The 72089-nt window shown below is 37.1% G+C and overlaps 2 protein-coding genes across 5 annotated transcripts in view; one reads left to right on the plus strand and one right to left on the minus strand.

Moving 5' to 3' along the window:
- The first annotated feature begins 11683 nt into the window (after window positions 1–11683).
- l(2)09851 (WD repeat-containing protein 1 l(2)09851) lies at window positions 11684–38116 on the plus strand. Its single transcript, XM_071663764.1, has 8 exons — window positions 11684–11938; window positions 15925–16061; window positions 19334–19474; window positions 21468–21669; window positions 24363–24534; window positions 32184–32352; window positions 35374–35541; window positions 36346–38116. Exons 1-8 carry the CDS (start codon window positions 11788–11790, stop codon window positions 36481–36483), a joined length of 1278 nt encoding a protein of 425 aa, XP_071519865.1. The 5' UTR covers window positions 11684–11787; the 3' UTR covers window positions 36484–38116.
- A 32067-nt stretch (window positions 38117–70183) lies between these two features.
- Window positions 70184–72089, minus strand: part of LOC139749629 (uncharacterized) — a 73045-nt gene continuing 71139 nt past the window's right edge. For all 4 annotated transcript variants that reach the window (XM_071663767.1, XM_071663766.1, XM_071663765.1 and 1 more), the window contains one exon: window positions 70184–72089. This exon is cut by the window's right edge and continues 2609 nt beyond it. The gene's annotated coding sequence lies outside the window, so the exon portion shown is untranslated.

Here is a 72089-nt window from a genome sequence, read left to right on the forward strand (position 1 = left end):
TCGTATTTACTGAGTATGTATCGGTATCTGAGAGCATTATGATAAATTTTTCATGAATATTTCAAGTATAGAAGAGTGTGAATATTTCATTTTTCAATTTTGAAACAAAAAGTTTTTTGGGCCAAAAAATACCCTGAACTATTACCTTCAATTTTTGGCAGTTTTCTCATAAAAATAGATTTCCTTTAAAAACTCATTGTAAGATGTTTTTTCCATGCTGAATACAAATATGGTGTTAGAATATGGTTAAGTCCTCTGGATGACACTTAATTAAGCTGTTAAATGAAATAAATTCTAAAATATTTCTGTTCATTTCCATAGTATTTCCTAAGTGTGTATCGGTAACTGAGAGCATTGTAATAGATTTTTAGTGATTATTTGAAGTATAGAAGTGTTTGGATATCTTATCTTTCAATTGTAAAACAAAAAGTTATTTGAGCTGAAAAATACCCTGAACTGTTACCTTGAATTTTTGGCATTTTTCTCAAAAAAATAGATTTCCTTTAAAAACTCATTATAAGATGTATTTTTAATGCTGAATACAATTCAGGTATTAGAATATCGTTAAGTCCTCTTAATGACACTTAATTAAGCTGTTAAATGAAATAAATTTTAAGATATATCTCTTCCTTTCCATCGTATTTTCTGAGCATATATCGGTATCTGAGAGCATTATGATAAATTTTTCATGAATATTTCAAGTATAGAAGAGTTTGAATATTTCATTTTTCAATTTTGAAACAAAAATTTTTTTGGGCCAAAAAATACCCTGAACTATTACCTTCAATTTTTGGCATTTTTCTCATAAAAATAGATTCCTTTTAAAAATTAATTATAAGATGTTTTTTCCATGCTGAATACAAATATGGTGTTAGAATATGGTTAAGTCCTCTGGATGACACTTAATTAAGCTGTTAAATGAAATATATTTTTAAAAAATTTCTGTTCCTTTCCATAGTATTTCCTGAGTGTGTATCGGTAACTGAGAGCATTGTAATAGATTTTTAGTGATTATTTGAAGTATAGAAGTGTTTGGATATTTTATCTTTCAATCTTAAAACAAAAAGGTTTTTCAGCTAAAAAATACCGTGAACTTTTTTTTTTTTTTTTGCTTTGTCGCTGTCTCCCGCGTTTGCGAGGTAGCGCAAGGAAACAGACGAAAGAAATGGCCCAACCCACCTCCATACACATGTATATACATGCGTCCACACACGCAAAATTTACATACCTACACAGCTTTCTATGGTTTACCCCAGACGCTTCACATGCCCCGATTCAATCCACTGACAGCACGTCAACCCCGGTATACCACATCGCTCCAATTCACTCTATTCCTTGCCCTCCTTTCACCCTCCTGCATGTTCAGGCCCCGATCACACAAAATCTTTTTCACTCCATCTTTCCACCTCCAATTTGGTCTCCCTCTTCTCCTCGTTCCCTCCACCTCCGACACATATATCCTCTTGGTCAATCTTTCCTCACTCATTCTCTCCATGTGCCCAAACCATTTCAAAACACCCTCTTCTGCTCTCTCAACCACGCTCTTTTTATTTCCACACATCTCTCTTACCCTTACGTTACTTACTCGATCAAACCACCTCACACCACACATTGTCCTCAAACATCTCATTTCAGCACATCCATCCTCCTGCGCACAACTCTATCCATAGCCCACGCTTCGCAACCATACAACATTGTTGGAACCACTATTCCTTCAAACATACTCATTTTTGCTTTCCGAGATAATGTTCTCGACTTCCACACATTCTTCAAGGCTCCCAGAATTTTCGCCCCCTCCCCCACCCTATGATCCACTTCCGCTTCCATGGTTCCATCCGCTGCCAGATCCACTCCCAGATATCTAAAACACTTCACTTCCTCCAGTTTTTCTCCATTCAAACTCACCTCCCAATTGACTTGACCCTCAACCCTACTGTACCTAATAACCTTGCTCTTATTCACATTTACTCTTAACTTTCTTCTTTCACACACTTTACCAAACTCAGTCACCAGCTTCTGCAGTTTCTCACATGAATCAGCCACCAGCGCTGTATCATCAGCGAACAACAACTGACTCACTTCCCAAGCTCTCTCATCCCCAACAGACTTCATACTTGCCCCTCTTTCCAAAACTCTTGCATTCACCTCCCTAACAACCCCATCCATAAACAAATTAAACAACCATGGAGACATCACACACCCCTGCCGCAAACCTACATTCACTGAGAACCAATCACTTTCCTCTCTTCCTACACGTACACATGCCTTACATCCTCGATAAAAACTTTTCACTGCTTCTAACAACTTACCTCCCACACCATATATTCTTAATACCTTCCACAGAGCATCTCTATCAACTCTATCATATGCCTTCTCCAGATCCATAAATGCTACATACAAATCCATTTGCTTTTCTAAGTATTTCTCACCGTGAACTATTACCTTGAATTTTTGGCATTTTTCTCAAAAAAATAGATTTCCTTTAAAAACTCATTATAAGATGTATTTTTAATGCTGAATACAGATCAGGTATTAGAATATCGTTAAATCCTATTAATGACACTTAATTAAGCTGTTAAGTGAAATAAATCTTAAAATATTTCTGTTCCTTTCCATCGTATTGGCTGAGTATGTATCGGTATCTGAGAGCATTATGATAAATTTTTCATGAATATTTCAAGTATAGAAGAGATTGAATATTTCATTTTTAAAATTTGAAACAAAAAGTTTTTTGTGCCAAAAAATACCCTGAACTATTACCTTCAATTTTTGGCATTTTTCTCATAAAAATAGATTTCCTTTAAAAACTCGTTATAAGATGTATTTTCCATGCTGAATACAAATATGGTGTTAGAATATGGTTAAGTCCTCTGGATGACACTTAATTAAGCTGTTAAATGAAATATATTTTTAAAATATTTCTGTTCCTTTCCATAGTATTTCCTGAGTGTGTATCGGTAACTGAGAGCATTGTAATAGATTTTTAGTGATTATTTGTAGTAAAGAAGTGTTTGGATATCTTATCTTTCAATCTTAAAACAAAAAGTTTTTTGAGCTAAAAAATTTTTGGCATTTTTCTCAAAAAAATAGATTTCCTTTAAAAACTCATTGTAAGATGTATTTTTAATGCTGAATACAGATCAGGTATTAGAATATCGTTAAGTCCTTTTAATGACACTTAATTGAGCTGTTAAATGAAATAGATTTTAAAATATTTTTCTTCCTTTCCATCGTATTTACTGAGTATGTATTGGTATCTGAGAGCATTATGATAAATTTTTCATGAATATTTCAAGTATAGTAGAATTTGAATATTTCATTTTTCAATTTTGAAACAAAAATTTTTTTGGACCAAAAAATACCCTGAACTATTACCTTCAATTTTTAGCATTTTTCTCATAAAAGTAGATTTCCTTTAAAAACTCATTATAAGATGTTTTTTCCATGCTGAATACAAATATGGTGTTAGAATATGGTTAAGTCCTATGGATGACACTTTATTAAGCTGTTAAATGAAATATATTTTCAAAATATTTCTGTTACTTTCCATAGTATTTCCTGAGTGTGTATAGGTAACTGAGAGCATTGTAATAGATTTTTGGTGATTATTTGAAGTATAGAAGTGTTTGGATATCTTATCTTTCAATTTTAAAACAAAAAGTTATTTGAGCTGAAAAAACCCTGAACTATTACCTTGAATTTTTGGCATTTTTCTCAAAAAAATATATTTCCTTTAAAAACTCATTATAAGATGTATTTTCAATGCTGAATACAGATCAGGTATTAGAATATCGTTAGGTCCTCTTAATGACACTTAATTAAGCTGTTAAATGAAATAAATTTTAAAGTATATCTTCCTTTCCATCGTATTTTCTGAGCATGTATCGGTATCTGAGAGCATTATGATAAATTTTTCATGAATATTTCAAGTATAGAAGAGTTTGAATATTTCATTTTTCAATTTTGAAACAAAAATTTTTTTGGGCCAAAAAATACCCTGAACTATTACCTTCAATTTTTGGCATTTTTCTCATAGAAATAGATTTCCTTTAAAAACTCGTTATAAGATGTTTTTTCCATGCTGAATACAAATTTGATGTTAGAATATCGCTAAGTCCTCTTGATGACACTTAATTAAGCTGTTAAATGAAATATATTTTTAAAATTATTTCTGTTCTTTTTCATAGTATTTCCTGAGTGTGTATCGGTAACTGAGAGCATTGTAATAGATTTTTAGTGATTATTTGAAGTATGGAAGTGTTTGGATATCTTATCTTTCAATCTTAAAACAAAAGTTTTTTGAGCTAAAAAATACCTTGAACTATTATCTTGAATTTTTGGCATCTTTCTCAAAAAAATAGATTTCCTTTAAAAACTCATTTTAAGATGTATTTCTGATGCTGAATACAGATCAGGTATTAGAATATTGTTAAGTCCTATTAATGACACTTAATTAAGCTGTTAAATGAAATAAAGTTTAAAATATTTCTGTTCCTTTCCATCGTATTTACTGAGTATGTATCGGTATCTGAGAGCAGTATGATAAATTTTTTATGAATATTTCAAGTATAGAAGAGTTTGAATATTTCATTTTTCATTTTGAAACAAAAAGTTTTTTGTGCCAAAAAATACCCTGAACCTTCAATTTTTGGCAATTTTCTCATAAAAATAGATTCCTTTTAAAAACTCATTATAAGATGTTTTTTCCATGCTGAATACAAATATGGTGTTAGAATATGGTTAAGTCCTCTGGATGACACTTAATTAAGCTGTTAAATGAAATATATTTTTAAAATATTTCTGTTCCTTTCCATAGTATTTCCTGAGTGTGTATCGGTAACTGAGAGCATTGTAATAGATTTTTAGTGATTATTTGAAGTATAGAAGTGTTTGGATATCTTATCTTTCAATTTTAAAACAAAAATTTATTTGAGCTGAAAAATACCCTGAACTGTTACCTTGAATTTTTGGCATTTTTCTCAAAAAAAATAGATTTCCTTTAAAAACTCATTATAAGATGTATTTTTAATGCTGAATACAATTCAGGTATTAGAATATCGTTAAGTCCTCTTAATGACACTTAATTAAGCTGTTAAATGAAATAAATTTTAAAATATATCTCTTCCTTTCCATCGTATTTTCTGAGCATATATCGGTATCTGAGAGCATTATGATAAATTTTTCATGAATATTTCAAGTATAGAAGAGTTTGAATATTTCATTTTTCAATTTTGAAACAAAAATTTTTTGGGCCAAAAAATACCCTGAACTATTACCTTCAATTTTTGGCATTTTTCTCATAAAAATAGATTTCCTTTAAAAACTTATTATAAGATGTATTTTCCATGCTGAATACAGATCAGGTATTAGAATATCGTTATGTCCTATTAATGACACTTAATTGAGCTGTTAAATAATATAGATTTTAAAATATTTTTCTTCCTTTCCATCGTATTTACTGAGTATGTATTGGTATCTGAGAGCATTATGATAAATTTTTCATGAATATTTCAAGTATAGAAGAGTGTGAATATTTCATTTTTCAATTTTGAAACAAAAAGTTTTTTGGGCCAAAAAATACCCTGAACTATTACCTTCAATTTTTGGCATTTTTCTCATAAAAATAGATTTCCTTTAAAAACTCGTTATAAGATGTTTTTTCCATGCTGAATACAAATTTGATGTTAGAATATCGTTAAGTCCCCTTGATGACACTTAATTAAGCTGTTAAATGAAATATATTTTTAAAATTATTTCTGTTCCTTTTCATAGTATTTCCTGAGTGTGTATCGGTAACTGAGAGCACTGTAATAGATTTTTAGTGATTATTTGAAGTATAGAAGTGTTTGGGTATCTTATCTTTCAATCTTAAGACAAAAGTTTTTTGAGCTAAAAAATACCTTGAACTATTATCCTGAATTTTTGGCATTTTTCTCAAAAAAATAGATTTCCTTTAAAAACTCATTATAAGATGTATTTTTAATGCTGAATACAGATCAGGTATTAGAATATCGTTAAGTCCTATTAATGACCCTTAATTAAGCTGTTAAATGAGATAAATTTTAAAATATTTCTCTTCCTTTCCATCGTATTTACTGAGTATGTATCGGTATCTGAGAGCATTATGATAAATTTTTCATGAATATTTCAAGTATAGAAGAGTTTGAATATTTCATTTTTCAATTTTGAAACAAAAAGTTTTTTGGGCCAAAAAATACCCTGAACTATTACCTTCAATTTTTGGCATTTTTCTCATAAAAATAGATTTCCTTTAAAAACTCATTATAAGATGTTTTTTCCATGCTGAATACAAATATGGTGTTAGAATATGGTTAAGTCCTATGGATGACACTTAATTAAGCTGTTAAATGAAATATATTTTTAGAATATTTCTGTTCCTTTCCATAGTATTTCCTGAGTGTGTATCGGTAACTGAGAGCATTGTAATAGATTTTTAGTGATTATTTCAAGTGTAGAAGAGTTTGGATATCTTATCCTTCAATTTCAATGCAAAAAGTTTTTTGAGCTAAAAAATACCCTGAACTATTACCTTGAATTTTTGGCATTTTTCTCAAAAAAATAGATTTCATTTAAAAACTCATTATAAGATGTATTTTTAATGCTGAATACAGATCAGGTATTAGAATATCGTTAAGTCCTATTAATGACCCTTAATTAAGCTGTTAAATGAGATAAATTTTAAAATATTTCTCTTCCTTTCCATCGTATTTACTGAGTATGTATCGGTATCTGAGAGCATTATGATAAAGTTTTCATGAATATTTCAAGTAGAGAAAAGTTTGAATATTTCATTTTTCAATTATGAAACAAAAATTTTTTTCTGCCAAAAAATACCCTGAACTATTACCTTCAATTTTTGGCATTTTTCTCATAAAAATAGATTTACTTTAAAAATTAGTTATAAGATGTTCTTTTCATGCTGAATACAAATTTGATGCTAGAATATCGTTAAGTCCCCTTGATGACACTTAATGAAGCTGTTAGATGAAATATATTTTTTAAATATTTCTGTTCCTTTCCGTAGTATTTCCTGAGTGTGTATCGGTAACTGAGAGCATTGTAATAGATTTTTAGTGATTATTTCAAGTGTAGAAGAGTTTGGATATCTTATCCTTCAATTTCAATGCAAAAAGTTTTTTGAGCTAAAAAATACCCTGAACTATTACCTTGAATTTTTGGCATTTTTCTCAAAAAAATAGATTTCATTTAAAAACTCATTATAAGATGTATTTTTAATGCTGAATACAGATCAGGTGTTAGAATATCGTTAAGTCCTATTAATCACACTTAATTAATTTGTTAGATGAAATAAATTTTAAAATATTTCTGTTCCTTTCCATCGTATTTACTGAGTATGTATCGGTATTTGAGAGCATTATGATAAATTTTTCATGAATATTTCAAGTATAGAAGAGTTTGAATATTTCATTTTTCAATTTTGAAACAAAAGTTTTTCAATTTTGAAACAAAAAGTTTTTTGGGCCAAAAAATACCCTGAAGTATTACCTTCAATTTCTGGCATTTTTCTCATTAAAATAGATTTCCTTTAAAAACTTTTTATAAGATGTATTTTTCATGCTGAATACAAATTTGGTATTAGAATATCGTTAAGTCCTCTTAATGACACTTGATTAAGCTGTTAAATGAAATAAGTTCTAAAATATTTCTGTTCATTTCCATCGTATTTACTGAGTATGTATCGGTAACTGAGAGCATTATATTTTTCTTTATCATTTCAGGTATAGAAGAGTTCGAATATTTAGTCTTTCAATTTTGAAACGAAAAGTTTTTTGAGCTAAAAAAAATTCCTTTAACAATTACGTTCACATTTTTGGAATTTTCTCAGAAAATTAGATTTCCTTTAAAAACTCATTATAGGAAGTATGTTTCATTCTGAATACAAATTGGTTGCTAGAATATCGTTTAGGCGTCTTTAAGACATTCATTTAAGCTGTTATTGAAGTCAATTTTGAAGTATTTTTAGCTCATTTTCATCGCATTTAATAAATGTGTATCGGTAACTGGGAATATTGTGAGATATTGTCCATGATTATTTCCAGTATAGAAGTGTTTAAATATTTTATCTTTCAATTTTTAGACAAAATGTTTTTGGAGCCAAAAATACCCTGAAGTATTACCTTCAATTTTTGGCATTTTTTCCAGAGATTTAGATTTCCCTTATGAGTCATTATGTAAAGTATAATTTACTCTGAATTCAATAATGTATTAGAATTTTGATTGGTCATCTTAATGACATGCAATAATCTGTTAAAATATTTCAATTTTATATATTTTCTGATCCTTTGCATCGTGTTTACTGGGTATGTATCGGTGACTAAGAGCATCATAACATATTTTCCATGATTATTTCAAGTAGATAAGTGTTTGGACATCTTATCTTTCAAATTTAAAGCAAAAAGTTTTTTGAGCTAAAAAATACCCTGAACTGTTACCTTCAATTTTTGGCATTTTTCTCATAAAAATAGATTTTCTTTAAAAACTCATTATAAGATGTATTTTTAATGCTGAATACAGATCAGGTGTTAGAATATCGTTAAGTCCTCTTAATGACTCTTAATTAAGCTGTTAAACGAAATAAATTCTAAAATATTTCTGTTCCTTTCCATCGTATTTTACTGAGTATGTATCGGTATCTGAGAGCATTATGATAAATTTTTCATGAATATTTCAAGATAGAAGAGTTTGAATATTTCATTTTTCAATTTTGAAACAAAAAGTTTTTTGGGCCAAAAAATACCCTGAACCTTCAATTTTTGGTATTTTTCTCATAAAGATAGATTTCCTTTAAAAACTCGTTATAAGATGTATTTTTCATGCTGAATGCAGATCAGGTGTTAGAATATCGTTAAGTCCTCTTGATGACACTTAATCAAACTCTTAAATGAAATAAATTCTAATATATTTCTGTTCATTTCCATCGTATTTACTGAGTGTGTATCGGTAACTGAGAGCATTATAATATATTTTTCATTATCATTTCAAGTGTAGAAGAGTTCAAATATTTAGTCTTTCAATTTTGAAATGAAAAGTTTTTTGAGCAAAAAAAGTCCTTGAACAATTACGTTCACATTTTTGGAATTTTCTCAGAAAAATAGATTTCCCTTAAAAAGTCATTATAGGAAGTATATTTCATTCTGAATACAAATTGGTTGTTAGAATATCGTTTAGGCGTCTTTAAGACATTCATTTAAGCAGTTAATGAAGTCAATTTTGAAGTATTTTTAGCTCATTTTCATCGCATTTAGTAGATTTGTATCGGTAACTGAGAATATTATGATATATTTTCCATGATTATTTCCAGTATAGAAGAGTTTGAATATTTCATTTTTCAATTTTTAGACAAAAAGTTTTTGGAGCCAAAAATACCCTGAAGTATTACCTTAAATTTTTGGCTTTTTTTTTTTCCAGAGAAATAGATTTCCCTTAATAGTCATTATGTAAAGTATAATTTACGCTGAATTCAATTATGGTGTTAGAATTTTGTTTGGTCATCATAATGACATGCAATAAGCTGTTAAATTATTTCAATTTTATATATTTTCTGATCCTTTGCATCGTGTTTACTGGGTATGTATCGGTGACTAAGAGCATTATGATATATTTTCCATGATTATTTTAAGTACAGAAGTGTTTGGACATCTTATCTTTCAAATTTAAAACAAAAAGTTATTTGAGCTAAACAATACCTTCAATTTTTGGCATTTTCTCATAAAAATAGATTTTCTTTAAAAACTCATTATAAGATGTATTTTTAATGCTGAATACAGATCAGGTGTTAGAATATCGTTAAGTCCTCTTAATGACAGCTGATTAAGTTGTTAAATGAAATATATTTTTTAGATATTTCTGTTCCTTTCCATAGTATTTACTGAGTGTGTATCGGTAACTGAGAGCCTTGTAACAGATTTTTAGTGATTATTTCAAGTACAAAAGTGTTTGGATATCTTATCTTTCAATTTTGAAACAAAAAGTTTTTTGAGCTAAAAAATACACCTTGAATTTTTGGCATTTTTCTCATAAAAATAGATTTTCTTTAAAAACTCATTATAAGATGTATTTTTAATGCTGAATACAGATCAGGTGTTAGAATATCGTTAAGTCCTATTAATGACACTTAATTAAGCTGTTAAATGAAATATATTTTAAAATATTTCTGTTCCTTTCCATTGTATTTACTGAGTATGTATCGGTAACTGAGAGCATTATGATCAATTTTTCATGATTATTTCAATTATAGAAGAGTTTGAATATTTCATCTTTCAATTTTGAAACAAAAATTTTTTTGAGCTAAAGAAATACCTTGAACTATTGCCTCCACTTTTTTGGAATTCTTTCAGAAAAATAGAATTCCTTTACAACCTCATTATAGAAAGTATGTTTCGTTCTGAATAGAAACCGTTTCTTTGAATATCGTTTAAGTGTCTTTAAAACATTCATTTAAGCTGTTAGATGAAGTCAAATTTGAAATATTTTCAGCTCCTTTTCATTGCATTTACTTATCAAAATAGATTTCTTTTAAAAACTCAACCTAAGAAGTATGTTTCATGCTTAATAGAAATCTGGTGTTAAAATATCGTTTAGTCGTCTTTATGACGTTCATGTAAGCTTTTAAATGAAGTTAATTTTAAGATAATAGCGTCTGATTTGCATAGTATTTTGTTGGTATGTATTGGTAACTGAAAGCATTATAAGATATTTTCCATGATTCTTTTAAGTACAGAAGTGTTTCAATATTTCATCTTTCAATTTTGAAACAGAAAAGTTTTTGGAGCCAAAAATATACTTAAGTATTACCTTCAATCTTTGGCATCTTTGACAGAGAAATATATTTCCTCAAAAAACTCATTATTAGAAGCATGATTTATGCTGAATACAAATCTGGTCTTAGAATATGGTTTAGTCGTCTTTATGACATTCAGTTAAGCTTTTAAACGAATTCAATTTGCTATATTTTATGATCCCTCATTATTAGACTGCCCTCTCTGTTAGACTCCCCTTATAGTTAGACTCCCCTCAGAACGACGCTGCCCTCACCCTGCTGCCCCTCACCCTGCTGCCCCTCACCCTGCTGCCCCTCACTCTGCTGCCCCTAACCCTGCTGCCCCTCACTCTGCTGCCCCTCACCCTGCTGCCCCTCACCCTGCTGCCCCTCACCCTGCTGCCCCTCAGTCTGCTGCCCCTCACCCTGCTGCCCCTCACTTTGCTGCCCCTCACTCTGCTGACCGTCACCATGCTGTCCCTCACCCTGCTGCCCCTCATCCTGCTGCCCCTCACTCTGCTGCCCCTCACCCTGCTGCCCCTTACCCTCTGCCCCTCACTCTGCTGCCCCTCACTCTGCTGCCCCTCACCCTGCTGCCCCTCACTTTGCTGCCCCTCACCCTCTGCCCCTCACCATGCTGCCCCTCACTCTGCTGCCCCTTACCTTCTGCCCCTCACCCTGCTGCCCCTCACTCTGCTGACCGTCACCATGCTGTCCCTCACCGTGCTGCCCCTCACCCTGCTGCCCCACACCCTGCTGCCCCTCACCCTGCTGCCCCTTACCCTCTGCCCCTCACCCTGCTGCCCCACACCCTGCTGCCCCTCACAAGGGTCAGGTGGCGCACCTGGGCTCCGGGAGGGGAGACGTGACCGGAACGCACCACAACAAACCCCAGTGCGGGTTGTGTGTGTGAGTACGACCACACCCCCACACGTGCTCACAACAACACCACACTGAGGGACAGCCACCATAAAGTGAAAATTGCTATGGAAGGTGAGGAAAACAAGGTAATGGAGGACGAAGTGATGGAGGAGGACGAGAAGGAGGAAGAGGAGGAGGAAGGTGGTCAACAAGGCAACATGCTCGGGCTGGAGTGTGACTTCTCAGCATATAAACTCTTCCATGAGGGTAATGCAGGTAAGCTCAGAATCACTGACGCTGGCAGCATAGGGTCAGCTGGGTATTTATCGGGTATGTATGGTACTGTAGCTGGCGAGTCCAGTTTAGGGATACATGGAAACTAATTATTTCCCTTGTGCTACACAATGAGATAAGCTGCCAAAGTTCAATACTTTACATGCAGGACAGGTACAACTCCCACATCTGAAAGTAATGCATGTAAAGGATAATTTTGTATAGTTTAATTTCAGTGAAGACACGCATATTGTGTACGATAGAATTTAATGGAATTTGTACGAGTGGATTTCATGTAAGGTGACGAGTTTATATAGAGCTCCATCAATTTCAAATTCTGCTAGAGTTGGCAGGGCTTTGAAGTGAAGGGAAGTTGTGGAGTAAAGACAACACAAAGTAATAGCTGAAAGTGTAACTAATACATTCGCAACACTTTTTTCCAAATCTAGTGAATAGTATGCGAACAAAAGGGACTCCCGTGACATCTCGTCATTTTCTGAATATTTTCCCACTGTGCTGAAGGTGATTAGAAAAGTCACCATTCCACAGACAGGTGAAGAATACAGTCACCTGACAATTGTTCAGATTCTTTTGAGTTTTATAGGTTTGTAAACTAAAATGCCAAGTGTTGAAGCCACAGCATAGAAATAACTTGCCTTAATGGTCAAGAAATGCCTAATTTTCTTTATTAATGTTGCAGTCCATTGAATGCTGCCAGTTATTATAATGTTTGGCTCCAACTGAACTCAAGTTTTGCAAGTATGTTGGATGAGTTCAAATGTCTGTAAAGATATGTGACTTGAATTAATGCTGATAAGATCTTTCCAGTACAGGGTCAGTTTCGTTGATCTCTATGGACATGTGAACTCACTCTTTACCATCTGAACAAAGTGATTCATGCACAGTTAAGTGGAGTACATGTTTTGCTAACAGAGAAATATCATTAGTGACAACCACAAGACATCTTTAGTATTAAAATGGGTATATTGTATATTTATATAATTATTGGTATTTTCCATTAGTTATTTATTATCTAACCCCATGTTTTCCTTCTCCCTCATAGCCCTACTAGTGAAACGTTATTTGAATGCTCTGAAGGTAAAGAACGATACTGTTACACTCTTATATCATTCTGTATATAATAACATTATTTTCAAGAGTAGAACACATAATAAACCTAGAAAAGTTGCATCTACCTTCTGAATTTTACCTTGTATACTTAAATTAATTAGATTGGAAGAATTATTTAGACTGGAGGAATGGTATTTAGAGCAATAGATTTTATCCTGTTATAGATAATGAGAGTAGTGAAGATTGCAATTTTCTGGAAAAGAGTTTGGTAAAATAAGAGAAACTCTCCTAGAAATCATCAGGACCCATGAAAACCAAACCTGACTTCATATAGCAACCGAAATTACCATGTTATTTGGAAGAAAGTTATATTGTTTGTGTAGTGTGTACTGTGCATATACTTCCTCCAGCCTTGTGCAACCAACATGGCAAAAGGAAGATGACAAATTTTCTGAAATATTTCAGTTAAAAGAATGAATAAGTTAAGTCACAGTCCCAAGGTGAAATGAGGTGACACTTTCATAAGTTTTGATGTATACTAGTTTTTCATTGACAGAAAGCAATGCACTTATTATGGTTGTTAAGTAATAAACTTGCAAATAAGGATATTATGAAATACTTTTATGGTAAGAGAGTGGTGTATGAATGGAATAGATTTACTGAGAACATGGTTAATGCAGACAACATACTTGAATTCAAGAGGTATGATAGTAGAGCGTTCAAGAGATGGGGCCCCACAAGTGTAAAGCTCCCTCCCCATGCAGTACAAATATATTTAGACTATGAGTTATAATCAGTTTATTTTTAAAGAGACATGCTCAGTGATTATAATTAAATATTCAATATGAGTCGTAATCAGTTATTTTAAAAGAATTTATTTTTTTTTTTTATTATACTTTGTCGCTGTCTCCCGCGTTTGCGAGGTAGCGCAAGGAAACAGACGAAAGAAATGGCCCAACCCCCCCATACACATGTATATACATACGTCCACACACGCAAATATACATACCTACACAGCTTTCCATGGTTTACCCCAGACGCCTCACATGCCATGATTCAATCCACTGACAGCACGTCAACCCCGGTATACCACATCGCTCCAATCCACTCTATTCCTTGCCCTCCTTTCACCCTCCTGCATGTTCAGGCCCCGATCACACAAAATCTTTTTCACTCCATCTTTCCACCTCCAATTTGGTCTCCCTCTTCTCCTTGTTCCCTCCACCTCTGACACATATATCCTCTTGGTCAATCTTTCCTCACTCATCCTCTCCATGTGCCCAAACCACTTTAAAACACCCTCTTCTGCTCTCTCAACCACGCTCTTTTTATTTCCACACATCTCTCTTACCCTTACGTTACTCACTCGATCAAACCACCTCACACCACACATTGTCCTCAAACATCTCATTTCCAGCACATCCATCCTCCTGCGCACAACTCTATCCATAGCCCACGCCTCGCAACCATACAACATTGTTGGAACCACTATTCCTTCAAACATACCCATTTTTGCTTTCCGAGATAATGTTCTCGACTTCCACACATTCTTTAAGGCCCCCAGGATTTTCGCCCCCTCCCCCACCCTATGATCCACTTCCGCTTCCATGGTTCCATCCGCTGCCAGATCCACTCCCAGATATCTAAAACACTTCACTTCCTCCAGTTTTTCTCCATTCAAACTCACCTCCCAATTGACTTGACCCTCAACCCTACTGTACCTAATAACCTTGCTCTTATTCACATTTACTCTTAACTTTCTTCTTCCACACACTTTTCCAAACTCAGTCACCAGCTTCTGCAGTTTCTCACATGAATCAGCCACCAGCGCTGTATCATCAGCGAACAACTGACTCACTTCCCAAGCTCTCTCATCCCCAACAGACTTCATACTTGCCCCTCTTTCCAAAACTCTTGCATTTACCTCCCTAACAACCCCATCCATAAACAAATTAAACAACCATGGAGACATCACACACCCCTGCCGCAAACCTACATTCACTGAGAACCAATCACTTTCCTCTCTTCCTACACGTACACATGCCTTACATCCTCGATAAAAACTTTTCACTGCTTCTAACAACTTTCCTCCCACACCATATATTCTTAATACCTTCCACAGAGCATCTCTATCAACTCTATCATATGCCTTCTCCAGATCCATAAATGCTACATACAAATCCATTTGCTTTTCTAAGTATTTCTCACATACATTCTTCAAAGCAAACACCTGATCCACACATCCTCTACCACTTCTGAAACCACACTGCTCTTCCCCAATCTGATGCTCTGTACATGCCTTCACCCTCTCAATCAATACCCTCCCATATAATTTACCAGGAATACTCAACAAACTTATACCTCTGTAATTTGAGCACTCATTCTTATCCCCTTTGCCTTTGTACAATGGCACTATGCACGCATTCCGCCAATCCTCAGGCACCTCACCATGAGTCATACATACATTAAATAACCTTACCAACCAGTCAACAATACAGTCACCCCCTTTTTTAAAAGAAACATTCTCAATAATTTCTTTTAAGTAGGATCAGTTCCTTAATCCTGTTGATAGCAAAGTCCTTGGTGTAGTTATCTGAGAACCAGCATTGTATGTAGCAATTAAAGTCCTTGATGTAGTTACCAAAGAGCCAGCACTATAGTATATCAAAGAAGTGGGTTCTCTGTGCTCTCTGAAACTGCATCACCCAGACCACAGCAGAGTGTTTGAGGTAGATTAATGTCTTAGGGTATTTTAGGGAAAATACTCTCAGAGAACTCCAAGAGATGCAAATGATTAATGTTGAGGAATAAAACTGAATGAAATTATTAATGTATTTCACACATGAATTAGATAAACATGAAGTGACGAACCATGTATATAGATCAGGATTCAAGCTAAGATCCAATATCTCATTTAGGTGCACCATGCCTGAGTTTTGACGTTGTACAGGACAGTCTTGGAGAAAACCGCAGTTGTGACACTCCTGTTACTTGCTACTTTGTGGCAGGGACGCAGGCAGCGCGCACTCATGTCAACAGTATTATTCTCATGAAGGTATTGTATAACTACCATAGTTTACTGCCCATGTTCCACCAGTCTTCTCTCATTCTTTTTTGGCTTTTTTCTTGTTACATTAGTTTTACTGGGTTAACGTTATGTGTGTGTTACTGGAAGTTGTGTGATTTTTGGAATCATGCTGCTTTAAGAGGAGAACTGGTTCATGCTGTTATCTTTCTCACAGGGCCTTAAAGTGGAGAGAAATTGCAGGGTAAACAAAAAATTATTAAGATGATTATTATAATAATGGTAATGATAATAATGATGATGATGATGATAATTTGGCTTAGCCAACTTTTGTTACCTTAGCGAAGTCTGACCTAATGTAGCCGAGCACCCTAGCAAATCCTAACCTAATCTAGTCTAGCCTAGTCATCCGTGCAAACCCTAACATAGACTAGCATAATATTCATAGCTTAGGATTAGTTAACTTATCCTAGGAATCATGATACCTTAAGGTTTGCTAACTTATTCTCTCCCATGAATCCTAGCAGCTTTAGGTTTGCTAACTAATACTAACATAGCAGATTTACTTTAGACTAGCATAGTATAGCACTGCTTTGCTTAGATGTGCCTTTAAACCGAAATTTTACAGGTTTACCAATATTTTAGTTTATTTTCTACATCAAAAGTTACTAGCAAAACTGTCTCATGGTATTGATGGGGTTGTACTTCTGTTGCGCTGCAAAAGGTAAATGAGGGAAAAGACTTGGCCATAATAGTCTCTTGTAACCTAAAAATTAAGTAAGCAGTGCACAGAAGCAGTGAAAACAGCAAACAGAATTCATGGATTCTAAGGTAGGGCCTTTGAAATTAAGTCTAAGAAAATTATTCCTACTCATTGCAATTCATTGATTCATCCATATCTCAAATACTGTGTTCACCCGACCTAAAAAAAAAAGGATAAACAGAATGGAGAAAGTGCAGTGTTGAGGTACCAAGGTGAATCCTGGGCTGAGAAGCAAATCCTGCGAGAGCAGATTAAATGACTGGAATCTATGTAGCTTAGAAAAGAGGTGAAGAGGTGATCTAATACAAGTATTGAAAATTATCAAAGACTTTGATAATTTTATACTACAAGCTACTTCAGAGTTGATTCATCTGATTTCAGTCATAGTAATGGATTAAAAAATGTGGGCAGATTTTTTTTACTACAAATGAGGACAAATGAGGTAAAGTACTTTTTCTTCAACAGGGTTAACATATGGAATGAAATGCAAATAAAGAGTGGTTGAAAGCAGCACTATAGATATGTTTAAGAATAGGCTCAAAAATATTTAGCTTCAAGTCCACAACTTACAAAGTTTGTGCCTCTTTGGTCGCAGTATCAGTTTGCAGGGTATTATCTGTGAATTATATGTATACCTTTTAACTTTTATCACACTAATCTATGATTTTCTGATATCTTCTACTATCATAAATAGCATTGAAAAGACCCAGTTGTCTGTTGCTGTTTTAATTCCTTTGTAGTATTGGAATGATTCCCACTTTTCACTAACTCCAAAACAACATATTATAGTGTCATCTTGTGAATCAGTGTATAAGTTGTCATACTTGAGTAGGAACAGAAATGAGGGGTATCAGAGTTTATTATATTTTGTAGTTTATGATAATTTTGCAGGCTTTACAGTATAACTGGAGATCATTAGTATACTCCTGAGGCTTAGATTAAGTTTGTAAGGTTCCTCTTCAACAGATGTTTTCATGTAGAGCCATTTGTTTACAAAGAGGCTTTTCTTATTTCCTTGTAGAGACATTGTAAGGGTCAGTAAGGAATGGTAGATGCTTTGGGGAAAGAAGAGAGAGAGAGAGAGAGAGAGAGAGAGAGAGAGAGAGAGAGAGAGAGAGAGAGAGAGAGAGAGAGAGAGAGAGAGAGAGAGAAACAAATTGTTTACTTTTTTTTAAATGGATGGCCATGTAGTTGTTACTGAATCATCCCCCAAACACTTTAGTTGTTGATATCATACATATCTCCAGGAGTCAAAGGTCCAGAAGTGGAATGTGGAGAATTTTGTGAAGAATATTCTGTGCAGGGATGTGGCTCACAGACAGATTAAGTAGTTTCCAGTGTCTTGTTTTCAAAATATCAAAATGTGTTTAAGGTATAAAGGTTTCTTCAGCTTTTTCACAATTCAAGTGGGGGAAATTATATGTCAGGGAGCAGAAAATGATAAAGTTGACATAAGGAAAGTACCTCATTAGGCCACAGAAATAGGAATGAATAGTATTTTCAAGATAGTGTTGAGCTTCACCGTGCCTACCAGACCCCCAAGTGGTTATGCAGAAATATCAATTTGCTGAAGAACAAGATTCTCGCATGGAAAGTAGATTATATCCTTTGAATGAGAGTAGTTTCACATTGTTAAGAAGGTTAATAAGTTTCTGAATTATGCTCTAGGGAAGTGAGAAACTTAAAAGTATCTGAGGTTACTGTACTGAATGTTTTAGTGAATATATGACTGAAGGCTTTCCACTTATAAAGCAGACTGTGTCTTGTGTTATTTGTCAAGTGACGTGTGTAGGGATTGCATTGTCTTTTGTCATCATCCATCTTTTATTGGTGATCACATTTTAACCTTCAACTTTACCTTGCATACAATGTGGGAACTCTGTATCTGACACTTATTAAACTTTATACTTTTGTCTAAACCTGGAGAATGATAACCTTGTAAAGTGAAGAATAGTAAACCTTTGGCTGTGAAGCTCTTTCACAGTAGTTTTTCAGCACCTTAAGAATAAATGGCATGATACGTATAACTGGTTTTATTTTCATGCTTCTTATATAGAGAGGTTTGACTTGGAACTTAACCTGGCTTATAAGTTGAAGGAACTTCCACCTTTACCCATGAAACTTTATACAGTAGCTCTCCAGCATCAAAAGAATTGAACGGTTTAAGATCCATAACTTCATCATTATTTTTATGTCACTTTAAAAAGGTATAATCTGTCTTCACTCTTGGTAATTTCCCTTTTCTGCAGGTGGCACAAGTGTTCCATGGAACACTCTTTTAGTATTAGACATTTCAAAGCTGTTACTGAAAGTTTTAATGGTTGAAAATTAGTGTACAGTTTGAAGAAACTGTGAGGCACATTCAGATATTTACGTTTATTGTTTTTACAAGATGTGGTCATGCATGTAATGAGATTGATATTTTTAACATTTGACATAACTGTGATGTACCTGAAAACAAAAAGATTTGACCAAAATACTGGATCAGAATAGTATGTGTTTTTTGTCCCATCATGAATTTAGAAGCTAAATGTTACAGATAAGAAACCTAAGGAAGATAAAGGATGACGAAAGTGATGATGACAGTGAACTGGAAGATGACGAGGATGAAGGAATGAAGAGTGAACCTAGAATTTCTTCAGCAGTCGTGAAACACAGTGGCTGTGTCAACAGAATAAGGGTTAGTAGACTAAACAAGGGAGGGACATGGAGATAGGGAATGGGGTTAGACATTTTGCTGGTGGAGTGGGAAAAAACATGCAGTGGCATCTCAGTGGGTGCTAATACAGCTTAAATCACCATTTTTCAAGAGTGAGGGTGCACTAGATGGTAAGATTACTTACATAAAGGAAAATGTGTGAATAGAAGGAGAGGGAAAAAGATATAGAAATAATTAAATGGTGCAGCTGTAAGCAAAATTTATATTTAGGAGATATTTAGAAATATGGTTGAGGAAATTGCTTTTAAGTATCAATCACTCATCTTTTTTGTTTGATTGATGGGCTTTAGGAGCTCCTTTTGTTGGACTGCTCATCATATGAACATTTGCATTACATTAGAATTGCTACCTAATTCCTTCTGATTAATCATTGCAGGTTGTTATCAAGTTGTGACTTTTTTCACACACAGCTGCTACTTGCACTTGCCAAGTAGTACTAGGAACAGATGAATAAAGGTTGCATTTGCTTACATCCATTTTTTAACTGTCATGTGCAGTGCACTGAAACTGCAGCTTCATATCCAACCAAGCCTTACAAACCTTTCTTTGGTTTTCCTTAGCCACCTCACATTCCTTAGTTCAGTCCATTGACAGCATGTCATCCCCTGTAAACCATATCATTCCAGTTCACTCTGTCCTGTATATACCTTTTACCTTCCTGTATGTCTAGGCCTGATCACAAAATCTTTTTCACATCATCCTTCCATCTGGGCTGTGGTTAATTGAAGCCTTTTAACTATGGAGCTTATGTTGCATGAGGTCTTTTTATTTGATCTAAAGCTATGTTGTGTACATGAAAGAGGGATTGTTTATTTATGGATCCATTTTTCAGAGACTTTCGATTGCGAAGACAGAATTGATAAGAGAAGGATGGTTGGATTGTAATTTGCCTCACAATAATTAGGCTTACTAGTATTGATGCTGTTTTGAGTTTATATGTTCATGATTTGTTGATGGCATTTAGTTATGTCTGCAGCTTTTGTCTGGAGAAGTTTGGGTCATATTTCTTTCTATGCCATTGTGCTACAAGACAGTCGGTCACCATTTAGAATAAGGCTTTCATGCATCAAGTTTTACAGAACAAATTCTGTTACTCACTTATGGTGGGATAGTGTATATATGACATGGTACAGTTTTAAAAATTGGTTAATATGATATTTACCTCAGTTGCCTTATGACGTTGAGTAGTGAGGAACAGCTTTTGCTCACTGTTCTACATCTCTGGAGTGGATGGAATAAAGTGAAGGGGAGACCAGGAAGGAAATGGAAGGTTAGAGTGAATGTGACTTTGGAGCTTCAGGCCTAAACATTTAAGAGGATGAGAGGCATGCATGAGATAGAATGAACTTGATCGATGAGAAATATGGAAGGCGAAACCAGAGTATACGAAGCAGTAGATTAGAATTGTGGTATAGTATATGGTACTTGGATTTGAATGGTAGGCACTGGTTTCTGTACATTATACCAAAAAACTATAGAGTGAGTGTATGCAATTGAGGCCATTGTTCATTTGTTCCTGATGTTACTTTGCTGAAGTCAGAAGGACAATTATGCATGAATAGAGTACTGTGTATTGATGTTTTCATTATTGTGACATGGGTTCATTCCTGTTTTATCAACTGATAGTAATCTTGGGTGTTACTGTGCTTCACCTGCTTGAGGATAGACAATGAGTGAAGTGCCTCCTTTGGCGAAGCCATAAGTCAGTTGATGAAAGAGAATATAGTCATGTTTAATAACTTATCCTTACAAAGCAGTTTATCCTTCCCTGCCACTGAGTTTAGTGTGGCCTTGGAGCTGCAGGATTCCCGGGATAAGGGAACTTGGGGCTATAGCCCAAGCATCCCTTTTTGTTAGTGCTCCTGGTGGTTTATGATAATGATAATGAAAATTTTGAGAAGCTATATTCTCTAAAAGTTTTAGTCTAACTTTTTAGAATTATTTTATTTCTTAGGCCACAGTTGTTAACAACGTTCATCTTGCTGCATCTTGGTCTGAGCTGGGTCAGGTCCACATTTGGAACATGAGCCGGATGATAGATTCAGTGAATGAAAACAGGGCTCACAGATGTTCACAGCAGGATGACCGACCACTGTTCTCCTTCAAGGGGCATCAAACAGAAGGCTTTGCTGTTGACTGGGCTCATACTATGCCAGGTAAATCTTTTAAAAATTTTTTTATTTTACAGTTGCATTTGGCTGGCATGAACCTGAATTGCAACGTTTAGCCTGTCTTTGCCAGACTTTTTTTAATATGTTTTCCTTTTATCACCTCTTTGTTACTTATCTTTTAGTTGGCGGTTTTTTGTATGTTTGTTTATTAGTATGTATAGGTTAGACTTATCAAATTTACTTTGTCTCACTTATGGACAGAGATATATGAAACAGTTACAGCCCTTGCTTGATGAAGAGTTTTGGAATGCTGTTTTTTTCAGTTAAATGAGAGGCAACTTGGAGTAAGATGGGAGAGAGATGTCATGCTTTATAAATCTTCTTGACCTTTATAACAGTGAGCATTACCTGAAAATGGAGTGGGAGAGATGGGTCAGTGGACTCTTTGTTTCTGAACTGTTAGAAAGTATTTGACACTGTGCACTAGAAGAAAAGCTGATGTAAAAGAAATCAGTTGCTGATATAAAAGAAATAGATTGTACTTAAAAGGTATGCCTCCTCCATCCATACTAAAACATATGTCAGCAGATGTTCATTCATGGGGATTCAGCTGCCATGCAGTAACTCACCCAGGTATAACTCATGGCACACAGTGGAGGTGGTTCCTTATGGCCAGCCACATATGTGCAAACCTTCTGACCATTTTTTGACTTCAGTCTGTGGTGTCTTCACTTACATATCTGGCCTACAGAGATCATGGATGGATACCATTGTCTTTAATTCTTGGTTTTCCATGACATAAAAAGCAACATTAACAAGAGTGCAACATGACTAGAGCTTGATAAGGAAGAGAATGTTAAAAATTTACGAGTTGAAAATGAAAAATTAAAATTTGATGTTCATCGTAAAAGAATCATATAAATTGTGGTGATAATGAGGACTTCCACTACTTAGAATGAAAAGCTGATAATGAGAATGCTCACTCTATGATAAGAGGCAAAGTTGATTATTGTCAAGTTGTATTGTGACAGAACAGGCTCCAAAAAGCAGCCAGTGAGAAGTCATAAACATCGTACTAGTAAAGTTTAGAGGATAACCAGGGGAGCCACAAGAAACAGTATTGGTCATTTTTCTCTTTATAATGATAATTATTTCATGTATTTATTGTATTTGATTGCCGTGTCCTGTATTAGTGAGTAAGCTCCTGGAAACAGATGGAGAAAGATCTATCCACTCACAGATACATATATGTACCTGCCTCAAAGGAAAACAGCTTGCCACTCTCTGTTCTAGCAAGGTAGTGCCAGGAAACACAAAGAAAGGCCACATCCACTCACATCTCTTCTTATCTGTCATGTGTAATGCACTGAAACCACAGCTCCCTATCCACATCCAGGCCCCACAGACCTTTCCATGGTTTACTCTAGACATTTCACATGCCCTGGTTCAGTCCATGGATGGCACAATGACTCCAGTATACCAAATTGTTCCAGTTCACTCTATTCTGTGCACACCTTTCACCCTCCTGCATGTTCAGGCCCTGATTGCTCAAAATCTTTTTCACTCCATCCTTCCACCTCCAATTTGGTCTTCTGCTTCTCGTTGTTCCCTTCACTTCTGACATATATTCTCTTTGTCAAAATTTCCTCTATCATTCTCTCCATATGTCCAAACTATTTCAACATACCCTCTTCTGCTTTGTCAAGCACACTCTTTATTACCACACATCTCTCTTACCCTTTCTTTTCTTACATGATTAAACCACCTCACACCACTTATTGTCCTCGAACATTTTGTTTTCAACTCATCCACCCTCCTTTGCACAATCATATCTATACTCCATACCTCACAACCATATTGTATTATTGGAACTACTATTCCCTCAAACATACCCATACTAGCTCTCCCAGATAACATTCTCTTTCCACACATTCTGCATCACTCCCAGAACCTTTGCCCCTTTCACAGACATGATAATAGTTATAGACAGAGTAATGAGTAGTTTAAGAATATTATTTGGTGTGGTAATGAGATCTACCACGAGAGACAGGAAACTGTTGATGGAAAATGTTTAGTATATACAGAAGCTAAATTGAATACTGCTGTATTTCATGGTCACCAACCAAACAAACAGAAGGAAACAAGTTAGAGGTAATTCGGAACCACTTATTGAGCAGTTTAGGAGATGGAATTTAGGAATTATCACAAGAGGTTGAAAGAACTTGAACTTTGCACACAAAAAAGAGGAGAAAGGTATGTGATAATCCCTGCATGGCAATATATTGAAGGGATGAAGTAAAATATTATAGATCTAAAAGCTTCTCACTAAGGAAGAAACCGAGATAATGTCAACGAGATTATCATGGCATATGCCCTAAAGATATTAAACAGAAGAAATACAAGAGCTGAAGAGATTTATTTTCCTACTAGTAGGTTAAAAGAATACTTGATACATGGTCGAAGTCAGTTCCATATGAAGCAAGGATTGGTAACTGTGGACTAGAGTGATGATAGAGAGAAACTACATTATTAGTCAAGCAGAATGTGTACAGTGTTACTTGTTAGTCTTGCCTTTTGGCATAATCTTATAATAGTTTGATAGATATGTAGGTACTCTTTCTCAAGTTCAAATAACAGCTTATTATTGTTGTTTTTTGAGAATATGATCACTTAATATAGGAAATTTTGTAACCAGCATTCTGAGATGTGTTGATAAAATTAACATTATTCTTATTTAGGGACACTTGCCACTGGGGATTGTGGGAAGAATATCCATGTTTGGAAGCCTAATGCTGGAGGTGTATGGGCAGTCAACACCACACCTTATGTGGCTCACACTGCCTCTGTTGAAGATATTCAGTGGTCACCAAGTGAGCCAAATGTTTTTGCATCCTGTTCAGTGGATAAGAGGTATGAAAAAGTTGTTTCTTCAGTTATTCCTTTTGCTAATACAGTGAAATGTCTTGAATCTGGCATTCTGTAGTTGGGGGAACTCCCAAACTTCAGAAAAGAAAGAATCTGACACAGTTTAACAGAATTTTTGGTACAGAAAAATGTCACTCTGCTGTCAGGTGCTGTGGTTTGGTTACTCCATGGTTAACCATTGTACATAGTGACTCATATTTGTATACATGAATACTCATATGTATACTTTTAGGTTATTTTTCATGTAATTTACTGCAAGATGTAATTAAACAATATAATTTTTTCATATTTGATCACCATTTCCGGCATTAGTGAGGTGCTAGGAAAAGACAAAGAAAGGCTGCATCTCCTTGCATCCATTCTCTAGCTGTTATGTGTAATGCATCAAAACCACAGCTTCTTAGCCACAACCAGGCCCCACAGACTCTCCATGGTTTACCCTGGGTACTTCACATGCCTTGGTTCAGTCCATTGACAGCATGTCATGTCATAATGCTTTCCCATGGTGCCAAATGTCCAGTGCATATGGACCAAATGATTACAGAATCTTGTGAAAGAGTAAGTGTTAATTACATATTTACTGGTCTTAATATCCCACAACATATATTTCAGCCTCAGATTCTAATTCAACGTGGAAATTAGCCCTTACATTAAGATTTAAATGCAAATCTATTAACCTCAAAAATACCAAAAATTGCAGTTGATAGTTCAGGGAATTATTTTTTTAGAAATGAAGAATGACAAAATGAAACACTTCCATACTTAAAATTATTATGGAAAATATCTCATGATGCTCTCCAAAGAGGACAGATACCCAACAGATGCGAACCAAATAATCACTGAATCTTTGTGAAAGAGGAACCATGAATTACTTATTTATATGCCTTAATATCCCCAAACATACATTTCAACCTCAGATACAAATTTCGCATGGAAAGTAGTTCATATACTGAAGTTTTCAGGCATATCTATTACCCTCACAAAAATACCAAAATTTGCAGGTAATAGTTCAGGGAAAATTTTAGCCCATAAACATTTTTGTTTTCAGATTTAAATAAGGTATAATAAAATGATTCTCTACTTGAATTTATCATGGAAAGTGTCTTAAAATGTTTTCCTAAGGTGACAGATGCCCAGTAAATTCTTACTGAATAATCACAGAATATTCTAAAAGAGTAACCATTAATTACTTATTTACTGGCCTAAATGTCAAATCAACATATATTTCAGCCCCTTGTTCGAATTAAGCATGGAAAATAGGTTTTATTTCATACTATTCGCCATTTCCCGCATTTGCGAGGTAGCGTTAAGAACAGAGGACTGGGCCTTAGAGGGAATATCCTCACCTGGCCCCCTTCTCTGTTCCTTCTTTTGGAAAATTAAAAAAAACGAGAGGGAAGAATTTCCAGCCACCTGCTCCCATCCCTTTTAGTCGCCTTCTACAACACGCAGGGAATACTTGGGAAGTATTCTTTCTCCCATATCCCCAGGGATAAGGGAGAAAATAGGTATTTATTTATTTATTTATTTTGCTTTGTTGCTGTCTCCCGCATTAGCGAGGTAGTGCAAGGAAACAGTGAAAGAATGGCCCAACCCACCCACATACACATGTATATACATGCATGTCCACACACGCAAATATACATACCTATACATCTCAATGTACACATATATATACACACACAGACATATACATATATACACATGTACATAATTCATACTGTCTGCCTTTATTTGTTCCCATCGCCACCCCGCCACACATGGAATAACAACCCCCTCCCCCCTCATGTGTGCGAGGTAGCGCTAGGAAAAGACACCAAAGGCCCCATTCGTTCACACTCAGTCTCTAGCTGTCATGTGATAATGCACAGAAACCACAGCTCCCTTTCCACATCCAGGCCCCATACAATTTTCCATGGTTTACCCCAGACACTTCACATGCCTTGGTTCAATCCATTGACAGCATGTCGACCCCGGTATACCACATCGTTCCAATTCACTTTCTTCCTTGCACGCCTTTCACCCTCCTGCATGTTTAGGCCCCGATCACTCAAAATCTTTTTCACTCCATCTTTCCACCTCCAATTTGGTCTCCCACTTCTCCTCGTTCCCTCCACCTCTGACACATATATCCTCTTTGTCAATCTTTCCTCACTCATTCTCTCCATGTGACCAAACCATTTCAAAACACCCTCTTCTGCTCTCTCAACCACACTTTTTATTTCCACACATCTCTCTTACCCTTACATTACTTACTCAATCAAACCACCTCACACCACATATTGTCCTCAAACATCTCATTTCCAGCACATCCACCCTCCTGCGCACAACTCTATCCATAGCCCACGCCTCGCAACCATACAACATTGTTGGAACCAATATTCCTTCAAACATACCCATTTTTGCTTTCCGAGATAATGTCCTCGACTTCCAAACATTCTTCAATGCTCCCAGAATTTTCGCCCCCTCCCCCACCTTATGATTCACTTCTGCTTCCATGGTTCCTTCCGCTGCCAGATCCACTCCCAGATATCTAAAACACTTTACTTCCTCCAGTTTTTCTCCATTCAAACTTACCTCCCAATTGACTTGACCCTCAACCCTGCTGTACTTAATAACCTTGCTCTTATTCACATTTACTCTTAACTTTCTTCTTTCACACACTTTACCAAACTCAGTCACCAGCTTCTGCAGTTTCTCACATGAATCAGCCACCAGCGTTGTATCATCAGCGAACAAGAACTGACTCACTTTCCAAGCTCTCTCATCCACAACAGACTTCAGACTTGCCCCTCTTTCCAAAACTCTTGCATTCACCTCCCTAACAACCCCATCCATAAACAAATTAAACAACCATGGAGACATCGCACACCCCTGCCGCAAACCTACATTCACTGAGAACCAATCACTTTCCTCTCTTCTTACACGTACACATGCCTTACATCCTCGATAAAAACTTTTCACTGCTACTAACAACTTGCCTCCCACACCATATATTCTTAATACCTTCCACAGAGCATCTCTATCAACTCTATCATATGCCTTCTCCAGATCCATAAATGCTACATACAAATCCATTTGTTTTTCTAAGTATTTCTCACATACATCTTCAAAGCAAACACCTGATCCACACATCCTCTACCACTTCTGAAACCACACTGCTCTTCCCCAATCTGATGCTCTGTACACTCTGTACATGCCTTCACCCTCTCAATCAATACCCTCCCATATAATTTACCAGGAATACTCAACAAACTTATACCTCTGTAATGTGAGCACTCACTCTTATCCCCTTTGCCTTTGTACAATGGCACTATGCAAGCTTTCCGCCAATCCTCAGGCACCTCCCCATGAATCATACATACATTAAATAACCTTACCAACCAGTCAACAATACAGTCACCCCCTTTTTTAATAAATTCCACTGCAATACCATCCAAACCTGCTGCCTTGCTGGCTTTCATCTTCCGTAAACCTTTTACTACCTCTTCTCTATTTACCAAATCATTTTCCCTAACCCTTTCACTTTGCGCACCACCTCGACCAAAACACCCTATATCTGCCACTCTATCATCAAACACATTCAACAGACCTTCAAAATACTCACTCCATCTCCTTCTCACATCACCACTACTTGTTATCACCTCCCCATTAGCTCCCTTCACTGAAGTTCCCATTTGCTCCCTTGTCTTACGCACTTTATTTACCTCCTTCCAAAACTTCTTTTTATTCTCCCTGAAATTTAATGATACTCTCACCCCAACTCTCATTTGCCCTCTTTTTCACCTCTTGCACCTTTCTCTTGACCTCCTGCCTCTTTCTTTTATACATCTCCCACTCATTTGCATTTTTTCCCTGCAAAAATCGTCCAAATGCCTCTCTCTTCTCTTTCACTGATAATCTTATTTCTTCATCCCACCACTCACTACCTTTTCTAATCAACCCACCTCCCATGCTTCTCATGCCACAAGCATCTTTTGCGCAAGCCATCACTGCTTCCCTAAATACATCCCATTCCTCCCCCACTCCCCTTACCTCCTTTGTTCTCACCTTTTTCCATTCTGTACTCAGTCTCACCTGGTACTTCCTCACACAAGTCTCCTTCCCAAGCTCACTTACTCTCACCACTCTCTTCACCCCAACATTCTCTCTTCTTTTCTGAAAACCCCCACAAATCTTCACCTTCGCCTCCACAAGATAATGATCAGACATCCCTCCAGTTGCACCTCTCAGCACATTAACATCCAAAAGTCTCTCTTTCGTGCATCTATCAATTAACTCGTAATCCAATAACGCTCTCTGGCCATCTCTCCTACGTACATACGTATACTTATTTTTTTTTTTTTTTTTTTTTGCTGTCTCCCGCGTTTGCGAGGTAGCGCAAGGAAACAGACGAAAGAAATGGCCCAACCCACCCCCATACACATGTATATACATACGTCCACACACGCAAATATACATACCTACACAGCTTTCCATGGTTTACCCCAGACGCTTCACATGCCTTGATTCAATCCACTGACAGCACATCAACCCCGGTATACCACATCGCTCCAATTCACTCTATTCCTTGCCCTCCTTTCACCCTCCTGCATGTTCAGGCCCCAATCACACAAAATCTTTTTCACTCCATCTTTCCACCTCCAATTTGGTCTCCCTCTTCTCCTCGTTCCCTCCACCTCCGACACATACATCCTCTTGGTCAATCTTTCCTCACTCATTCTCTCCATGTGCCCAAACCATTTCAAAACACCCTCTTCTGCTCTCTCAACCACGCTCTTTTTATTTCCACACATCTCTCTTACCCTTACGTTACTTACTCGATCAAACCACCTCACACCACACATTGTCCTCAAACACCTCATTTCCAGCACATCCATCCTCCTGCGCACAACTCTATCCATAGTCCACGCCTCGCAACCATACAACATTGTTGGAACCACTATTCCTTCAAACATACCCATTTTTGCTTTCTGAGATAATGTTCTCGACTTCCACACATTCTTCAAGGCTCCCAGAATTTTCGCCCCCTCCCCCACCCTGTGATCCACTTCCGCTTCCATGGTTCCATCTGCTGCCAGATCCACTCCCAGATATCTAAAACACTTCACTTCCTCCAGTTTTTCTCCATTCAAACTCACCTCCCAATTGACTTGACCCTCAACCCTACTGTACCTAATAACCTTGCTCTTATTCACATTTACTCTTAACTTTCTTCTTTCACACACTTTACCAAACTCAGTCACCAGCTTCTGCAGTTTCTCACATGAATCAGCCACCAGCGCTGTATCATCAGCGAACAACAACTGACTCACTTCCCAAGCTTTCTCATCCCCAACAGACTTCATACTTTCCCCTCTTTCCGAAACTCTTGCATTCACCTCCCTAACAACCCCATCCATAAACAAATTAAACAACCATGGAGACATCACACACCCCTGCCGCAAACCTACATTCACTGAGAACCAATCACTTTCCTCTCTTCCTACACGTACACATGCCTTACATCCTCGATAAAAACTTTTCACTGCTTCTAACAACTTGCCTCCCACACCATATATTCTTAATACCTTCCACAGAGCATCTCTATCAACTCTATCATATGCCTTCTCCAGATCCATAAATGCTACATACAAATCCATTTGCTTTTCTAAGTATTTCTCACATACATTCTTCAAAACAAACACCTGATCCACACATCCTCTACCACTTCTGAAACCACACTGCTCTTCCCCAATCTGATGCTCTGTACATGCCTTCACCCTCTCAATCAATACCCTCCCATATAATTTACCAGGAATACTCAACAAACTTATACCTCTGTAATTTGAGCACTCACTCTTATCCCCTTTGCCTTTGTACAATGGCACTATGCACGCATTCCGCCAATCCTCAGGCACCTCACCATGAGTCATACATACATTAAATAACCTTACCAACCAGTCAACAATACAGTCACCCCCTTTTTTAATAAATTCCACTGCAATACCATCCATATCTCGCTTTTTAAACCAGGTATTCCCAATCACCAGTCCTTTTTCAGCACATAAATCTACAAGCTCTTCACCATTTCCATTTACAACACTGAACACTCCATGTATACCAATTATTCCCTCAACTGCCACATTACTCACCTTTGCATTCAAATCACCCATCACTATAACCCGGTCTTGTGCATCAAAACCACTAACACACTTATTCAGCTGCTCCCAAAACACTTGCCTCTCATGATCTTTCTTCTCATGCCCAGGTGCATATGCACCAATACCTGAGTGGATGCTGACACAGTTTACTCAAAAGAAAAGATCCTTGCAACATCAAAGATATTTTTATTTTTCAAATTTGTCTCATTTCAAGTCTTACATGTAGCAAGTTTATTTAGTATATCCTAATTCATAAATGTCTCAAGTATGGAAAAAAAAAAATTGCCACAATGTGCTCTTGTATTAAGAGATATTGGAAATTGTGGAAACAAGATCACACTCAGGTAAATGCTAGCTTTTTATGTATATTTTGTAACTATTGAAGACAGAAGAAACTTTTTTCCCAGCAAGGTAGCATCTGTAACTGAGCTTTCAAAGATGAATCCTTGCTTTTTTCCTTTTCATCTTTCCTTCAGAAAGTGTTGATAAGAGAGGGAAGATTTTGTGGCCCCATATTCCCACCTCTCTCAGTTGCCTTACGTCGTGAAGGAGATTTCTTTGGATAGCATTATTTCTTCCCATCTCTAGTGATGTATAAGACCTCCATTTAAACACTATCAGTTTTCAGACATTTTGTATGATAATTCTATGGGTTTCAGTGTAATATCATACTTTTTATGCACTGTAATATCACTGGGAACTAGGGAGTACATAAATCTATTTGTTAGTTTGATGCTGTTTAATGGAAGTGGGCCACTTTTTCAGTTTTGTAACTTTATTTCCATGGGTTTTAGATTGTTTGATTTTTTAAACATTTATGACAATAAAAGCGAATATTTGAAAAATATAGCTGTACTTTAAATACTTCCAAGTAACTCCAGCATTTTGTAGAAGGCAACAAAGAAGGATGGAAGCAGGGAGCTGGAAATACTGTGCCCTCTTGTATTAACTTTCCAAAAGAAGGAATAAAGGAAGGGGCTGATAAATTTTTTTTTTGCCTCAGCAACCATGTATGAAAGAAAATAGAGATTCAGAATAAACAGTTCTGTTTGATTATCATCTAGATTTGCCTTCCATAAACCTTTAAGATATCTTAAGAAAACCATGAAAATTTTTAGATGCAAGATATAAGGGTCTTTATACTCTTAGGGTAAAAAGCAAGTACTCTTTGATACATTCACAAAGATGTGTCTTTTCAGAATATACTAGCCTTCACTTTTCAGATTAAGCCCACAAGAGTATATGGCAGATATCACAGAAATCTTGGGAATAGTTTCCAAGTGCAGACATTAAGCAAATAGATATGTACATAACTAGAAGGGATACATCAGGTTGTGATATGTTAATTAACTGATGATAAGTTTTGAAGTTTATATCAGTGAAGGTTTTGTAGATAACTTTAAAGAATATGGTTGGCCATTTAAAAGACCTCAGGTTTACCAGTGCTTTCACTCTTATCTTAGTAATGAAACTACTCCTTGGATCTTTCAGTGTCAGAATATGGGATATCAGGGCAAGTCCCAGCAAGGCATGCATGTTAACACTGCCAAATGCACATGATTCAGATGTTAATGTGATCCACTGGAACCACAATGAACCTTTCATAGTCTCTGGTGGTGATGATGGGAAAGTTCAAATTTGGGATCTACGAGAGTTACAGGTGAGTTGGTGTTTGGTAAGGGTATAAGGTGCACTGGATGACACAAGACTTAGTATTTTTAGCTTGAAAGTGTAAAGTGCATTTTGGTCTTTCCTTTCAAGCTATCAGCTGCATAGGGAAGAGTATATTAAGACCTATCTTTTCAAGACATAAAACCAAAAACTTCTGGCACGTGCTGTTGAGCTTTCTTTCAGTTTGCCAGACCCAGGCAGTAATTCAGTATTTTCTTAATAACTTTAGAATATATGTAAGTGCATTTTGTCATTTCAGTATGTCTTATGCAGAATTACTATTTTACATTACTTTTAAAGCTTCGTGATACGGTAATGAATATGGTAGTTCAACATTGAGAAGGGTTGACGTCTAAAGAATCATCGTTCAGTTGTGTTTAAACCAAAACAGTGTGACCATTCCTCTGACAGGTGGCTGACTGCCATAAAACTTCGGTGGAAAGGGATATCTAAAGAAACTATCTGGTGCTGAGCAGAAGGTGAAACCATCTGTATACTGGGCTAGCTTATAAAGCTGAATCATGCCTTTGACACTTAAATCTTCCTCCCTATTGTTTGTCAGATTTAGTAAGGAACTACTTAAGATTAGGGAAGATGTTCCTGTCTTATTGGAGCAGTAGGCTTTTCATTGTCATTATTGGAAATTTTCTAATCAAGATGAATTAAAGAAATGCAGGCTTTTTGTAATTTGGAGTTAAGCCACAATTGATGTATTTCTGTTTATCTACATCATTAACAGATTTGTGCCTCTGAGCTATGCTCATGTGAATGTGTATCAGGAATGAAATAAAGATAATGGAATTTCTGAAATTTATAATGGAAACATGAAAACCATTAGGTTGACTTCGAAGTTGCTTAAGTGAACACACTTTGTAATGTTCATGCATTGTGCAAGGCATATTTGCATAGGTTGAGTGTCAAAAATCAGGTTTTACATGTGGCATTGTTTTTATTATTACAGATTTGAATTACGGTATGAACAAAAGGAAACGAGTGAGACTCATTAAGAGAGATAGGGAGAAATTGTGTTTTGGACCATTGAATTTAACTAGGTTACTGCTTCCCCATTCTGAGATGTTGCATAAGTGCAAATAAGATAGGAATATGTATGTAATGAGGAAGGGGATGAGTATTAGGAGGAAGAGGAAGGGCAATGTGAGATGAAGTGTGTAAAGAGGAATCATCAGTAAAAGTAAAGAGAGTTGAAAGTTGAAGATAGAAAATTGATGGAAAAAGGAAAGAGAGTAGGATATAAGATAGAACCTTTGTTGATAGGATAAGAGGGAAAGTTTGCTCTGTTAGTAGTCACTGTTATGGAGAGGAAGCTGTGAATAAACCCCTCAACTCCTTAAAATGTATGTAAATGTTATGACCAGCTATTTCAACTAAGTTTTATTGGTTGCCTCCTTTTGCCATCAGTTAAATTCAAAGGCACACATGTATGATGCTAAAAGAACATTTCAAATAAAGTCAGAAAAGACAGTATTTAATCAGTTTGATTTGAATACAAGCATGGATTGAACAATAACGCAACTGACAGTGGAATGATTAAAGCAACAGACCAGTTCAAAGGCAAGTTAGCATTGGGGCCATATATATTACCAGCTATTTTCCGAAAATGACAAAGATGTCAACAGCTTGGCCACTGTTGCTGTTGAAACAGTGCTTAGATGATAGTAGTAAAGTGGGAGCTTCCTAAATGATGACCATTCCACTTGTGCATAAGGAGAATCTAAGCTTAGGGAACAGTATAGACATCTAAATCTGCAATTAAAGTCTTTAAGAAATTCATTAAAAAATATGAATTATAACTGTTGACAATATGACTACTAATGAAGGCCACCATGAATTTCTTTTAAGGGAAGTACATATGTACTCGGATGTTAGTTTGATATAAAACATACTTGAAAATTTTATGTGAGGAATGAGAATTGATAGTTTTTCTTTACTTCAAAGGCACTAGACAAGGTACAAATGATTATGTTTGGTAAATTAGGAAAACAAAAGAGATAAGCTATGGCGATGGATCCAGGAGTTTGTAATGTTGAAAAATTCAAAGTACAATATTAGCACATAGAACTGTTGCTTATGAAGAGGATATTTTATCAGTTGTACTCTAAGCTCCAATACCATGTGCAATGATGATCTGAGATATAGACAGCTCACCACTTGACAAAGAGATGGTCTCTTTAATTTGATATTTAAACTTCGTGGTACATTTGTCAAGTAGTTAAGCTTGTAATACATTTCTGTTTCACAGCATTTTACATCTATTCTACTTGTTATGCAACTCCATTCCTTTTTTTTCTTTACCTAGGTGTTGGGAAAAGAGGATTTCACATTCATACACGGGTTTGGACAAACATGCATTTTTATGAAAGCTTTTCCCATACTGTTTGTCTGAGTTCTTCCCCTTTCACTCGACTTCTTAGTGTTTCCCTGAGTTTTTCTCTTTTGCTTGGCTGGGTACTCATCACCATTCTTAAGAATCTAAATTTAACATGTAATTCTTCTTCCAGTTTAATATACACTGAAATTGCCTTTCTCTTTCAAGTATGTACCTAGCTGTTACTGATTTCAACAGCCTTTTCCTGTACACATTGTCAGAATGACTGTCCAATATGTTTTAACTCCTCTTCTGATTCAGGTATGGAAAAAGAAAATCATTTGCTGCCATAACTATGGTATTTTCCATTGTTTTTCATTTAGCACTCCGCTGCAGTCACCTTACCCAGATTATGCTTTATATATGAAAGAATCTTGATCCTTGCTTCCATTTACTTCAAACCACCCTTTATATGACTATTTTTCTCAGATTGTGATCACTCCTATCTGAAAGATCACATCAATTTCAAGAAAGGTGTTAGATCTTCAAGTAAACGTAATTTCCATCTCATTTTTGAATTGATGGATCTTAGATTAATCATAAGCAAGATAATATCTTACCAACCTATGACTAAGTTTGATTTCAGTGTGGTCACATTTATTGAGTTTCTGACTGATTATACAGAGTGGTAATGCAGTGGCAGTCTTAAAGCATCATGATGCTCCTGTAACCTCGGTAGAGTGGCACCCAAGTGATGCTTCTGTGTTAGCCAGTGGTGGTGAAGATAATCAGATCCTTCAGTGGGACCTGGCAGTGGAGCGAGACATAGACGTTGAGGCTGAGGAGGATCCTGTAAGTTACTTTTTTCCCCATGTATGCAGTGGAATGACACTTCTAGAATCTTTTTCGAAAACATTTTCATTTTAAACTTGTACACTAAAGTGGCAAAGATCCTCTTGATATTGTAGTGATTGGAGTGTTTTGCATTTCAAGCAAAATGATCATTTACTATGATATGAAAATCAGGTTTACTGTGATGATTCAATAATGATTCATTTTCATCTGACAGTAGGGCCAAGCTTGGTGATCTTTCTTCGCTTTGAGATATTCTAACATCTATTTTTATGTCACAAAGCCTAGATGCTCTGCTCTTCATATGCATTTGGAGCTGGAATTGTTAACATCAATTCAAAAATTGTAGCGACTTTTTACCATATCCCCTCTCCAAGCCGAGGCCTATACCAGTTTGCCCTTTCGAAGCCAGTTGAGTTTGAGGGAAATAAATCTAAGTAAGGTGTCACAACACCTTGAAACACTTTGATGACAGGTCCAGTTGCTGCTGCAGCTAAATGGGGGTATTAGCAGATACCAGTATAGGTTTAGGTCCAAGAACAGTATGCTGCTTTTGTGTTATCACTGATATTTTAACCACCTGTCTTTCAGGTTTTGACTGCAATTGTAAATATAATTGAATTGGATTATAATTGTGGGTTGCCTTCTATAACTGAACATAAAAATGTTGAAAAATAGCTTTTGTTTAACATGAAACCTTTTACGTGACAGTCTTGTGGGGTAGATGTTGCTCACCTTGCGTAATAATACACGCCACTGAGTATGATGCTCAACCAAATGTAATGATAGAATGTCTCCCACCAGAATGTGCCACAACAGCTGCTGTTTGTTCACAAGGGACAGGAAGAGATCAAGGAATTACACTGGCATCCACAGGTCCCAGGCCTTCTCCTATCTACAGCTCACTCTGGTTTCAACATATTCAAGACCATCAGCTGCTGAAAGTTAGGCTGGTGTTGATAACAGTCCACGCTTTATGTCATTGTCATGGTTCTTTATAAGTTTTGAACTTTTGTAGAAACTTCAGAAAAAAGTAAATGGAAAGTTATTTTAACATTTATATGTAACAGCTATAAATATGTTGGTAATAAAGACAGTTATTTAGTAATAAGACAGTTATTTAGTTGTTAATGAAACTTGAATGAAAAAGAAAGAGAATAGATGTTCTAGAAATAAGATGCATGAGGATGACATTTGGTGTGAGATAGGTTGATTATGTAGTAAAAGACATTATAAGGGAGATGTGGTAGTAAGTGCAGGATGGTTGAAGAAGCCAACCAAGTTGCAGTGAAATGGTTCAAACATATGGAAAGGGTGAGCAGAGAAAGACTTCCTAAAAGGCTCTGTGTATTGGAAGTGGAGGAAGCAAGAAGGGAGGAGACTGACAAGGTGGAAGGAGATGTAAAGGAGGCTTTGGGGTATTGTGGTTTGAACATTCTGGTAGATAAACTTTAGCAGTTTGGTAGATGGGGTACAGTATGTTTTCAGTAGGTTGAACCAGGGCACACAAAGCAGTCAATATGAACCATAGAGTAGCCTGCAAGGATACTTGAAGGCAGTCATTGACTTTAGGACGTTACTTATGGCAGCCAGAAATTAGATATGTGCAAATGAAGCCATTTTGTGTCTGTTACTGATGCTACCATGCCAAGATGGGAAAGGCAGGTGGGAAAAACTTCGCTGTGTTATCCTTGATGGAACACAGGTGTTAGGGCAAGATGAAATGGTAAGGTAGGACCTGCTGAGGTGGAACACATATTGCTCACTATCCTCCTATGAGTGCTATATCTAGTTCTATCATGTGTTTCTCTCTTGCCACATCACACAACTTAGGCATGCTATGCCACATGAGTCTAACAAAGATATGACATGCAACCCTCCCAAGAGTGTCACACTAACCTATGGCACACTACTATTATACATGTTAGATGTCAAAACCATCAGTTACACACTGTCCTATTACATGTACAGCCACCCACATATCATGCTTAACATATGTCACCAAGCCATTATGCAACCCTCCCACATGTCATAACCAACTGTGGCTTGCTACTCTACCACATCAGCCCCAACTGTGGCTTGCTACTCCACCACATCAACTTCAACTGTGGCTTCCAGCCACCCATATGGTATGCCCAGTTATGAAATGCTACAATCTCGTATGTCACACTCAATTAGAGCATGTAACAAATCACTTGTTACACCCAATGTGTATGCTGCCCTACCACATGTCACACCCAACTGACATGCTAACTTCCAAAATGTTTCTCACTCATCTGTGGCATGCTACCCACCTACATGTCACATGTAACTGTGGTATGCTACTTTCCCACGTCACCAGTCCACAAGGATCACATCCGTGGCATATTTCCCTCCCATATGTCACACCTGGCTTTGGCTTCTTAATCTCCTTGCTCCTGTACTTTCTTTAGGAAACATAAAATGTTAGATTTGTTGCTGGGAAAACATATGATGATGATCACAAGGCAGTATGGCCTGATGTCAATAAGAATTTACGTAGATGCTTCTCAGAAATGAGATGGTTTCTGTGAAAATAAAGTGATAAGGTGTCAGGGCAACTAGTCTTATTATCTGGCCTTAGTCCATGTGACAATCACAGTCACAGGCATCACCTTATGTGTCGCATCTAAATGTGGCATGCTACCCTTCCATATGTGTCGGACTGAACTGAAATGTTAATATTTCCCCAACTGTTGCAGGGAACAGTGGCATACTAACTTCCCATGTGTCGCACCCAGTTGTGGTATGGTACTCTGCCACTTTTGGCACAAAGTTGTGGCACAGTATCCTGCCACATGACACACCTAAGTATGGCATGCTACCTTTCCACATGTGTCACAACTTACTGTAACATGTTACTTCCCACATTCATCACTCTCACATGGGTTTTGTTACCTTTACTGGAATGTCACATCCAACTCTGGGCTGCTACTTGGTAACATGTCTCCCTCCCAAATGTGGAATGCTACTTTCACATGTATATCACAACCAGATGTAGTCTGCCACCATCTCATGTCATGCACTTCATACGGCTATGACATGTTACCCAGCACACGCTTGGCTCAAATGTGGCATGCTACCCTCCCATCTGTGTCATTCCAGACTGTGTCATATTGCCTTTCTATATTTTACACCTGACTATGACATTCTGCCTTTCCACATATCACACCCAGCTGTGGCATGCTATGCTCCTATGTATGTCACATAGAACTCTGGTGTGCTACATGAAATGCTTATTGCAAAGGAAGAGAATGACACTTGTTTCATTTGAGTTTGTATGAGCATTCAACAGTGGAAACTATAGTTTTATTTGAGAAACAGCAGGAAAATATTAGAAGCAAATTAAGAAAATAAGCAAAGGGTTTTTAACTAACAGAGAGGTAAAAGAAAGAATAATCATGTTTTTTGAGAGGACATGAAAGTAAAACAGTACAATTAGAGAACTTTAAAAAAAAGTCCTATATATGGTTTTTCATTGGCCCTTTGACAGACTCAGAAGAATTGAAATAAATTAAAGAGATTTGTTTATTTAAGTACTGATGAAATTTTACATAGATTAATATCGTGACCAACAGTATTACTCAGCTGAATGAAACGTAATCAATTGTAATAATTAGTTGAATGAAATATGCAGTTCCCCATACCAATGTCCTTGTAGTTACATGAACTGTACGTGTTCACTTCTGCCAGCACACACATTCATAGCTCATCAATTGGGCAGGGGCTGGATGGGGTTTAGTCAATGTTGATGGTTGATCGCATGGAGGTTAATCACTACATTTTTTATCCACATCTAGTATATGTATAGCACTATTTTTCCCTTTGAACTTCATATTCTTGAGTGGAATAGTGCTGAGAGAGTAGTGTTGTGTTGAATTATTTTTTAGTTATTTTATTTATTTATTTTATTTTGCTTTGTCACTGTCTCCCGCGTTAGCGAGGTAGCGCAAGGAAACAGATGAAAGAATGGCCCAACCTACCCATATACACATGTATATACATACACGTCCACACAGGCAAATATACATACCTATACATCTCAATGCACACATATATATACACACACACAGACATATACATATATACACATGTACATAATTCATACTGTCTGCCTTTATTCGTTCCCATCGCCACCTCGCCACACATGGAATAACATCCCCCTTTCCCCTCGTGTGTGCGAGGTAGCGCTAGGAAAAGACAACAAAGGCCCCATTCGTTCACACTCAGTCTCTAGCTGTCATGTAATAATGCACCGAAACCGCAGCTCCCTTTCCACATCCAGGCCCCACAGAACTTTCCATGGTTTACCCCACACGCTTACCTGTATATATATTTTTTTTCTTTCTTTTTATGTGCTGAGCAGAAAATGTAAAAGTAAATAATATATGAATTTTTGTTTCTTTCTATATATGTTTTGAGAAGAAATGGAGGTAAAATAAGTGTATGGCCTTTCCATCATTTTGAGTTTATGATCATAGTCCAGCTCATCTCCTAAAGTAATAGAATATCCCTGGTCTAGAGCATATTGATTATCATAGGAGATTGATGGTCTGGAGCAAATTAATCATCATGAGAGACTGATGGTTTGGAGCTTATTATTGGGAACCTGATGGTCTGAAGCATATTAATTATCATGGGACACTGATGGTCTGGAGCATGTTAAATATCATGGGGGACTGAAAGAGGAAAAATGCATGATAATCAGTGCATGACAACAAACTGAAGGCATCAAGAATAATACTCTCGATCTGAAAGCTTCTGAGCAAGCAAGATGCAGAGCTATTAAGCAAGCAGTAATACCTGGAAATATACCATAAAGATACTGTATATAATAGTCCAGCAAAACATTGGAAAGATTATTCTGTGTAATAACAGAAGGTATAAGAAACATCCATGGAACAACTAGAATAAGATTTAAAAGAAAACCTAGATAATGACATCAATCCATGGTGAACCTTGGATTGACAAGTAATGTATGTGGCAGTGGAGAGAGATTATGTTAATCAATCGAGATGTGGTAAGTGCTATGTGCTAACTATGAATTTTTAGGAAAATCTCATCATGGATGGGTCCTCAAGTAGGTAAGTAGACCACATTTGTCACACCCAACTTTGACTCTTCATTCCCTTGCTGTTTTATCTTCATGTTTATATATTTCCCCATTTATATCTATTTGTACCAACTTCTTTTATTTTGGGTGTTGTGTTTTAAGATTTTCATTTTCGTTTTCACTTTGTGCATCTTTCGTTTGCCTATCTATTTGCTTCCTAGATTTTATGCCTTTCGAATCAACATTCATCCATAGGTGCTATTTATTTGCTTCTTCAGTTTTCACCTTTTTCCTTCAGTAAAGAGCTCTTAGTTTTTTATTAGCTGTTTCTCTTTTGATATTAGTGAAATGCTGTATTGTGATATTTTATTTTTATTTCTCTTTTACGGTATTTTCTATGGCTTCTAGATAGCTTATTGATGAAATTTCATCCACTTTATAATATGTTTTCTCGCACTTTTTACTATTTCTTGTCAGATGTTTAAAGTTTCATTTCAGTATCCTAATTTTATGGTCTGAAAGGTCAAAGATTTTTTTATTCTTCACTTATCTGCATTCCTATATGTATATCGTACATTTTGTCGTTAACTAGAATATAATCTAATGTGTTATTGTTTCTACCTCATTTATACTCACTTATACAATTTGGATTGTTATGTAACAGTTTTAATTTGTACTTCTCCATCCATGCTAATACTATCTGACCATTACTATTAATCTGCTGTGTACCTATAAAGCCAACATGTCCATTGAAATCTTCTAAGATTAACAGTGGTTCATCTTTTATATTCTCAATATATGTTTCTGTCTCCTCATTCTCCCGTTTCTTTCTGTATTGAATGGAGAAAAATTGGAAGAAGTGAAGTGTTTTAGATATCTGGAAGTGGGCTTAGCAGTGAAGGGAACCATGGAAGCAGAAGTGAGTCACAGGGTGGGGGAGGAGGCAAAGATTCTGGGAGTAATGAAGAATGTGTGGAAGGAGAGAATGTTTTCTTGGAGAGCAAGAATGGGCATGTTTGAAAGATTAGTAGTTCCAACACTGTTATATGGTTGCGAGGCATGGGCTATAGATAGGGTTTTACAGGGGGTTGATGTAATGGAAATGAAATGTTTGAGGACAATATGTGGTGTGAGGTTGTTTGATTAAATAATGAAAGGGTAAGAGAGATGTGTGGAAATGAAAAGAGTGTGGTTGAGAGAGCAGAAGAGGGTGTGTTGAAATGGTTTGGGCATATGGAAAGAATGAGTGAGGAAAGATTGACAAAGAGGATATATGTGTCAGAGATGGAGGGATCAAGAAGCGTAAGACCAAATTGGAGATTATCTATCTGTATTGTTATTTGTGTATCTCCCTTGCACCTTTCTTTGTCACAAACTGTCCTGAGTTTTGTCTCGGTTTATTACTTTATTTTTTCCAAATTATGTCTTCCACCTTCCCTACTTCTTTCTGCTAGTTCTTTTCTAAGCTTTATGTATATATTTTTTTTCATATCTGGCATTATTTCTGTCCTCTTTTATCTCATGTTTTGGATTATCTCTTAGCTTTTTAGCTTGCTTTAGTTATTATACCCATTTTTCTTTACCTCTAATATTATACTTGCTGGTCTGATGTTATTGTTTACCTTTCTGCCCAATCTAATCTCTTTTCCTATGTTGTAATTTTCCACACCCATTGTAGCTCTATAATCCCACACCTTTAGTAGCTCATTTCCCCTGGGCCTCTCAGCTTATGTACCTTATCCAATAAAACATTGTTATTATTGGCAAACATGTTTTTCTGCCCCTCTCAGTAACACTACTTCATTTTCAAACTACCCCTGCTAAACTAGTGACAAATAATTAATGTTTGTTATTTGAAGTTATCCCTGGGGATAGGAGAGAAAGAATACTTCCCATGCATTCCTCACGTGTCGTAGAAGGCGACTAAAGGGGATGGGAGCGGGGGGCCAGAAACCCTCCCCTCCTTGTATTTTAACTTTCTAAAAGGGGAAACAGAAGAAGGAGTCACGTGAGGAGTGCTCATCCTCCTCGAAGGCTCAGATTGGGGTGTCTAAATGTGTGTGGATGTAACCAAGATGAGAAAAAAGGAGAGATAGGTAGTATGTTTGAGGAAAGGAACCTGGATGTTTTGGCTCTGAGTGAAACAAAGCTCAAGGGTAAAGGGGAAGAGTGGTTTGGGAATGTCTTGGGAGTAAAGTCAGGGGTTAGTGAGAGGACAAGAGCAAGGGAGGGAGTAGCACTACTCCTGAATCAGGAGTTGTGGGAGTATGTGATAGAGTGTAAGAAAGTAAATTCTAGATTGATATGGGTAAAACTGAAAGTTGATGGAGAGAGATGGGTGATTATTGGTGCATATGCACCTGGGCATGAGAAGAAAGATCATGAGAGGCAAGTGTTTTGGGAGCAGCTGAATGAGTGTGTTAGTGGTTTTGATGCACAAGACCGGGTTATAGTGATGGGTGATTTGAGTGCAAAGGTGAGTAGTAATGTGGCAGTTGAGGGAATAATTGGTATACATGGAGTGTTCAGTGTTGTAAATGGAAATGGTGAAGAGCTTGTAGATTTATGTGCTGAAAAAGGACTGGTGATTGGGAATACCTGGTTTAAAAAGCGAGATATACATAACTACACGTATGAAAGTAGGAGAGATGGCCAGAGAGCGTTATTGGATTACGTGTTAATTGATAGACGCACGAAAGAGAGACTTTTGAATGTTAATGTGCTTAGAGATGCAACTGGAGGGATGTCTGATCATTATCTTGTGGAGGCAAAGGTGAAGATTTGTGGGGGTTTTCAGAAAAGAAGAGAGAATGTTGGGGTGAAGAGTGGTGAGAGTAAGTGAGCTTGGGAAGGAGACTTGTGTGAGGAAGTACCAGGAGAGACTGAGTACAGAATGGAAAAAGGTGAGAACAAAGGTAAGGGGAGTGGGGGAGGAATGGGATGTATTTAGGGAAGCTGTGATGGCTTGCGCAAAAGATGCTTCTGGCATGAGAAGCGTGGGAGGTGGGTTTATTAGAAAAGGTAGTGAGTGGTGGGATGAAGAAATAAGATTATTAGTGAAAGAGAAGAGAGAGGCATTTGAACGATTTTTGCAGGGAAAAAATGCAAATGAGTGGGAGAGGTATAAAAGAAAGAGGCAGGAGGTCAAGAGAAAGGTGCAAGAGATGAAAAAGGGCAAATGAGAGTTGGGGTGAGAGAGTATCATTAAATTTCAGGGAGAATAAAAAGATGTTTTGGAAGGAGGTAAATAAAGTGCGTAAGACAAGGGAGCAAATGGGAACTTCAGTGAAGGGGGCTAACGGGGAGGTGATAACAAGTAGTGGTGATGTGAGAAGGAGATGGAGTGAGTATTTTGAATGTTGAATGTGTTTGATGATAGAGTGACAGATATAGGGTGTTTTGGTTGAGGTGGTGTGCAAAGTGAGAGGGTTAGGGAAAATGATTTGGTAAATAGAGAAGAGGTAGTAAAAGCTTTACAGAAGATGAAAGCCGGCAAAGCAGCAGGATTAGATGGTATTGCAGTGGAATTTATCAAAAAAAGGGGGTGACTGTATTGTTGACTGGTTGGTGAGGTTATTGAATGTATGTATGATTCATGGTTTTTTTTTTTTTTTTTCTTCCCAAAAGAAGGAACAGAGTGGGGCCAGGTGAGGATGTTCCACAGGGGCCCGGTCCTCTGTCCTTGGCGCTACCTCGCTAGCGTGGGAAATGGCGAATAGTTTAAAAGAAAGAAAGAAAGATGATTCATAGTGAGGTGCCTGAGGATTGGCGGAATGCTTGCATAGTGCCATTATACAAAGGCAAAGGGGATAAGAGTGAGTGCTCAAATTACAGAGGTATAAGTGTTTTAGATATCTGAGAGTGGATCTGGCAGCGGATGGAACCATGGAAGCGGAAGTGGATCATAGGGTGGGGAAGGGGGCGAAAATCCTGGGAGCCTTGAAGAATGTGTGGAAGTCGAGAACATTATCTCGGAAAGCAAAAATGGGTATGTTTGAAGGAATAGTGGTTCCAACAATGTTGTATGGTTGCGAGGCGTGGGCTATGGATAGAGTTATGCGCAGGAGGGTGGATGTGCTGGAAATGAGATGTTTGAGGACAATGTGTGGTGTGAGGTGGTTTGATCGAGTAAGTAATGTAAGGGTAAGAGAGATGTGTGGAAATAAAAAGAGCGTTGTTGAGAGAGCAGAAGAGGGTGTTTTGAAATGCTTTGGTCACATGGAGAGAATGAGTGAGGAAAGATTGACCAAGAGGATATATGTGTCGGAGGTGGAGGGAACGAGGAGAAGTGGGAGACCAAATTGGAGGTGGAAAGATGGAGTGAAAAAGATTTTGTGTGATCGGGGCCTGAACATGCAGGAGGGTGAAAGGAGGGCAAGGAATAGAGTGAATTGGATCAATGTGGTATACCGGGGTTGACGTGCTGTCAGTGGATTGAATCAAGGCATGTGAAGCGTCTGGGGTAAACCATGGAAAGCTGTGTAGGTATGTATATTTGCATGTGTGGATGTGTATGTATATACATGTGTATGGGGGTGGGTTGGGCCATTTCCTTCGTGTGTTTTCCTTGCGCTACCTCGCAAACGCGGGAGACAGCGACAAAGCAAAAAAAAAAAAAGTTTGTTGAGTATTCCTGGTAAATTATATGGGAAGGTATTGATTGAGAGGGTGAAGGCGTGTACAGAGCATCAGATTGGGGAAGAGCAGTGTGGTTTCAGAAGTGGTAGAGGATGTGTGGATCAGGTGTTTGCTTTGAAGAATGTATGTGAGAAATACTTAGAAAAACAAATGGATTTGTATAAATAGCATTTATGGATCTGGAGAAGGCATATGATAGAGTTGATAGAGATGCTCTGTGGAAGGTTTTAAGAATATATGGTGTGGGAGGCAAGTTGTTAGAAGCAGTGAAAAGTTTTTATCGAGGATGTAAGGCATGTGTACGTGTAGGAAGAGAGGAAAGTGATTGGTTCTCAGTGAATGTAGGTTTGCGGCAGGGGTGTGTGATGTCTCCATGGTTGTTTAATTTGTTTATGGATGGCGTGTTAGGGAGGTGAATGCAAGAGTTTTGGAAAGAGGGGCAAGTATGCAGTCTGTTGTGGATGAGAGAGCTTGGGAAGTGAGTCAGTTGTTGTTCGCTGATGATACAGCGCTGGTGGCTGATTCATGTAATGAACTGCAGAAGCTGTTGACTGAGTTTGGTAAAGTGTGTGAAAGAAGAAAGTTAAGAGTAAATGTGAATAAGAGCAAGGTTATTAGGTACAGTAGGGTTGAGGGTCAAGTCAATTGGGAGGTAAGTTTGAATGGAGAAAAACTGGAGGCAGTAAAGTGTTTTAGATATCTGGGAGTGGATCTGGCAGCAGATGGAACCATGGAAACGGAAGTGAATCATAGGGTGGGCGAGGGGGCGAAAACTCTGGGAGCCTTGAAGAATGTTTGGAAGTCAAGAACATTATCTCGGAAAGCAAAAATGGGTATGTTTGAAGGAATAGTGGTTCCAACAATGTTGTATGGTTGCGAGGCGTGGGCTATGGATAGAGTTGTGCGTAGGAGGGTGGATGTGCTGGAAATGAGATGTTTGAGGACAATATGTGGTGTGAGGTGGTTTGATCGAGTAAGTAATGTAAGGGTGAGAGAGATGTGTGGAAATAAAAAGAGTGTGGTTGAGAGAGCAGAAGAGGGTGTTTTGAAATGGTTTGGTCACATGGAGAGAATGAGTGGGGAAAGATTGACCAAGAGGATATATGTGTCAGAGGTTGAGGGAACGAGGAGAAGTGGGAGACCAAATTGGAGGTGGAAAGATGGAGTGAAAAAGATTTTGAGTGATCGGGGCCTGAACATGCCGGAGGGTGAAAGGCGTGCAAGGAATAGAGTGAATTGGAACGATGAGGTATACCGGGGTCGACGTGCTGTCAATTGATTGTACCAGGGCATGTGAAGCGTCTGGGGTAAACCATGGAAAGTGTGTGGGGCCTGGATGTGGAAAGGGAGCTGTGGTTTCTGTGCATTATTACATGACAGCTAGAGACTGAGTGTGAACGAATGGGGCCTTTGGTGTCTTTCCTAGTGCTACCTCGCACACATGAAGGGGAGGGGGTTGTTATTCCATGTGTGGCGAGGTGGCGATGGGAACAAATAAAGGCAGACAGTATGAATTATGTACATGTGTATATATGTATATGTCTGTGTGTATATATATGTGTACATTGGGATGTATAGGTATGTATATTTGCATGTGTGGACGTGTATGTATATACATGTGTATGTAGGCGGGTTGGGCCATTCTTTCGTCTGTTTCCTTGCGCTACCTCGCTAACACGGGAGACAGCGACAAAGCAAAATAAAAAATAATATATAAATATTTGAAGTTGGCAGTCAGGAGATTTTAGTACCTACCCATGACTATGCTGTAAACCTATTTTGTGTCAGAAAAGTAATTGAAATCATAAGATAACATATGGCTGTTTTGTTTCAAAATAACTAGGGAAATGTTTCGATGAAAAAGAAAAAGAAAGGTTTTGTTATGATATTATCATTCTTCAGCATTCCATTGCGAGTGTCACTGCCAGATCTGGTAAGCAATGACAATAATTTCTGAAACCTAGAGACATGCATTTGTTGGTGCTCCCACTGTAAAGTTTTTTTCTGATATAGAAAATTACTGGAAAGTTAAACTCTAAGATTAGAGGGAAAACATTTTAATTTTAAGTAATATAATAGATAACAACATGTTTCAACAATATTAACAGTAGTACAGACTAAGAGTGATTGTTACATAAGAGCCATAATTGTGCTCAGTATCAGAGTCCTAATGGCAGAGGTATCCAGAAAATTTAAGCACAGCAATCACAGAGGATCAGGTACGATGTCATGGATTCTTCACCCTTTATGATTACTCTTACTGGGGAACTTGGTTGCTACTCCCTCCTAAGTTTAATGAATCATCATCAAAGACAAGTCTAAAATTTCATTTGATTTAGATAAAATTGAATTAGTTCTTTTGATCAGATGAAATAATACTATCCAAGCATAAGGGACAAATTAGGCACAAATATTCCTATCATCACAAGTTATGTCTAATTTTGTAATGACTGGGATACATGAATGAGTCTGTGTTTTGATGAACACCGAGTTCCCCAGCTGTTCTTGGTTTTAGACACTCATACATCACTAGTTGAGTTCTCATATATAACTGGTCAGGTGCCAAGGAGTTTTGATAATGTTATTGAAATATTATTTATAACTTCATGTTTCTTTTTACAATTGGCATAAGATATTATCATTATTTACTTTACTGCTTAAATACTTTTTCAGTGATGAATAACCAATATAGTTACCATTTTGTTAAAAGAAAAAATTTCTTCCAGTATCCTAAATATTTACCAAAAAGATGATATTAGTGTCTGGAACAGCACTAGAGACATATCAGTATTCATTTCAGAAAAATAATATTATTTATATAACTGATCACTTGCATAGCAGTGAAAAGTGTTACTCCAGCATCCTATACTGAAGTATAGTTTGTCAGTGTATGCATGCAAGCTCATGTACAGAGCTATTTGGAGGCAGATTTAAATTAGGAAACTAGATTGTATTTTATGATATCACTACAGAGTTTTATAAGTAGAATCTGTTATAAATAATGCTGATCACAAAATTTTTACACCTAGTTATGTTAAAGCACGCAATACTACATTGTATGGTTTGTTAAACTCCATCAGATAGTATTTACACGTGCATGTAATTTTGCATTTCTTTAGATATCACATTACATGAATGGATAGTGCATTTCATTCCATTGGATGTTATAGTAGTTGATTTAATGTTATGTTCATATAGGTGTTTTGCTATTGTAGTAGATGTAAAGTTAAGCTTTGGAGAGGAGATGTTACATCAATTTAAGTGGTGCAGTGTTACTCTCGTGTGGGTGTTGTTTTATAGAAACAGTGTAGTGTTGCATGCCTTTGGGAATGGTGTAACAATAATTATTAGTGTTATCCTTCTGTGGAAGTCTAGTTATAGTAGTGATATAATGGTTTGTATATGTGAATGTCTTGTGATAGTAGTGATGTGCGTTTGTATCTCTGGATGACTTGTGATGGTAGTAACATAGTAGTTTGTATCTGAATGTCATCTGATCGTAGTGATGGAGTGGTTTGTATCTCTGGATGTCTTGTGATGGTAGTGATGTAGTTGTTTATATCTCTGGATGTCTTTTGATTGTAGTGTTGCACTGGTTTGTATTTTTGAATGTCTCAATGACAGTGATATGTGGTTTGTATCTCTGGATGTCGTGTTTATAGTGACGTAGTTGTTTGTTTGTCTGGGTGTCTTTTGATGGTAGTGATGTAGTGGTATGTATCTCTGGAGGTCTTGTGTTGGTAGTGATGTAGTGGTTTGTATATCTGAATGTCTTGTAATGATAGAGATTCAGTGGTTTGTATCTCTGGATATCTTGAAGTGGTAGTGATGTAATGGTTTTTATCTCTGGATGTCTTGTAATGACAGTGATGTAATAGTTTGTATCTGTTGATTTCTTGTGATAGTAGTGATGCAGTTACACTTTTATACTGCATTTTACACCAGTGATTTGGTGTTATACTCACTTGAATGTACAGTACTTTAGTAAATGTAATGTTACATGCCCTTGCATTTTTTGTTACATTATTGGATATAATGTTCCACTCCTGTGAATAATATATTACAGTAGTGAATTGGTTTTACACTCGTGTAAGTTTCATTTGTGATGTATTGTCGTACGAGTGTGGCTCTTGTTTTAAATCAGAGGATATAATTGTATACTTTGTGGTTAATGCACTACAATTGTAGATATAATATTACATCCCTGTGAATGTTGTATTATTTTAGTGATATACTGTTACACCTCTGTGGATACTGTATTCTGCTGGTAATGTACTGCTTAATGTTACACTAGTCATGTAAAGTTTCACTCCTGGATGTTATACAAGTGATGTAATGTTATACTCCTGTGGATATTAACCAAGTGATGTGATGTTACACTCCTGTGTATGTCACACTCCTGTGGATGTTACACAGCTGGTATAATATTACACTCCTCTGGATATTACACTCATTATTTAATGTCATGCTTCTGTGGATGTAACATTAGAGATGTAATGTTATACTCCTTTTGATGTTACATGGTTACACAAGTGATATAATGTTACCCTCAAAGCAGATGTTACACTAATGATATGAAATTACATTCCTGTGGATTTTACATTAGTGATATAATGTTACACTCTAGTGGATGTTACATAAGTGAAGTAATGTTACACTCTTGTGGCTGTCATACTAGTGATGTAATATTACACTCACGTGAATGTTACACTATTGATGTAATGTTTCAATCCTGTGGACTTGTTACACAAATAAATGTGCTTATAACGTTACATCTGTTGATATTAAGTAACCCTCGAGAGTGTAGTTTAATACTTCTAGATGATGTACTACTCATGAGATAGAATTGTACTCTCTTGAATATGTTGTGTTATACTTTATTATGTATCTCTGCTCTGTTCTGGATGTTATGTTACACTACTTGTGGATATTATAATGTACTGGTTACTTATCTGATGATATGCTATGCTGGTGGATCTAGTGTCAGACTTTTTGTGGATATGTCATACTAGTGGTTGTGATAGTACCCCAGTGAATGTTATGGTTGAACTTTACCCATAAGTAAGATTCCACTCCTTCAGCAAGAGCAACCCACAGACTACCCTTCATTTACAAACTGTATTTATTATTTAAGGATATTTTGATATTGTCCCAAATACCTATAATTTGTTAAAGGATGATACACTAGAAATCCACAACTTGTGGAATGTTAATACAGGTAGTATTGATGTATATTAAAGTTATTGTGATTAATAAGAGAATATGAGGGTAAAAAAACTGGGTGACTTTCCTCAGCTAGTGATAACTTCAAACTGTGGTGGATAAGAGCATAAGATTCTCCAAACATATTATTTAAAAGGGAATTGCCAGAAAATAAGTAAATAAAAAAAACTGTTCCTATCAAGTTATCAAAATTTCATTTCCTACATCCAATTCTATTCTCAATACAGGAATTAGCAGTTCATATCATGCAGTTTATTCATGGACAGATTTAAATTGCATACAGTCTAAACACTCAGCATCACCTAAATATCTGTCATGAAATGTATCATGGACAATTAGTCTGACAACAATTCTCAATAGATTGAACATCCCTCAATATATAGATTAAATAATCTCTAGTCAAGGTATTAAGGTTGTCACTGGACCATCAATGTTTCATGAGACTGGTTGAAACTGTAACACCCTAGTCACAATTCTAGATATAAAGTCTTCATAGAATTGGTTGAAACTGTAACACCTTACTTAGTCTGGCAATAATCTCTCATGCAGATATCAAAATTTTCATGAGATTGGTTGAGACTGTAACTCAGTCTTACAGTGGTCTCATGGTGTTATCTAGAAATTAACTTAAAAGTGCCTTTTTTTTCAAGTTGCAGTGTCATCTGATTTCACTTGAAGAGATCATGCTGATGGCAACTGAATATCACTGAATCATTACAATCTGTACTATTTCCACTTTGTCATATTTGTATGAAGTTTCATAAAAAAGGTTAATAGCATGTGATGCTCATAGTTACTAGATTCAACCAAAAAGTATGAAAATTAATATGTGAAGCGATTAAATTTTTTTTTCATCCATGGAGGCTACTTACATATATAAAATTTAATGATTCTTTTCAGTAAAAAGGGAATTCCACATTAACAATTAATATTCAGTAATGACATAATGGAATGATGCAAAAGTACTATACTGGAATAGTGTAGTTTTTGCTTATATAGATAGATACACTCCTCTCCTTCCGGAGTAACATTTTTTAAAAGTACTTGGCACTTTTTTAGTTACATTAATGTGGATATGTCATGCTGCTGGATGTGATGTTGCTTTTCAGTGAATGATATGCTACACTTCTGGGGATGTCCTGTTATGTATACATAGTTACAACCTGAGGATATAGTTACACTTTAGATGCTTTTAAACTCTAGCAAACATTACGTTACTTTTTATTTAATATTATTGCACCATTGAATGTAACATTACATTGTTACACTGTTATATGTAGTATATATTACAGATATTGTGACACAAGTTGTTAGTAATCTGCATGTACTACTGTGGATATGTTATCCAAATGGTTGTGGTGCTGTATGTTAAACACATGGGTGCAGTACTGTGGAGTTGTTACTCTCATGTTTGTAGTGCTTTGGATTTGTTACAATAGTTTTGTAGTACTTTGAATTATTTATGCTAGTGGATGCAATACTTTGGACATGTTATATTATTGGGTACAGTATTGTGGATTTGTTATACTGCCTGCTGCATAGCATGGCAGTTTCTTAGATGGTCACTTTGTCTGTCATTATCCATCTTTCCATCCCATCTCTCATGTCTGTCTGCCATTGGTAGTCACAACTTAACCTGCAACATAAACGTGGTCATAACTTTTAACGTTTAAACTTTATAATCTTGGCACTAGATACAGATGTTTCCTAGAATCGAAAGAATAGGGTGGCATAAATCCATATCTCTAGTTTAGATTTAGCGTGATGTATGCCACCTATAAAAAAGATTTATTTTGTTACTTAACCTACCTCATGTTTGAAGAAAATTCAGCCTTGATCATACAACTTTATACTCCCATTTCTGTGCATATAAAGAATTGAATGGCAAGAATTCTATTGCTAGTTTTAATTCTTATACCAGTTATAAAAGGGTTTAACCTGGCTATGCTCTATAATATGGTTTAACTAGGAACTTAACATACTTCATAACTTGAGGAAACTTTCACCTTTGGCCATGAAAGTTTATATGGTTATTTCCTAGAATCAAGTAATTTGATTGGTATAAGACCTAAGACTTTTGTTTTATTTTTATGATGCTTACAAAAAGGGTTAACCAAGTTTATACTCCCAGTAAATACACTAATGTAAGCAAAAAGCATTCCCTGGAGCACACTTCTAGTTGCTCTGGTGTGTGTAGTACTATGGATGTGTTGGATTTGTGGTGTTGTTACACTAGTAGATACAGTACTGAGGATGATATGTTACACTAATGGATTGTGGAATTTGTATGAAACTGTTGGATGTATAGTACAATGAATCAATGCAGGATATGGCATTTACTTTGCCTCCCTGTTTATTACTAAATACTTTCCATTGATTCCAAATATTTCTGTGTAATTAACATCTTCCTGAAAGGTGGAATTTAATCATATCTTACAAACAGATACTGTTTCATTACATTTTAGCACGTAGGTATTTACGCATGCCTTTTTCTTACTTGTGTTCACCTTTGGAATTTGAAACTCCAGGATCCCTGTTATGTGGTTCCCACAGTGCTCGGAACATCAGCCATGTCCATTGGCCAGAACCACAGGTTATGAAATGTAAGGTTATTTTCTTGCCTGGGCAGGGTACCTGTTGGGCAGTTAGGGACTAGGTGATTGATGTCTTTAGTGTGGAAGTTGCATCTTGAACAAGAGAGAACATATGATCTGTTGAATTGTCATTTGTAATGTTCAAGAGATGGATGATGACTAGAGCACATGCAAGAAAGTGACACTCAAGTTTATCTGGGGATCTTAGTTTCAGATGGTTGTGACGGGTGAAATGCAAGTTCAAGATTGGGTTTAGGGAAGGTTGTTTATGGTTTTTAGGGTTATTTCATTATGAATTCACTTTGTTATGCTCTTTACTGGAGATGGGATTACTGAGTACAGGGACTTGAAGTGAGCTGATTTTTGCATGAAGACTGTCAGGTGGTTATAAATTGGCTTGGATGGGAAGTTGTCAGTGCAGCTGCATAAAATTTGGGTGCTAAGCAGATTGAGATGTAATTGGAAGTTTTTTTTTTTTTTTTTTTTTTTTTTTTTATACTTTGTCGCTGTCTCCCGCGTTTGCGAGGTAGCGCGAGGAAACAGACGAAAGAAATGGCCCAACCCCCATACACACGTACATACACACGTCCACACACGCAAATATACATACCTACACAGCTTTCCATGGTTTACCCCAGACGCTTCACATGCCTTGATTCAATCCACTGACAGCACGTCAACCCCTGTATACCACATCGCTCCAATTCACTCTATTCCTTGCCCTCCTTTCACCCTCCTGCATGTTCAGGCCCCGATCACACAAAATCTTTTTCACTCCATCTTTCCACCTCCAATTTGGTCTCCCTCTTCTCCTCGTTCCCTCCACCTCCGACACATATATCCTCTTGGTCAATCTTTCCTCACTCATTCTCTCCATGTGCCCAAACCATTTCAAAACACCCTCTTCTGCTCTCTCAACCACGCTCTTTTTATTTCCACACATCTCTCTTACCCTTACGTTACTTACTCGATCAAACCACCTCACACCACACATTGTCCTCAAACATCTCATTTCCAGCACATCCATCCTCCTGCGCACAACTCTATCCATAGCCCACGCCTCGCAACCATACAACATTGTTGGAACCACTATTCCTTCAAACATACCCATTTTTGCTTTCCGAGATAATGTTCTCGACTTCCACACATTTTTCAAGGCTCCCAAAATTTTCGCCCCCTCCCCCACCCTATGATCCACTTCCGCTTCCATGGTTCCATCCGCTGACAGATCCACTCCCAGATATCTAAAACACTTCACTTCCTCCAGTTTTTCTCCATTCAAACTCACCTCCCAATTGACTTGACCCTCAACCCTACTGTACCTAATAACCTTGCTCTTATTCACATTTACTCTTAACTTTCTTCTTCCACACACTTTACCAAACTCAGTCACCAGCTTCTGCAGTTTCTCACATGAATCAGCCACCAGCGCTGTATCATCAGCGAACAACAACTGACTCACTTCCCAAGCTCTCTCATCCCCAACAGACTTCATACTTGCCCCTCTTTCCAGGACTCTTGCATTTACCTCCCTAACAACCCCATCCATAAACAAATTAAACAACCATGGAGACATCACACACCCCTGCCGCAAACCTACATTCACTGAGAACCAATCACTTTCCTCTCTTCCTACACGTACACATGCCTTACATCCTCGATAAAAACTTTTCACTGCTTCTAACAACTTGCCTCCCACACCATATATTCTTAATACCTTCCACAGAGCATCTCTATCAACTCTATCATATGCCTTCTCCAGATCCATAAATGCTACATACAAATCCATTTGCTTTTCTAAGTATTTCTCACATACATTCTTCAAAGCAAACACCTGATCCACACATCCTCTACCACTTCTGAAACCGCACTGCTCTTCCCCAATCTGATGCTCTGTACATGCCTTCACCCTCTCAATCAATACCCTCCCATATAGTTTACCAGGAATACTCAACAAACTTATACCTCTGTAATTTGAGCACTCACTCTTATCCCCTTTGCCTTTGTACAATGGCACTATGCACGCATTCCGCCAATCCTCAGGCACCTCACCATGAGTCATACATACATTAAATAACCTTACCAACCAGTCAACAATACAGTCACCCCCTTTTTTAATAAATTCCACTGCAATACCATCCAAACCTGCTGCCTTGCCGGCTTTCATCTTCCGCAAAGCTTTTACTACCTCTTCTCTGTTTACCAAATCATTTTCCCTAACCCTCTCACTTTGCACACCACCTCGACCAAAACACCCTATATCTGCCACTCTGTCATCAGACACATTCAACAAACCTTCAAAATACTCATTCCATCTCCTTCTCACATCACCACTACTTGTTATCACCTCCCCATTTACGCCCTTCACTGAAGTTCCCATTTGCTCCCTTGTCTTACGCACCCTATTTACCTCCTTCCAGAACATCTTTTTATTCTCCCTAAAATTTACTGATAGTCTCTCACCCCAACTCTCATTTGCCCTTTTTTTCACCTCTTGCACCTTTCTCTTGACCTCCTGTCTCTTTCTTTTATACTTCTCCCACTCAATTGCATTTTTTTCTTTTTTTTTTTTTTTTTTGGAAGTATGTTTCCTATATCAGGCAGGTGTTGAATGATTATAATTGCTAAGCAGCTGGTGATTGTCTGAGTGCTCTCTTGTGTTGTGGTTTTATCTATTTTTTATGTTTGCTTTTGAAAGGGTTTATGCCAAGGTAAGTGAGGTGTTGTTTAGAATAGAGCAGATGTATTGTATGTGAAGGTGATGAATCTTGTCTTAAGCATGCCAATTAGTTTTCCAAGAGCTTTTAGTTTGTCTGTGGACTTAATATTGATACTTGTGATATGGGATGGAAATGTTATGTACATCACAAGTGATGCCTTGTTTTGGACCACTTGTTTTGATATATACCAAAATGAAAACTAGAAAAATTGGAAGTGAAGTGTTTTAGATACCTGAGAATTAGAAATTGGAGGAAGTGAAATGTTTTAGATACCTGAGAGTGGATATGGCAGCGAATGAAACCACGGAAGGGGAAGTTAGTCTTAGGGTGGGTGAGAGGACTAAGGTTCTGGGAGCACTGAAGAATGTGTGGAAGGAATGTTATCGGGAGGACAAAAATGGGTATGTTTGAAGGACTAGTACTCCCAACAATATTATATGGATGCGAGGCATGCACATAGTTAAGACTGTGCAGAGGAGAGTGGATTTGTTGGAAATTAAATGTCTGAGGACTATGAGGTGTTTGATGGTAAGTATTGAAAGGATAAGAGAGAGGGGTGGTAATTAAAAGAGTGTAGTTCAAAGAACTGAGGAGGGTGTGCTAAAATGCTTGGACATATGGAGAAAATGAGTGAGGAAAAATTGATGAACAGGATATATGAGTCAGAAGGGACAAGGAAAATAGGGAAGCCAAATTGGAGTTGAAAGGATGGAATGGAAAAGACTTTGAGCGATCGAGGCCTGAATGTGCAGGAAGGTGAAACGTGAGCACAGGAGAGTGTGAATTGGAACAATGTCTAATGCAGGGGTCAATGTGCCATCAAGGAACTGAACCAGGGAATGGGAAGCATCTGGGGTAAACCATGGAAAGGGGCCTAGTTGTGGATAGGGAGCTGTTTCAGTGCATTACACATGACAGGTAGAGAATGGATGAGTTGGATGCAACCTTTCTTTGTTTGTTCCTGGCACTACCTTGCTCATGCAGGAAATGGCATTCCAAAATGGAAAAAAGAGGATCAGAATATATAAGGATGGTATGCACACAATTTTTTTTTGTTTTATTAATATGATTAAACAGTGTATGCTTCTTTATGAGTAGAGATATAGCAAGTTGCTGTGGCAATATAGGAAACCAGGGACTGATTCCCATGCAGAATTAGAAACATTTATCTTATTTTGTTCCATATGTATGAATAGAACAAAAATGAATATTGTATTATGTTAGCAACCAAGGTATTATTTCCTTAACTTTGCACATGTTTTTTTTCAAAAGATTCATGAGAATCAACATGCCTTAAGATAATGGATTGGTAATGGTTCCTTGGCTGTGTAAATGTGTTTTGCTCAAAATTCTTTATTCATTAATTGAATTATTTATTTTATATGCTGATTCCTCCAAGTAAAAGTAGAGGGAGAAATGTGTTCAAAATTTTGTGAAATAATTTAGACGATGTAATTATTAGTAGGAACTTATTTTATACCTGTCTCAATATACTTTTACACATTTTAGCGTTAGAGTGCCTGTTAAAATTTATGATTATCAGTTATGGGAGCAGCTGCTGGAAATATCCCCCCCCCACCCCCCCAATATTATCACATTAAAATTAGGAACAAAAGAATCCAAGCAAATTATCTGCTCCTGGTACCACCTTGCTGCTGCAGGAAAGGTAAGCAGGTATGATAAAAATCATATGTTGATAAACGATAATTCAGTTTTGTGTTAGTATAGCACTGGGAAAACTTGACACATTTCATTACTGACCATCAAAATTATCATTTATATGAAAGCTTGTAAACTGTAACCTTAATATGGTTAATGGTAGTTAAGATTACAGACATTCATGTGATACATTTATGGATATCCAATATGTCATCTCTCACTACCCAATGGGGTGTTATATACAGTCTTCCTCTTGCTCCCTTTCCTTGCTCAAATCAAGACTTCCCTTGCTGAGATCCACTCTCAACCTTTCAAGGTGTGATAAGAATTCATGATACAAGTGGCTTATACCACCTTTCATTCAAGATAATTGGTGGTCTATTTTGTTTAAATCTTAAAATTTTTTCCAGTCATTTCTTGAAATTATGTTCAATGGTTCATGTATACTAGTAACTGCCACATTACAATTATTAGCTTTACTAGTGATGTCAGACTTTCAGGGTAGTCAGTAATAAGCAAGTGGCAAATTCACAGGCTATAAGTCCTTTTTTTTTTTTTCTTTACTCCTGACTTCAGAGCTCTGGAAGAATCACCTTTGGTGTGGATGATACTGATATGTAATCTCCATGCCCTTTAAACTGTCACTTTTGACACTTAAATCATGACTTGGTTAGTATAGTTTTTAAGTTTCCTGGATCTAGAGTAGGTAACAGGGCAAAGGTTGAAGTATTAATGATCAAATACAGCAGCAGAAGAATAACTGATAGCAGTATTGGACACTGAATCAGATGCTACATGGAAAGGCAAAAAACCCTTGTAGATTTTATGTGCATCCCATGAGTAGAACTCACATACCAAGATTTTTCTTATTAATAACCAAAATCTCAAGAGATGATTTACTGAGGCTTTAAATATAATTATTTGCTCTTTGCTTTAGTCTAATATGTTCACTTTTCATCCTTACAAAAGAACCATAATTTTTAGAGATATCTCAATAAGAATTTATAAACCTATGCCAGGTTGTTCTCCCCACACAGGCATGGTTAGAACCTTTTGACCCTAACCATATTTCTATTTTATTTTTTCTGAAAATCAGCTAATATATATTTAGCCAGCATATTCTTAGTTTAACTAATGTACAGTCAAAAAACAAAAAAAATTGCAACCCTTGGATTTGAAGTAATTCAAAATGAGCAACTTATTACTCCATTTATCTATATCTCTGTTGCCTGTTCCCTGTGGGAATTCCCATCAAGAGAGTAACCAAGGCAGGTGGTCTCTTATCAACCCCTTTAACTGTACTGTTATTCATTCTCCTTGGAAATTCCCCATATTGCATTTTTACCACAAGTCCAAACTACCTCAAAGTGGGACATTTCACCCACTCTTATCACTCCACATTTCATTCCCTTTGCAGTTCCTGCAATACCAAATCACTCATACACCCCCTCATTACTTTCTTTATTCCATCTAGTCATACTACATGCTTCTCAAATAGCTCATTCCAGAGCTTGGATTCTTAACTTCTGTGACTCATTCCATGTCCATGTTTCAGCTGCATAAGTCAGGGTTGGAAGGACTATGCTGTCCCTTAATCCTTTCTTCATCTCCATACTTACACCTCTACCCTTCATTATTCTATTAAGGGACCCAATGATTCTTCAACCCTGTACTGCTCTCTGCTTTAGCTCTCCTTCCATATCACCAAACTTACCCAAGCTCCCAAATACTTAAATTATGTTACCTCTTCCAATCTTTCTGCCCCCCATAGCTACAACAGTTTTATTACACTTTCTCACTCTATAGGCCATTGCAAAATCTATACTTTCACTCTGTTTCCTTTCAAACACCATTACTTTACTTTTATTCATATTTACCTTCAATTGCCTAAGCTTATGCTCATCATGAAACACACTTCCAATCTTCTGCATCTCCTCTTCACTCTCAGCACACAACATAGGGTCATCTACAAACAGGCTTGTTACTAGCCACCTTACTTCACCACCACACCCATCTCTGCACCCCTTTCCCTAATTTTGCTTTCATCTCTCTTTTACCCAAATGTATATCAGAACTTTCACTCAACTCTTAATCACACTTACACCTTTATTTGCTTTTATATAAAAGGCTTTCCTGCCCCATATGTCCTTAACACATCCCATAATGCATCCCATTTGACCTTGCCATTTGCTTTCTCTAGATCTATAATAGCTGCAAACAGCTTCTTACCTTTTGCAAGATACTTTTCCAACCTCATTCTCACCACAGAAATCTGGTCCAAATCTCCTACCTTTCCTAAAACCCCATAGCTCCTCACTTATTTTACATTTAGTCACTTCCATCACTCTATCAATCAACACTCATACGTACATTTTTCATGGCATACTAAACGGACTTATCTCTTATAACTGCTACAAACATCCTTAGCACCTTTTCCTTTGAACAATAACAGCTTTCACCAAATTCTCAGGTACAACCCTCTCCTTCCATGCAAAATTACACATCAAATGCATCCACTCTATCACACTTTCTCCTCCATACTTCGGCATTTCATTCCCATCCACTCTAGGTGCCTCTCCTACCTTCAACCTCATGAGCAATATTTCTCCTGTTTTTTGGTATGACTGGTACTTCCAATTATTTTCTTATTTTTTTAAACATTACAAAATCCATTTCTTATGCCATATTCCTTGACTTAAATCTCTGAAATAATATTAAAAATAATATGTTTACTGATGTAGGATAAACAAGTGTAATTCACTACTTTTATGATATTTTAAGAAGTATTTTAGAAAACTAAAAGGATGAATTGCCATTTATCAAATATCATCTGGCTGTGAAAGGAACAATAAGAAAGTGAAGGGGCTGAGTGAAAACATTAGAAAGTCTAAGTTTTGCTGAGGGAAGCATTTAATGTGATTAGACAAAATATACCTAATATCAGGAGATTCTTAATTTGCTCATGAGGGAATTATCAAACCAATGCATGCTAATTTTACTTTATTATGAGAATTGAGCATGAAAAGCCATAATTGTACAAAAAATATGAATCTAGATATAAAACATTTATAAATGAAACAGACTCAGACACGTGGCTGCTGTGACCATTCCATTCATCAAACACTTATTGAGAATGTAATGCAGAAACAACGGTGAGACCTCACATGAAATACAATGATTCAGTTACAGTATTATCACAGTTTTTCCTGTTTTGAAAATTTATTTTAGAACTCTGCCATATTATCAAAATATTTTTTCATTGTTTTAAATTTCATTTCAGTTTAATCATATATTCCTTGTTTTTTTCCCACAAAATGTTTTTTCATATAAGTTTGCCATTTCCTGCATAGTCAAGTCGCAACAGGAACATACAAAGAATGGCCTAATCTGCTCTCATCCACAAACTAATTGTCGTGCATAATGCACTGACACCAGCATTACCCATTTTTGCTTTCCAAGGTAACGTTCTCGACTTCCACACATTCTTCAACACTCCCAGAACATTCGCCCCCTCCCCCACCCTGTGATTTACTTCCGCTTCCATGGTTCCATCCACTGCCAAATCCACTCCCAGGTATCTAAAACTCTTCACTTCCTCCAGTTTTTCTCCATTCAAACTTACCTCCCAATTGACTTGTCCCTTAACCCTACTGTACCTAATAACCTTGCTCTTATTCATATCTACTCTTGGCTTTCTTCTTTCATACACTTTACCAAACTCAGTCCCCAGCTTCTGCAGTTTCTCACCCAAATCAGCCACCAGTGCTGTATCATCAGCGAACAACAACTGACTCACTTCCCAAGCTCTCTCATCCACAACAGACTGCATACTTGCCCCTCTTTCCAAAACTCTTGCATTCACCTCCCCAACAACCCCATCCATAAATAAATTAAACTACCATGGAGACATCACACACCCCTGCCGCAAACCAACATTCACTAAGAACCAATCACTTTCCTCTCTTCCTACACATACACATGCCTTACATCCTCGATAAAAACTTTTCACTGATTCTAACAACTTGCCTCCCACACCAAATATTCTTAATACCTTCCACAGACCATCTCTATCAACTCTATCATATGCCTTCTCCAGATCCATAAATGCTACATACAAATCCATTTGCTTTTCTATTTCTCACATAAATTCTTCAAAGCAAACACCTGGTCCACACATCCTCTACCACTTCTGAAACCACACTGCTCTTCCCCAATCTGATGCTCTGTACATGCCTTCACCCTCTCAATCAATACCCTCCCATATAATTTCCCAGGAATGCTCAACAAACTTATACCTCTGTAATTTGAGCACTCACTTTTATCCCCTTTGCCTTTGTACAATGGCACTATGCAAGCATTCCGCCAATCCTCAGGCACCTCACCATGAGTCATACATACATTAAATAACCTTACCAACCAGTCAACAATACAGTCACCCCCTTTTTTAATAAATTCCACTGCAATACCATCCAATCCTGCTGCCTTGCCGACTTTCATCTTCCAAAAAGCTTTTACTACCTCTTCTCTGTTTACCAAATCATTCTCCCTAACCCTCTCACTCTGCACACCACCTCGACCAAAACACCCTATATCTGCCACTCTATCATCAAACACATTCAACAAACCTTCAAAATAAATACTCACTCCATCTCCTCACATCACCACTACTTGTTATCACCTCCCCATTAGCCCCCTTCTGATGTTCCCATTTGTTCCCTTGTCTTACACACTTTATTTACCTCCTTCCAGAACATCTTTTTTTCTACCTAAAATTTAATGATACTCTCTCACCCCAACTCTCATTTGCCGTCTTTTTCACCTCTTGCACCTTTCTCTTGACCTCCTGCCTCTTTCTTTTATACATCTCCCACTCATTTGCATTATTTCCCTGCAAAAATTGTCCAAGTGCCTCTCTCTTCTCTTTCACTAATAATCTTACTTCCTCATCCCACCAGTCACTACCCTTTCTAATCTGCCCACCTCCCACGCTTCTCATGCCACAAGCATCTTTTGCACAAGTCATCACTTGCTTCCCTAAATACATCCCATTCCTCCCCCACTCCCCTTACCTCCTTTGTTCTCACCTTTTTCCATTCTTTACTCAGTCTCTCCTCGTACATCCTCACACAAGTCTTCCCAAGCTCACGTACTCTCACCACTCTCTTCACCCTAACATTCTCTCTTCTTTTCTGAAAACCTCTACAAATCTTCACTTTCACCTCCACAAGATAATGATCAGACATCCCTCCAGTTGCACCTCTCAGCACATTAACATCCAAAAGTCTCCCTCGCACGCCTATCAATTAGCACATAATCCAATAACGCTCTCTGGCTATCTCTCCTACTTACATACATATACTTATGTATATCTCTTTTTAAACCAGGTATTCCCAATCACCAGTCCTTTTTCAGCACATAAATCTACAAGCTCTTCACCATTTCCAATTACAACACTGAACATCCCATGTACACCAATTATTCCTTAAACTGCCACATTACTCACCTTTGCATTCAAATCACCCATCACTATAACCTTCTGTCTCGTGCATCAAAACTACTAACACACTCACTCAGCTGCTCCCAAAACACTTACCTCTCATGATCTTTCTTCTCATGCCCAGGTGCATATGCATCAATAATCACCCATCTCTCTCCATCCACTTTCAGTTTTACCCATATCAATCTAGAGTTTACTTTCTTACACTATCACATACTCCCACCACTTCTGTTTCAGGAGTAGTGCTACTCCTTCCCTTGCTCTCGTCCTCTCACTAACCCTGACTTTACTCCCAAGACATTCCCAAGCCACTCTTCCCCTTTACCCTTGAGCGTCATTTCACTCAGAGCCAAAACATCCAGGTTCCTTTCCTCATACTACCTATCTCTCCTTTTTTCTCATCTGGTTACATCCACACACATTTAGACACCCCAATCTGAGCCTTTGAGAAGGATGAGCACTCTCCGCATGACTCCTTCTGTTTCCCCTTTTAGAAAGTTAAAATACAAGGAAAGGAGGGTTTCTAACCCCCCCGCTCCCGTCCCCTTTAGTCGCCTTCTACGACACGTGAGGAATGCGTGGGAAGTATTCTTTCTCCCCTATCCCCAGGGATATATATATGCTACCTCGTGCACGAGGGGGGAGGGGGTTGTTATTTCATGTGTGGTGGGGTGGCGATGGGAATGAATAAAGGCAGACAGTATGAGCTATGTACATGTGTATATATGTATATGTCTGTGTGTGTATATATATGTATACATTGAGATGTATAGGTATGTATATTTGCGTGTGTGGAAGTGTATGTATATACATGTGTATGTGGAAGTGTATGTATATACATGTGTATGTGGGTAGGTTGGGCCATTCTTTCATCTGTTTCTTTGCGCTACCTTGCTAACGCGGGAGACAGTGACAAAGCAAAAATAAATATATATAAAGTTGTGTGGGGCCTGGATGTGGAAAGGGAGCTGTGGTTTCGGGCATTATTGCATGACAGCTAGAGACTAAGTGTGAACAAATGGGGCCTTTGTTGTCTTTTCCTAGCGCTACCTCGCACACACACATGAGGGGGAGGGGGATGGTATTCCATGTGTGGCGAGGTGGCGATGGGAATGAATAAAGGAAGACAGTGTGAATTGTGTGCATGGGTATATATGTATGTGTCTGTGTGTGTATATATATGTGTACATTGAGATGTATAGGTATGTATATTTGCGTGTGTGGACGTGTATGTATATACATGTGTATGGGGGTGGGTTGGGCCATTTCTTTCGTCTGTTTCCTTGCGCTACCTCGCAAACGCAGGAGACAGCGACAAAGCAAAATAAAATATATATATATATATATATATATATATATATATATATATATATATATATTTTTTTTTTTTTCTTATACTTTGTCGCTGTCTCCCGACAAAGTATATTTATATATATATATATATCTTAGTTTCTCTTCACTCATCCTCACCATATGTCCAAAACATTTTGCGCACCCTCTTCAACTTTCACAGTCATACTCAACTTACTACCACAACTCTCATACACTGACTTCCTTACACAATTCACTCCCACTCCCAGCATACACATGCCCCCCCCGCACGAACACATACTCACTCACACACACACACACACACACACACACACACACATCACATATTGCACCCTTGCACTTCATCTCTAACACTGATATTACTGAAGTTGTAAATTCTCACCTGTTCTTCCCACAGGGTTACATGTTAGCAAGAAAGAAAAGAGAAGTCAAAAGAGGGAGAGGATGAGCAGTCTTAATAAAAGTGAGCCTGAAATTTCAAGGAATAGTGGAAGATGACCATGGTGTTTTGTTATTATATAATCCTCTAAAGAATTGCAATAAACCAGAACACATATATAATGATAACGATGAGGGTGATACATGAAGCAATAATATAACACTCCTTAGAGATGGTACAGTATTGATAATGGAGATTTCAATTATAAAGAAATAGACTGAGTTTATTTGGATTCTCATGCTGACAGGGAATCATGAAGATAAATTTTTGAGAGTATGTAGGAAAATTTTCTTGGAGAGAAGCATACTGCCAAGAGAAAGGAAAAGGGCAAATGTCACACCTACATATGAGAAAGGAGACCAGTAGCAGAAGTTGAACTACAAATCGGTCTCCCCAATAAGTGTGGTGTGTAAGTTTCAAGAAAAGATTACTAGAACGCAAGTGAATGATTTTCTTCTTTCTTTTCTTTCTTTCATACTATTCGCCATTTCCCGCATTAGCGAGGTAGCGTTGAGAACAGAGGACTGGGCCCTTGAGGGAATATCCTCACCTGGGCCCCTTCTCTGTTCTACAGAGGAGAAATTTCCTCAGTGAGAGATAGCATGGTTTTAGGGAAAGAGGGTCATGTGCACCTAACCTTAGAGTTTCAAGGGAGAGCAAGTTCAGTCCTAGACAAAAAGGAAGACTGGTTGCAGTGTCTATTTTGGACTGCCAGAAGCATTTGACACTATACTGCATAGGAGGTTCATTATGAAGCTGGATCACTAGGCAGAAATAATGGGGGGAAACTCCAAGGATGGATAGAATAGTATTTCAGTGGGAAGGAACAAAGTATGTCTGTTACAGAAGCCTTTTGCAAATGGTTTGAGGTAACCAGCAGAGTGCCACAGATTATTTCAGTAAGAGGGAAAAAAGGATGCCCGTTAGAGAAGCTTTTTGCAAATGGTTTGAGGTAACCAGCAGAGTGCCACAGGGTTCAGTTCTGGTATCATTACTCTTGCTGATCTATATTATTGACTTGCATGAAGGTATGAAATCCCACTTGAATATATTTACAAATAATGCAAAGATCATGAGAGAAGTGAAAAGCAAGGAGCTTACAATGGGACCTTGACAAACTCCAAAGCTGATATGAAACATGGTTGATGAAATTCAGCCAAAGCAAATGTAAAGTAATGGGGATGGGACAAAGTGAAAAATGGCCTTAATATGATTATTATCTACAAGGAAATATGCTTCAGGATTCTGTGTGTGAGAAGGATTTGGGAGTAAACATCATCCATAAATTGTCACAAGTCCCATATTAAGAGAATAGTTAAGGAGACAAACTGTCTGCTGGAAAATATCAAAATATTTATCTATCTGTATCTTAAATGCCCATTTCCTTTGGGAACTCTTACCAAGGGGGAGGCGAAGGAAAGAGACTCCACTTATCCCTATCCTTACAAGCCTCCCTCCCATACAACATACCATGCATTCTTCCCCAAATTCTCTCTCTCCAACACTCTTCCACTCTATTTCTTTTAAGTCGAAGGTGGTCTTCTCACACCAACCCCTTGAATTGTGCCATCATTTAATCTCTTTGTAAATTCCAATCTTGCATTCTTTCCATATGTCCAAACCACCACAAAGTATTACATTTCACCCATTTTACCACTCAATAATTCATTCCCTTGGCATTCCTTGCCATACCAAATCTCTCATATCAGAAATGCTTTCAAGTATATGGATAACAAAACATTTAGCAAGCTGGTCATATCTTACATGAGACAAAAACTAGAATATGCTTCTCTGGTTTGGTCACTGAACCTAAAGAAGCACAAAGATCTGACTGAGAAAGTTCAGTGCATGTTAACAAAGATGATACCAGAATGAGGAAAGCTAAGCTACAGGGAAAGGCTGTGGGCTTTAAATTTTCCAATCTTTGAGGAAAAAAGACTAAGGGATTACCTGATCACAATCTTTAAGTTTTTTAAAGAGATCAATGATGTGGACAGTGGACAGTTCTTCGAGAGATGTAATGATAAAGCAACCAAAGGACTGTGAAATTGAGAAAGAAAGGTGTGAATAAGGATGTTATTTTTTTATTGTATGAGAGTGGTGGTTGAATGGAGCAGCCTGACTGAGGACATGGTTAATGCAGGCAGCATATGTAAATTTAAGTTGTACAACAGAAGAGAATGTTCTAAAGATGGGGCCCAATGAGTATAAAACTCCCTCCTAATACAATATAAATAGGTAAGTGCTTCCATCCTTTTCTTTTGTATTGAGGCATCATGACTCCCAACCTACAGCACTACTGGAAGTATACCACAAAGCATACCCATCTTTACCCTCACAGACCTCTCTTTCCACACATTCCTCAATATATCTGGGACATTTGCCTCTTCACCCACCTTATAGTTCATTTCAGCACCTAAATTTCCACCTACTGCCAACTCCTATATATCTAGAATACTTTACTTTCTCCAGGTTCTCTCCATTCAAATCAACCTGTCTCTTCTCCTTGTTAACTTCACCATCCACTCTCATGTCCACCACTTCCATGTACTCTACTTTCTCCAGGTTCTCTCCATCCAAACTCATATTCAAACCACCCTGTTAACTTCATCTTAATGTTTATTTACTTTAACTCTCAAGTTCCTCCTTTCACACAGTCTTCAGACATCAATTACTGTGGTTTCTCATCTGAGTCTGCCATCAGAGCTGTGTCATCTGAAAATAACAACAGGCTCACATTCCTATTCCTTTCCACCCTACAGCATTCTGTAGACCCATATCATCATAACATTCATAAAAGATCAAACATCCATGATGACATCACACATCCTTGATGGACTCACCTTCACTTGAAATCCCCACTCTCCTCCCTTCCTACTTGCATATGTTCATATTCCTTACTCTCACAATAAACAACACTGCTTCTGGTAGCTTTCCTATAACACTATATACTCACAGGACACTCCATAAGGCATTTATGTCAACCGTCATACACTTTCTCTTGATCAATAAATGCAAAATACAAATCCCCCTTTCTCTAAATAGTTCCTACACAAATTCTTCAAAGCAAATATCTTATCCACACATCCTCTATTGCAACTAAGGTTACATCTCTCCTCCAGAGTCTGATGATCTGTACATGCCACTGCATTCTCAGTTATCACTCTCCCATAAACCTTACAAACCTTACAAGGTATACTAAAATTAATTATACCTCTATAATTCGAATGTTTACTTTTGAGTCCCTTGCTTTTACATATTAATACTATACAGGCATTCTATCAGTCCTCAGGCACTTCACCTTGAACCATACTTATACTGAAAATCCTGACTAATCAATCAACAACAATGTCACCCCTATTCTTAAGAAATTCAACTGAAATCCCATCCACTCCAGCTGCTTTGCCACACTTGATCCTAAGCAAGGTTGGTGAATATTCACCACCTTTTCTTTTTTCACCAAAGCATTTGCCACAATTTTTTTGCACATCATACCTCCAAGTTCCAAAAACCCATGTTGCCACCCTATCATAACACATTTAACAGTCATTAAAAATACTCACATGTTTACCTTTTCTTTTCCTGATACCACTTCCCAATCTGCTCCACTCACTGATGCCCCTATTTGTTCTTTTGTTCTTCTCATACTGTTTCCACCTACTTAAACATTTTCTTATTTTACTTGACATATGCCCATACAGCTTTAACCCATCTCTCATTTACCCTTTTTTCAGCTTCTGTCCCATCCTTTTGACCTTCTGCCTTCTCTTGTAATCACTCAGACTTTTTCCTTGCAGGTAGCACCCATACATCTCTCCTTTCTCTTTAACTTACATCTTCATCTCCTCAACACCCCATAACTTACTCATCCTACCACACTGCCCTTTCTTGAATCCCTACAACCCACCTTCCATGTACCATACACTTCACCCAATGGGGTAAGCAGTGCTTCCCTGAATGCCTTTCATCTCACTCACTGCCCTAGGTTCATTTACTCTCACTTTATGCCAGTCCTCAATATATCTTGGTAGTTCTGCACATAAACCTCTTTCCAAATTCACTCACTTTCACCACCCCCTTTTTACCCATATAATTTCCTTTTCATAAAGGTACAACAAACTCATACTCATCAACAGAGCGAAGCCATCAGACATCCCATCGGCTGCCACTATCATCAGACATCACATCAGCTGCCACTATCATCAGACATCACATCAGCTGCCACTATCATCAGACATCCCACCAGCTGCCTCCATCAGCACATTCACAGGCAACAGTCTCCCATGCATGCCTATCAATGAGTACATAATTCAATTATGCCCACTTGCGTCTAACCACTCTCATCCACATATAATTATGTATGCATCTTTTTATACCTGATATTCCCAATTACCAATCCATTTTTCAAAACACAACCTCACAAGCTGTTACCCATTTTCATCTAAACTAGAAACACTACTGGACAGTACCTGCATGAAGTTACACTGCAAGTGAAAAGTCACCTTCGGTAAGGTTGTATCATCAGTTGAATCAGTTCATGGAACAAAGTAAAGTCTTGTCAAAGGACTTGCTTCACAGGCGTACATATGTCCTTACTACTGAGTGTAGCATGGCCCTGAGCCTCAGGAGTCTCTAAGAAGGTCCTTGTGTAACACCACGACTCTTTCAGAAAGGGGTCCAGGGATAACTGTGAACGTATCTACAATGGGTAATCTACGCCCCCAAGTTATACCCTCAACTGCCTTACCACCCATCTTGCAGTCAAATCTACCAACAATGATAATCCCATGTATTAGAATTGCTAGTGCACTCACCCAGCTCTTCCTTGGCAAAGACTTGCCTCTCTTTCTCACTCCCAGGTGCATTAGCACTGAAAGTCATCCACCTCTTGTAATCCTCTCATATTTTCACAATCTGGAACTCACTTCTTTACACTTGTTAATACATCCCACAACTCTTCCTCTGGTAGAAGTGTCAACCCCTACTTTACTCTTGCCATCCCACTAACCTAATACATAGACATCCCCAGAACATATCAAAACACTTCATCCTGAGTTTCAAGATGTAAAGCATGTTAAGTATAGTGATAATTCTTTTGTTGATTGTACATCACCAGTGTTACCCTCTGTTAAAGTATTATTTGAATTTAAAGAAGCAAATGAAATAAGTACAATAATTGAATATTTCTAACAATTTTGCAAACAAACAAAGTTTGATTAGTGTGCATATCAACATATGTTGTCTCCTGTGATCACAGTATGACCTTACATCTCAGCCACGTATGATTATATTCTTATGCATGTACTACAATCATCAATCATCATTTACAGTAGTTATTCATGGCCTAGGAAAAAAAACATTTTTGTATGAGGGTCAACAATGGATCATGTCTAACAGTAAATTACTAGATAAAAGTGTAATTGAAATACTAATAAATGAAAAATTTTAGATAAAGACACATTACTGGGGTATATAATCTTATCTTTTATATTTTAGCAGCCTGGAATTTACTTTCCAGTATGGTTATCACTAAAGATTCATAGAAAAGTACATTTTGATCTCCCAGACATTTCTGTCTGTCACATTTTCACAGTCCTTTAGGAAGATGTGACTCTTAGACAAACAAGCATTTTAACTGACATTATTTACAATAATTTCAACATTTGCCAATATCTGATCAGCTTTCTGTTAATATTGGAAGTTCCACTTGAAGCCTATAATACATAAGTTATTGAATTATTATATAATTATGTTATATCAGTTTTGATTATATTTGGAACAATATTGAAGAATAAAAGAATACCCTCATAACTACAACTGGCACAGGACTAAACTATTAGAAACTTATGCATCACTTCACCTTTGATGCTTTGAAGCATGTTGATTGGCTCTTGCTATCATTGCTTGTGATGTAATCATCCACAGTAATTTAGCAAGCAAACCTGCAAACTTAATAGAATAGAAAGTCCTTATAATCTAGTACCAGTATGATTGGTCCTTAACATCTACCAATCCACACAGGATAAGATAGAAGTTGTAGTGTGTATATTATAGTATAGTAGTTCAGCAGTTAAACTATGGGGTTAGATATATTTTATAAGTATAAGAACTGCCTGATGAATAAGTTCAGTATATATAATTTACATTACTATACAAGACATTAAAAGTCACTCTAACATATATGCCAGTTTTTCTGTAATCAAGACGGTTTTAATGAATATGTGGAATAATTGATCCTGTATAAACCAGAACCTAGATCATCTATGAACAAAGTAACTTTAGTCCAAATCTTCTTAGGACAAGGAAGTAAGAACATAGATTATTCTAGAGTAAGATCACAACCAAGACCATCCACAGAGTAAAACACCTCAAAACTGCAGCATCAATGGACACGGCAAACAACTTATCCAAGGACAAAGCAAATAGAAGCTAGATCATTTTTGGACAACTTAACTATCACATAATCCAAAGACAAGATAACTAGATACTAGATGAACTAAAGACATGATAACTGTAACTCACAATTCGAGGAAAGGATAACCACAATAGTAGCTACATTAGCAGATTTGTAACAAGATAACCAGAAACTAGATTTTTCAAGAATTGAATAATCCGATGCTGGACTATCATAAGACATGGTTCCATTCACCTAAATTTTGCAAGGACAGAGGAACCACAATTTAGAACATTCAAGAGCTTGTCAAACAAACTTAAATCATTCATGGATAAGATATCAACCAACAGGGTATTCAGAGACAAGGTATCCAGAATTTTGAACAGCCATTTTTACTAAGAGTGCCCATAATCTTGATCATGATGGTTACTGAGTCAATCATGTCATCTGTTGTTATTCATAATCTCTTTAGCTAGAACTATTAATGTATCATTATCTCAGCATTTTTTATCTTTTCAGTACTTTTCATTGCCTTATTGCATTTCTGTACCCCTTGCACCAATTTGGCCTGTGCAGTAGATTTATGGTATTAAATTGGTATATTCCAAAAACAGTTTCCTTTACAAATTAAATTTGCATGCTATCTTCAGCCTGGCCTGTGCAGCAGATGTATGATGTTAAAACCATATATTCCAGAAGTAGTTTTCCTTACAAATTAGATTTTCGTGCTGTCATCAGCTTTGCTGAATCAGATCCTAGGACTTCCTACCAGTCAGCAATTCCACTTTTTCGGTCCGTGTACATGTTTATCAAAACTGTATTATTGCAAGTCTATATTTTTCATTTGTAACACAGTCACATCTCAAAATCCTGAACATCCTAGGACCAAGCAAGGTGTGGATTCCTACACTTTTGAGCAGTGAAACTGTCCAGTGGCGTCTTGAGCGTAAATTCTTTTTGTATTGCTATTGGGATAGGTGA

This window comes from Panulirus ornatus, chromosome 7, assembly GCF_036320965.1.
Source record: "Panulirus ornatus isolate Po-2019 chromosome 7, ASM3632096v1, whole genome shotgun sequence".
Classification (NCBI taxonomy): domain Eukaryota; kingdom Metazoa; phylum Arthropoda; class Malacostraca; order Decapoda; family Palinuridae; genus Panulirus; species Panulirus ornatus.